This window comes from Panthera onca, chromosome C2 (genome assembly GCF_046562875.1).
Source record: "Panthera onca isolate mPanOnc1 chromosome C2, mPanOnc1 haplotype 2, whole genome shotgun sequence".
Taxonomy (NCBI): Eukaryota; Metazoa; Chordata; class Mammalia; order Carnivora; family Felidae; genus Panthera; species Panthera onca.
The window spans coordinates 6,082,235-6,148,591 of NC_138347.1; the positions used below are offsets into that span (position 1 = coordinate 6,082,235).

The following is a 66,357-nucleotide window of genomic DNA, read 5'->3' on the forward strand; positions in this document are numbered from 1 at the left end:
TATAATGAGGGTTGCTGGAGAGGAGGTGGGGGAGAGGGATAGGCCAAATGGGTAATGGGCATTAAGGAGGGCACTTTCAGGGATGAGCACTGGGTGTCCTTATGTAAGTGATGAGTCACTGAGTTCTGCTCCTGAAACCAAGACTACACTGTATGTTAACTAACTTGAATTTAAATAAAAAAATAATGAGGGGCACCTGGGTGGCTCAGTCAGTTGAGCGTCCGACTCCGGCTCAGGTCATGATCTCACATTTAGTGGGTTTGAGCCCCACGTCGTGTTCTGGAGCCTGGAACCTGTTTCAGATTCTGTGTCTCCCTCTCTCTCTCTGCCCCTCCCTCGCTCACGCTCTGTCTCTGTCTCAAAAATAAATTTTAAAAAAGCATTAAATAAAGGAATGAATAATGAAAAATCTATATTGAATAAATAATAAAATATCTGAAGGCAAAAATAATAAAATGCAAAATGTCTGAAGAGGCAAATCGATTATCCGTCGGAGATAAACAAGGACCTCTTAACACTTTCTGTCCCTAGAGGTCGGCATCAGCCCCAGAGCTGTAGCTCTTAAGCTCAGAAGCCTGGCTGCATCTGAGAATCACTTGGGGAGCTTTTAAAACTCCCAATGGCCAGGATGTGGCCAGACCAATTAATTCAGGGTCTCTCGGGAGAGATGCAAACATCACTATTTCTAAAGTTCGCTGGGTAACTGCAGTGTTCAGCCGAGGCTGAGTATTCCTCTTTAGAGGAAGGTCATCTTGCAGATTTACCTTCTTTCAACTCTTTGTGTTATTTTGTGTGCGCAGAGAGCCTCCTCACTGCTCACTTTTCCACCACTGCTGCAGAGAGTCGGAAATATTAACAACTAATATCTGCATAATTCAAAGTGTTCTCATGCCGAAGGTCAAGGCAAAGGGCTTTTTATAATCAAAAAGCTACCACAAAACATATAGATTTAGCCATTTCCCCCTCATAGTCTCATTTAACTCAGGTTTGTCTAATATACTGTGGGTGTTGCAGTGAATCCTTGACCAACGCCATGTTTCTTGTTTTGCACTGTTCATCGAGAGACCGACTTTTGTACATACTTGCTATTTGGTTGAACGGTGAAAATCCAAGATGAGCCACGTAAAAGTACACCGATTACCGTGGAGATGGTTTTGGGTGGTGTTGGGAATAGGAATGATGAGTAGTGAGAACTTCAGTATGTGGGAAGACTGTTTAAAAACCAATTTACTGCAACCTTTGATGGCCAGAATTTGGTTTAAAGGTACACTTTTCCACTAAAATTTCCACATTTTCTTTTGTTAAAAAAAAAAAAAAGCTGTGAGGTAACAAGATTATGAGATTCCATTATTATCATGCAATTATGGTCATTATATTTGAGCTTATACAATATCTATAGTAACCCCCTCAATGCTGAAATCACTGTATTTCACTGAACACATTACTCACATGGCTCAAACAATGTTAAATATAAGATAAAATGTGGCAAACGTGGGGGTAGTTTAAATTCTCCGTGTTTGCCATGTTCTCTGTTTTTTAATGTCTTTTTTTTAAGTTTTATAAAACAGTGTCTACATTTTTTTTTTTAAGATTTAAATTTTTTAGGTAATCTCTACACCTAAGTAAGGGCCCAAACTCATAACCCTGAGATCACGAGCTGCACACTTCACCGACTTTCCCAAAATCTCTTGCAGCGAGATGTGGCCGTGTGACTACGTTCCAGCTAACGAGCTGTGATTTGGAGAAGTGTGTGCAATTTTCACATCTTGTCCTGTAAGGTGCAGGGGAGGGAGAATGGGGAGAAGGGGGCATGCTCTTTGCTTGACCATTTTTCCCTTCTTGCTAGCTGAGACATATCATGAAGAGAGCAGCTGAATCAGCCATCTGGGTGACAAGACGGAAGCCACGTGTTGAAGGGCACAAGGCAAGCAGTGAGTGTGTGTCACCATTCATCATGAGTCACCACTCCAGCTTCGGGCCATCTGCCTACAGTTTCACATGAGGCACAAAATTCTATCTGGTTAAAGTTGCTATTATTTTAGATGTTTCTGTTCCAAGGGTCAAACTTACATCCCAATACAACCCGTCAGTGCACATTACACCAACATATTTTCTAATATTAAACAGCACTCTCATATTTTTTTAATTTTATTTTTTATTTTTTAAAATTTACATCCAAATTTAGTTAGCATCTAGTGCAACAATGATTTCAGGAGTAGATTCCTTAGTGCCCCTCCCCCATTTAGCCCATCCCCCCTCCCACAACCCCTCCAGTAACCTTCAGTTTGTTCTCCATATTTAGGAGTCTCTTCTGTCTTGTCCCCCTCCCTGTTTTTGTATTATTTTTGCTTCCCGTCCCTTATGTTCATCTGTTTTGTCTCTTAAAGTCCTCATATGAGTGAAGTCATATGATTTTTGTCTTTCTCTGACTAATTTCGCTCAGCATAATACCCTCCAGTTGCATCCACGTAGTTGCAAATGGCAAAGTTTCATTCTTTTTGATTACCGAGTGATACTCCATTGTGTGTGTGTGTGTGTGTGTGTGTGTGTGTGTATACACACACACACACACACACACACACACACACACATATATATATATATATACCACATCTTCTTTATCCATTCATCCATCAATGGACACTTGGGCTCTTTCCATACTTTGGCTATTGCTGATAGCCATGTGTCCCTTCAAAACAGCACACCTGGGGGCGCCTGGGTGGCTCAGTCGGTTGAGCGTCCGACTTCAGCTCAGGTCACGATCTCACAGTCCGTGAGTTCGAGCCCCGCGTCGGGCTCTGGGCTGATGGCCCAGAGCCTGGAGCCTGCTTCCGATTCTGTGTCTCCCTCTCTCTCTGCCCCTCCCCCGTTCATGCTCTGTCTCTCTCTGTCTCAAAAATAAATAAACATTAAAAAAATAATAAGAAAAAAAAACAGCACACCTGTATCCCGGGGATAAATGCCTAGTAGTGCAGTTGCTGGGCCGTGGGGTAGTTCTATTTTTAGTTTTTTGAGGAACCTCCATACTGTTTTCCAGAGTGGCTGCACCAGCTTGCATCCCTAAGTACTCTCATATTTTTAATGTACTTCACATGCATTTTAGTATTGGGGTTTTTTTTAATTGTTTTTTACATCTATTTTCACAGGTGAGATCGGTCTATAATTTTCCTTTCTTTTACTGTGCCTGTCAAGTTTTAGCATGAAGGTCACACTAGCCTCTTAATGCCCATTGGAAAATGATGTCCCCTTTTCCTACTTTCTGGAATAATTTACACAATAAAATTTGTTGAATCTTGGAAGATAAACGATTTCCCATAAGTGCTTGATGAGATGGCCCTATGACTGACCACTGATACAGTTTTTATAATTGAGTCATATGTTTACCAATGGACATAAATTCCATTTCTTCTTGGTAATTGTTTTCCTAGAAAATTGTCTCAGTTCTTAGATGTTTTCAAATATTTTGGCTCACACTTTCTCTTTCAATTTTACATTTTCTACTCAATCTATAGATGGATTTCCTCTTTAAAATTCTTAATATGTCGGTGCGCCTGGGTGGCTCAAGTCGGTTAAACATCCAACTTCAGCTCAGGTCATGATCTCACGGTTCGTGGGTTCGAGCCCTGCGTCGGGCTCTGTGCTGACAGTTCAGAACCTGGAGCCTGCTTTGGATTCTGTGTCTCCCCCTCTCTCTGCTCCTCCCCTGCTCACACTCTGTCTCTCTCTCTCAAAAATAAATAAAAATTTTTTAAAAAAAGATGCTTTGCTGCAAAAAATAAAATTCCTAATGTTTGCTGCTTCCTCTCCTTTCCTTAATCATTTATACCCAAAATATACCTCTTTATAAAAGTACTTCCAATGTGTTTGGGTATTATTATTCCCTGTTTAGTACTTATCTGTATAATTGTAATTTTGTTACTTTCTGCTCTTACCATTGTTATTTTATTATTACTGCTTTTTTTTCAATTATTCGGTTGTTATTTTTGTATGACGTGAATAGGTCTTTCTCAGCCCCTCAAAAGATATGCTTCTGGGGTTACAATTTTCCTTCTTAGTCCTGTTTCAGGTTCATCCAGGACTGTACTAGCCCATGAAGCCCCTGTGTGCGAAGTTTCAAAAGGTATTCTCTTAGGGTGGACTCAGTTTGCTGGGTGCACAGCTTGGTCAGTGGGTGGAGCTCTGATTTGGAAGAGGAAAAGTTACCCTTCACCTGGGCAGACACCATTGCATGGGGAGCACTTGATGACGAAGCTTCAGCCCTGCCCAGGGCCCCTTGTACACACATAGCCTACACCGTAACCCTACTCGCATCCCACAAGTTTTAATAGATTAAATACATTTTTATTAAGTCTTGTATATGTGCGATATCCGTTTGACCTCTTCGACGCATGAATTCTTTAGAGATACATTTTTCAGTTTCCAAACACATAATAGGAAGGAAGAGTGGTGTTTCGAGTGGGTGTTTTTTACATATTTATTTCTTTTTGTATTTCACTGTGGTCAGAAAATGTGGTCCATATAATAATCATTCTTTGGTATGTGCTAACATTTATCCTATGGCCTCAGCTAGGTCATTACTGTTATCGGTGCTCCTTCTACCCATGTGCGAGAGACACTTACTTCTCCCTTTGTCTGTGTAGGGCTTCACAAATGTCAATTCGCATGAGTTATGAATGGTATTCATTTTTCTGGGTTTTTCTTTTTGTTGATGTCCATTTTGCAGTGACTTTTTTTTCCTTTCGATGCATTCATAGTAAAATCTTAGTTTTTGACAAAAATGCTTTTATTTCCCTCTTCCATGTTTAAAAATGTCTTTCTTCTGCTTTTACACTTAACGGATAGTTTGGCCAAGTTAAAAAAAAAAAAAGTCTAGGTTGGAAACAATAATCCCCAAAAGAAAAATTCCCTCCTAGCTACTGGTCCTGATACTGAAAAATCCAATGCAATTCTGAAACCTGTTACCTTTCCCTCCAAAGCTTTTAGGATCCTCTCTTTGGACATTTTCAAATGTCCTGTGGTTGATGTGTGTGACTGTTGTCGTCCAGTATGATGAGCACTTAGTGGGCCCACAAAATTCGGAGGTATGTGTCCTTCAATTCTGGATATTGCTCTTGAATAACCTCTTAACAGGTCTCTCCTCCCCCATTTTCCCCTTTCTCTCATGGCCTCTCTGCACCTTCTATTTTAGGATGACCCACCCTCTCATTTATGGTCTGTTCTTTCCTCTTTCACCTTTGTTCCATTGCTTCATTTACTAGGATATTTCCTTACATTTATCTTCTGCCTCTGACCACACGTCCCCTTCTCTGCTGTCATATTGTTAATTTCCAAGAAACCCTTTGCGATCCCTAATCTATTTTTTTAACAATCTTCTTCTGGTTCTTCTTATATAGCTGAGGACAGCCTTTGAAGATTGCCTTTCTTCCATTCCTTTGGTCCTCCTGAAACTCCTGTTGGATGTATTTGGACTTTCAAAGGGTATTATCTTCTTCTGCCTCAGATAAAGTCTAACTGTCTAACTTGGCTTGAACATTAGCTTTCTATCACTATGTAAGCCCAGCACAGACTACTTAGTGCCTCGTGGTTCTGGCCAGGGCTCTGCTGAGCAGCCTCACGCCGTCACAAGGTACCGGCTGGGACGGGCATTTACCCGGCAGCTTTGGGGAAGCATCCACTTCCAAGTTCATCCAGGTTATTGGCAGATGTGGTTCACGGAAGCTGTAGGATCAGAGTCCCTCTTCCGTGTGGACCGTCAGGGAAAGACTCCCACGTTCCCTGACATACGGCCTCTCTGACATTCAGCCAGCAGCAGCATGTTGCCTCCTTCCCAAACATGGCATCTCTAGCACTTCTCCGTCCATCACCATTAGACTGGACTCACCCAGATAATCTTCCTTTTCATGAACTCCAAGCCAACTGATTGGTAACCTTAATTACACCTGCAAAATCCCTTTGGCCGTGTAAGGTAACATAATCGCTAAAACCATGGCCACGATGCTTCATCATGTTCACAGTGGTGGGGATCAGAGCAGGGAATCCTGGGAGACCGTTTCAGAATCTTGACCGTTTCAGAATCCTACAAAGCCATCCATCATCTGGATCTAAATTATCTAGTCTGTCTTAGGCAGCTCGGGCTACTGTAACAAAACACCACAGACTGGGGGACTCAAACAACATACATTTAGCTCTCACTGTTCTAGAGGCTGGAAGCCCAGAAACAAGGTGCTGGCCAATTTGGTTCCTGGTGAGAGCCCTCCTCCTGGTTTTCAGACAGATGCCTTCTGGGCTTTCTTGCCGTGTCCTCACATGGCGGGGAGAGAGGGATCATCCTGTGCACTGCGCTTCTTGTAAGGCGGTAATCCCGTTCACGAGGGCTCCCTCCCCCTTCACAACCTCATCACCTCCCAAATCCCACCTCCAAATACCATCACACTGCAGGTGAGGATTTAACGTATGAATTTGGGGCGGACAGAGGCATGAAGTCCACGGCAAGTCTTTTGTTGTTGTTTTAATTTTTGTTTTTTGTTTTATTTTTTTTTTCAACCTAATTTATTGTCAAATTGGCTAACATACAGTGTGTACAATGCGCTCTTGGTTTTGGGGATAGATTCCCATGGTTCGTTGCTTCCATACAACAGCCAGTGCCCATCCCAACAAGTGCCCTCCTCAACTCCCATCACTCGTTTTCCCCTCTCCTACACCCCTGCGCCCCCCCCCCCCCCCAGAGAACAAACTGAGGGTCATGGCTAGTCTTATTCTTGGCGTTGTCCCTCTGCACTCTGCTTCTGGTGCACTGATCAGTATTTCCCTCCCAACGCACCCTGCTCCCGCTCACATTCAGCCTCTCCCCAGTTTTTCTCCCAGGAACCCTCCTCCTCCTCCCACGTGACTAAGTCTTATGTATGTTTTAGGTTATATTTCACTGTCTGGAGAGCTTTCCCTGTCCCCACAGAATACATGAAGTGCCCTCTCTGCGTGCGCCCCCTGCACTTAGCATGAAACTGATCAAAGCCCTTAGCACATGGCATTCTGCAAGCCTGTCTACCCATCGTTTTCTTTAATAGAAAATAAGTTCCAAGGTGCCTGGGTGGCTCAGTCAGTTAAATGTCCAGCTTTTGATTTCAGACACACAGTTCGTAAGTTTGAGCCCTTGAATTGGACTTGGTGCTAACAGTGTGGGGTCTTCTTGGGATTCTCTGTCTCCCTCTCTCTGCCCCTCTCCCTGCTCACTCTCTCTTTCTCTCAAAGTAAATAAAGAAACATAAGAAAAGAAAAGAAAAGAAAAGAAAAGAAAAGGGAAGGGAAGGGAAGGGAAGGGAAGGGAAGGGAAGGGAAGGAAAGGAAAGGAAAGGAAAGGAAAGGAAAGGAAAGGAAAGGAAAGGAAATTCCATGCGGGCAGGAACCCTGGCACATGAAAAACATTCAACACAAATGTGATAAATGTGTAGCAATTGTCACTCAGTAAATATTGGAAAACTAAGTGTAGAATCACACCATGCCTCCTTTAAGACATATACCGTTAGCTCTGATTGAATTCTAAGCTTTAGGTAACGGAATTCGAGTTAGAACTCCAGGATTGGTTTCTAGCTATATGACTTTGCTGTGGACTGAATGTCTGTGTCTGTCCCCACCCACCACCCCCACATCCTCCTCGCCCTGCTCCAAATTCTTATGCCGAAGCCCTAACCCCCAATGCAATGGTATCAGAAAGTGGTCCTTCAGGGGGTAATTAAGTTTATATGGGGCCCTCGCGAGAGGATCGGTGTCCTTATAAGAAGAGACACCAGGGGGGCACCTGGGTGGCTCAGGAGGTTGAGCATCTGACTTCGGCTCATGGTTCATGGGTTCGAGCCCCACGTCAGGCTCTCTGCTATCAGCACGGAGCCTGCTTCAGATTCTCTCTCTCAAAAATAAACATTTTTTTAAAAAGAAGAAGAAACACCAGAGAAATGAGCTCTTTCTTCCCACCATATAAAAACATAACCAGGAATCGTGCCTCACCAAGAACCACCTTGATCCTGGACCAGCCTCCAGCCTCCAGCGCTATGAGAAATGAATTTTCTCATAGACCCCCCCAGTCTGATATTATTGTTATTGCAGCACAAGCAGACAGGGCTCCTGGGACTGAGGGCAGGCGTCAGTGGAAAGAAGGGGAAGAGGTCTGAGGTCTCAGCCCTGCAGCTCCCCAAATGCTGGAGGGTGAGGCTGGACGAGGAGGAGGACCCAGGGAAGGACCCAGGGAAAGGGGGCCCAGAGAGAAGCTGCAGAGAGGAGAAGCTGCAGCTGTGGGGTCCCAGGAGCCCGGGGAGGCAGCCCACGGGAGGAGGGTGGGCCCAGCGGTATCAGATGCAGGTGCTAGCCAGGAAGAGGGGGTGACGCCTCTGCCAGAACTCTCAGTGCCACAGTGGGAGGAGGGGAAATAGGAGCCGGTGGTGGCCAGAAAGCTGTTCTTTGGAGAGGTTTTTTTTTTTTTTTTTAATTTTTTTTTTCAACGTTTTTTATTTATTTTTGGGACAGAGAGAGATAGAGCATGAACGGGGGAGGGGCAGAGAGAGAGGGAGACACAGAATCGGAAACAGGCTCCAGGCTCCGAGCCGTCAGCCCAGAGCCTGACGCGGGGCTCGAACTCACAGACCGCGAGATCGTGACCTGGCTGAAGTCGGACGCTTAACCGACTGCGCCACCCAGGCGCCCCTGGAAAGGTTTTTATATTCTTAAAAAGAAAAGTAAAGAAAGGGGGCAGTACTGGAAAAAGAGGGAGGTCTAGAAAGTTGTCTCTGAGTGGGAAGCGCATGTGTGTGTGCTGTGGGAATGTTCTGGAAGGCAGGGAGCAAGTGGAGGTGCAGATGGGGGCGGGGTGTGATGAGCGAGTGTCACTGGCAGGAGAGGCCCGGCTAGGGGACAGGGGACAGGGAAGAGCAGTTCACGCATCCTTTGAAGGCATCCCCTTCTCTGCGCATCCCCAGCCCCCCCAGGCTCCCTGTCCCCTCCAGCTTCCGCTTTGTGTCCGAGATGGGCTGCAAGGAGGAGGGGTGGACAGTGATTTCCAGGTGTGCAGTCGCACAAGAATTGTGGCAAACGCAAGCCAAAAGTCCAAGAAAAGCACATCGGTTGCATTTTATTTCCACTTAAACGGCACTGAAAGCCCCAGGGGCCAGTGCGTAACCCAGAGACAAGTTAATTCGTGTCAATTCACAAGTCCTCACTTCATACACTTGAAAGACAGCTTTCAAAAAATATAAACATACCGGAGAGGAAGATAATTCTGAAGGACAGCTGTCTCCTCACGCTCTGGGCTTAGAGCTCCCGACAGGATGCCTCACCCCTCCACACCCACCCAGACACTGTCCCCCTAAAGACCCGCCAAGAGTCAGAGCCCCAGGGTGTTTTTTGCTTCTAAAATCCAAGGGAAATAAGAAATCCCCATCTCTTACAAAGATAAGCACATCAATGTTGTTCAGCATATTTTTCTAAAATCAAAGTCGAATTTCAAAAGTATTTTCCCCAGCGGGGCGCCAGGTAGCTCAGTTGGTTAAGCGTCCGACTCTTGGTTTCAGTTCAGGTCATGATCTCATGGTTCATGGGATCGAGCCCCACATCGGGCTCCATCCGCGCTGACTGCACGGAGCCTGCTTGGGATTCTCTCTCCCTCTCTCTCTGCCCCTCCCCTGCTCTCTCTCTCCCTCTCTCTCTGCCCCTCCCCTGCTCTCTCTCTCTCTGCCCCTTCCCTGCTTGTGCTCTCTCTCTCTCTCTCAAAAATAAATAAATAAAATTTAAAAACTTTTCCCAAACACAGGGCACCTGGGTGGCTCAGTCGGTTAAGCATCCAACTTCGGTTCAGGTCATGATCTCACAGTTCGTGAGTTCAAGCCCTGCATCAGGCTTTGTACTGACGGCTCAGAGCCTGGAGCCTGCTTTGGATTCTGTGCCTCCCTCTCTCTCTGCCCCTTCCCCACTCACACGCTCTTTCCCTTTCTCAAAAATAAATAAACATTAAAAATGTTTTTAAAAATTCCTAACACAAAATAAATATAGAAAGCTTTAATGGAGGAAAAAAAAATTGTCCAGTTTAGACCTCAAATGGTTGGCTTTTCAGGAGGAGGACAAGTATATCACACCTATCTACAACTTAGAACTAGCCACGTATGTGCATTCTGCCATTTTAATAGTTGCTTTTTTATTAAAGATAATTAGTAAATCATAAATAAACACATACGCCCACTTCCTAAAACTGACATAAGACTCTAGTACATCCTCTTAAAATACGGAGAGACATTTTCCAGTATCATTCAGTAACATATAAATTCATTTTTATTTCTTGTCGTTTAGGAAGAACAAACTTTGACCACAAAGTCTCCTCGGTTAACATTAAGTAATTTCCAGTCATAGTGGATTTTCCTTGACGTCTCGTATGATCAGGTGTAAAATAAGTAAGTTCTCCCTCCACCTGACATTTCCCGAAGCAGAACTTAACAAAGGGTCTCATTACTTCTTTGGTTTATCTCTTTGGGACCCAAGAGACTGGCCCCTTGAGACAACTGACCTGGCATTGACTTCCCAGGAGCCTGTGTGTGACAGGAGCCCCGGGCCAGGCTGTGGAGATGCCACACCAGCTGTCTACACTCTGCACGCCTCAGGCAATCATTTCTCAAACCAGAGAATGGAGGTAGAAGAGATAATGCAAAACAATGGGATCCCCAAACTACATCTGGCTATGAACGTAACTTGTCCACGGATACTTAAAGTTGGCCACGTCTGGGGGCACCTGGGTGGCTCAGTCGGTTAAGCGACCAACTCTTGGTTCCCGCTCAGGTCACGATCTCACAACTCGGTGGGTCCCAGCCCCACATCAGACTCTGCGCAGACAGCGCAGATCCTGCTTGGCATTCTTTCTCTGCCTCTCCCCACTCACGCTCTCTCTCTGTCTCGAAAATAAATAAATTGACATGTTTTTAAAAGGAGTGTTTTTCAAATTGATCACGTCTGATAAGGAAGGAGTTTTCTTTAATTAAAATCTAATGTTTTGGTTTGCCAGTATTCCAATTGGCAGATGCTAGGACGCATTCCTGCTTCCTCCTCTCGTGTGCTCAGCTGGCCCTTTCATGGCTCTCGGCCCCACACTGGGGTGGACAGCTTCACCGCTCAGTGATAGGGCCAATCCGAGAGGAAGGGGTCCTTTCCTGTACACCTACGTGAAAAGAAGGAAAATCGAGAGGAGTTCCTCCTTCCGGGTTCCCAGTGGCCACAAGCTACAAATCTTTCCACCTATATTCAAAACAGAGAAGGTAGGGGTACCTGGGGGGCTCGGTCAGTTGAGCATCCGACTCTTGACTTCGGCTCAGGCCCTGACGTCACAGTTCATGGATTTGAGCCCTCTGCTTGGGATTCTCTCTCTCCCCCTCTCTCTTCCTCTCCCCTGCTTGCTCTCACTCTCTCAGTAGAAATAAATAATCCAACAAAAAACAAAACACAACAGAGAAGGTAAGCGCATTTCATAACCCAGAGACATGATTGAGAGTTTATTTCAAATACATCTCAGCCCGTGACAAAGTTCCCTAATATTCACATACAGACTTTTGAATCTTGTAGGACCGAACATAAGTAAAAATCAGTGGCAATAACAATCTAGAAAAGAGGCTTCAGGGGGCACCTGGGTGGCTCAGTCGGTTAAGCGGCCGACTTCGGCTCAGGTCATGATCTCGCGGTCCGTGAGTTCGAGCCCCGCGTCGGGCTCTGTGCTGACGGCTCAAAGCCTGGAGCCTGTTTCAGATTCTGTGTCTCCCTCTCTCTTTGACCCTCCCCCGTTCGTGTTCTGTCTCTCTCTGTCTCAAAAATAAATAAATGTTAAAAAAAAAATTTTTTTTTTAAAAAGAAAAGAGGCTTCAGGAGTTGGTGTTTGAAGGGACCTTGAGGCTCACTTAACTCCCCTGGACCAGCTCACTGCTCTGCCTGAACATGTCCCTCAGGAAACCGCCTTAAAACCCACTAGACAATTGCCGGCGTATCCTCTCTACCACGCACCGTGTCGAGGACCTGGACAGAGAGGATCGTAAGCCTGGAGAGGGTTATAGTCTCCAGGAAACAGCTAAGCTATCAGTCCTGAGATGATAAGTCCCGAAAATTAATTCTTGAAAGAAAAATCATGAGAAAGGAAATACTTGCAAATGGAAGACCCGGAGAAGAAACATCTTCTCATCTATGTCTAAAACGAGAAGGCACGGCAGCTGTTATGGTAAAGCGGGCTTGTTAATTATTCAACGTACCACAGAGCCACAGGATCCTAGCGTGGTGAGCCCGCCAGCGTGGCCAAGGCCAGGCCGTCCCTCTCGGCCTGTGTATCAGGGCGGAGCGGGGCCAAGGACTCTGGACGGCGCTGCGTGCCGTCCGCTTGTGAGAAACATGGCCGTCAGGAGGCTGCTCTACCTTGTGCACCGTATTTCACTTTTCTGAACATTCCACCTGACACTTGGGAGTCCGGGATAACCCGTGACGGCAGACCGTCCCACAGCCCGCGTTGCTGGCACACCAGCGTGGCAAGTAGCACACAGTGCGTCACAAGCGTGTGACCAGTTGCACAATGTTGACAACAAGTGACCCCCTGAGCTCCATGCTGTCGCCCCAAACCCAGGGAACTGGACAGGACAGGTCAGAGGACCCAGCTAAACAGGAAGTCCTTGGGCACACCACAGATGACAAAGGACCAAGCTGCTGAAGGTGAAATAGGACCGGGAAGGAGCAGACAGAGACATGTGTCAACACTCAGAAGGTGGTGCAGGAAAAGGACAAGAGGGCAGGCTTTGGGGTGGGGCCAGCCCTGGGTCCCTGTGGAAGGCTCAGGATGCCCTGTCCCCCCTCGGCACCGTGCGAGGACTCACCAACCCTGGTGAAGGGCGAGGGGCCAGGTCTCTGCCACGTCCGAGCCCCCACTGAGTCACTGGGAACCTCGGTTTCCTCAGCTCAAACCCAGGGTGTTGATTATGATGAGAATGGGGACCCCAAAAGTTTCCTGTGAGGGTTCACTGAGACAGCTTCTGTGGAAATGGGTCGTGACATCTGTCCACAAGGAAGGCGTCAAACAAACGCTTCTTCTTTCGGTTGTCAAGAGAGCCGATGCCCCAATCACCTTCTTGGTGTTGTGTGTTCACCCTACCCAGCTAACGCCGTTTGCTAAACCCACAGCCAAGAACCTTGGCTTGACCCTCATTCCTGACATCTTGTGAAAAGCACTGAGCATATGTACCCAATGAATGCATAAACAAAAGAGTGAATGACTGACATGAGTTTTCCAATGCTGGCTTCTGACCCTGCAGATGCCACTCCCTAGAGGACTTAGAGAAGCCACCCTGTCCTCCTTAGACCTGGCTTTCTCTTCAGTAAAAAGGAGGTAATCAAACCACAGGTAATCTCTAAGGCACCTTACAGCTCCGTTTTTTTAACCTGTTTAGATTCTCATGAATTCTGAATTGAATCTAGGATACCATGCCCTGAGATTTTGACAAATTCCTCAGATACAAGGATTTTTCCAAAAGTGTCGGGGAAAATTCAAGGAGGGAGCATAGTCTTAAAGACTCACCCCAAAGGATTTCTTGATTTGCGTACAGATCGCCATAAATATGCCATCAGAGTACGCGCCGAAATTCATAGCCCAAATACTGACTATCATCATAAACACTCGTATTACTGAGTCATTTACACACATTGTCTCAACAACCTTAACAATAACCCTGTGAGGTGGGAACCACTATCACCCCATTCTCAGGATGAGAAAACTGAGGTGAAGGTAAGTATCTTACTTTTGGAAGTGAAGGACGAAGGTTAAATTCAAACCCAGGAAGCCCAACCCAGAGTAACCACACCAAAAGGATCAAAACATTCAATGAAAAGTCATTCCTTTTGTTCTAAAAGATTTCAGTGCTTCTTGCAAGCCTTTGGGGATAAGCAGAGCAATTTTGAGGTGCCCAGCTGGAGTTGGGGTCACTAGTCCGACCTCTGCAATGGCCCACACTCATGGACAAGAAGGCAGGTGCCCAGAGGCAACCACTCAGCACCCCTGGGTCTCTGAGTTCCCTATTCAGATCTGCTTTTTATTTTTTGTGTTCTTTTAAAGTTTCTTTATTTTGAGAGAGAGAGAGAGCACAAGCAGGAGAGGGGAAGAGAGGGAGGGAGAGAGAGAATCCCAAGCAGGATCCGTGCTGTCAGCACAGAGCCCAACACGGGGCTCGAACCCATGAACCATGAGATCATGACCTGAGCTGAGTCGGACACTTAACCGACTGAGCCACCCAGGGGCCCCAAGATCTGCTTTTAAAAAAAATCACTCTGGGTGCGAAGTGGAGGATGGGTTGGAAGGAGGCGTGACTGGAGGGATCCACGAGACCAACCTGGAAGATGAACATGAGTCCACTTGAACCAAGATGGTGGCCGGGACTGGATCCAGTGGTGGACGTGGAGAGAAGAGGCTGGCAACTGTCCGACATGCAGGGTGAAGTGAGAGAGAGCAAAGTGACAAGGTGACCCCTGGCCTGAACGGAATGGACGGAGGGATGGGACAGTGGCCGCACCACCTGAGATGGGGAAGCTCTGAGCTCAGAGACCCGGCTTGGGGGAAGGAGCTGTGGAGTCTGGTTTTAGCCTCACTGTGTCGTGTGCACTCTGGGGGTACCCGGGAGGAGATGTTAATCGGGCTGTTGAATGGACAGACGGAGCCCAAGGAGAGGAAGCCGGACAGGGTTTATTGCTTGGATTTCTCTTTCCCGTCTTTTTACACGTGGGGCTGCAGTGGTATGTTTTAAGGCAAGTAGGAATTAAGTACATTTAGTTTGGACAAAGAAAAGAACGAAACAGTTCGGAGGGCCGAGCACCGAGTTGAAACACCAGCCGAAGGCCTTAGTTTTCACGTGTGACCTGAGGGGATGGGACCGAGTTCTAAACCCTCTTTCCGTCCACGAGCACAGAAATCCTACTTTCCTTTGAAACTGTTTTCTCACCTCTTACTGTAGGTGTCACTGTCTAGAGAAATCAGAACAGTGACCCCCGGGGCCATGCGCCCCCAGACAACAGGAAAGAAAAGTTGGGAGAATCGTAGGGCTTCCGGGGCAAAAACCCGCGACACAGGGTCGAGGTGACCCAGTCAGAGAAGATGGTTGCCCCAGAGCCCACCAGGAAGTGAGAATCGGCCTGAGTCTGCATTCAGTACAAGACGTGATGTGTGGACCACGTTGGAGGTGGGTAAAGGTGTCTAAGAAAGAGTTAACTACTCGGTGAGGAAGAGGAACCTGACGTTCAGGATAATTCGATTACACCTGAGGACAAAAGTCCCCTCGTCGTTGGGGCGCCTGGGTGGCTCAGTCGGTTGAGCGTCCGACTTCGGCTCAGGTCACGATCTCGCGGTCCGTGAGTCCGAGCCCCGCGTCGGGCTCTGTACTGACAGCTCAGAGCCCGGAGCCTGTTTCAGATTCTGTGTCTCCCTCTCTCTGACCCTCCCCTGTTCATACTCTGTCTCTGTCTGTCTCAAATATAAATAAACATTAAAAAAAAAATTTAAAAAAAAAGTCCCCTCGTCGCAAAGTGGCAGTGGTATCAGCCTTTCCACCCAAACGACTGACGTGATTCACCGTAGATTCTCCGAGCCTGGAGGGCAAGGGAACAATATTCAGTAACTTAACAAATGGCAGGTATTACAGTTTGTAAAATTAAGATGCTCTACAATTTCTGTTGCTGTCACATTAGGATTCCAATACTGGCCAAGTGTGGTTTTCAGTGTCCCAAAGACTGCCACGTAGGTAGTTATTCACACACAGAAAACAACAGCACTGAAAAGTCACATCGATCGTCCCGTGTGTGTTTTCTGACAATTTGGTTAAGTGTTTTCTGGGACTAAAAGTTGGATGCGGTGGAGGAAAAAAGGCAGATTTCTATAATCATGAAAAGAGGTGGAAGGGGGGTGTCAAGAGGGTGGCAGGTGAGACAAGGCTGGCACGTGGGGGCTGGAGGGCGGGCACACAGAGTGCATCATAGGGTCCTACCTGCTATAGGTCCCACCTGCCTACAGGCCCTACCTGTCTGAGGCCTTCTGCTATGGAGAAGGGGGGACGTGAAGTCAAGAAACAATGCTCTAAAACACTTCTAGGTTTTCAGGTCACAGTCTGCAGTAAAAGTGCACCCCTTTCAATACAGGTGTGCTGTTGCAAAGGGACACATGCACCCCAATGTTTATATGTTTATAGCAGCACTATCAACAATAGCCAAAGTATAGAAGGAGCCCAAATGTCCATCGATGGATGAACGGATAAAGAAGATGTGGTATATATACGCAATGGAGTATTACCCGGCAATCAAAAAGAATGAAATCTTGCCATTTGCAACTATGTGGATGGAACTGGAGGGTATTATGCTAAGTGAAATTAGTCAGAGAAAGACAAAAATCATAGGACTTCACTCACATGAGGAATTTAAGAGACAAGACAGATGAACATAAGGGAAGGGAAGCAAAAATAATATAAAAACAGGGAAGGGGACCAAACATAAGAGACTCTTAAATATGGAGAACAAACAGAGGGTTACTGGAGGGGTTGTGGGAGGGGGGATGGGCCAAAGGAGTAAGGGGCATTAAGGAATCTACTCCTGAAATCATTGTTGCACTATATGCTAACTAACTTGGATGTAAATTAAAAAATAAACAAATTATTTAAAAAGTGCATCCCTTTCCTCATCTACTGATTCGCCAGCAGCCACGGTGTTGGCTGTGCTTCAGAAATCCTCCACCTTCCAGGGGCTCCTGGGTGGTTCAGTCGGTTAAGCAACAGACTCTTGATTTCGGCTCAGGTCATGATCTCACAGCTCGTGAGTTCAAGCCCCGCATCGGGCTCTGTGCTGACAGCTCAGAGCCTGGAGCCTGCTTTGGATTCTGTGTCTCCCTCTCTCTCTGCCTCTCCCCCACTTCCCCCACTTGAGCACGCTCTCTCTCTCTCTCTCTCTCTCTGTCTCTCTCAACAAATAAAAAACATTTAAAAAATTTTTTAAAAGTCTTTAGAAACCATCCGCCTTCCAGTCTAGGCTCTCCTGTCCCCTCTAAAACCACTTCAATAAAGGCCATTTCAGTTCCATTCAACAAGTATTTGCTGAGTATCTAGTATGTGCCAGGAGCTGTGCTAAAGTTTTAAGGTGCATCAGTGAGGAAAACAAAGATCTATGCCTGCAGAGAGCTTTCCTTAAAGTGGGTTGAAATATAAACAATAAACAAAATAGATAATCATAATACATAGATATTATATACTCTGTTAGAAATTGTAAGTGCGGTGGGGAAAAATAACACAAGGTATGGGGACATGGCGGGGGCGGGGGGCAAGCTGCAATTTCATGTAAGCTGGTCCAGGTAAGCCTCGCTAAGAAGGTGATATCTGACCAAAGGCTTGAAGGAGGGAAAGGAGTGAGTCATGAGACCCTCTGGGGAAAGGGTGATCCTGGCAGAAGGAACACCAGTGCAAAGGCCCTGAGGTTGGTGGAATCCATCTGTGATGTCCCAGGAAAGGCAAGAAGGTCAGTGTGGCTAGAAGGGTGGTGCTACTGCAGGCTATAGTGGCAGGAAGGGGAGAGTGTGAAGGGACAAAATTAAGGAATAAAGGCAGATGACAATATTAAAGATGTGGCTCTTACTCAGAGATGAGGAGCCTCTGGAGGGCTCTGAGCAGACCAGGAGATGCTTTGATCTATATTTTCGAAGAAGGGTGCTCTGGAAGCCGTTTTGGGAGCAGACCCACAGGATGCAGCAGTGGGACCGGAGAGAGAGCAGGCAGGAGCCGCTGCAGGAAGGAGGCAGGCAGGTGCGAGGGGCGGGGCTTGGGCAGGTGGCGGCAGAGAGGCGGTGGGAAGAGGTGGGCTTCTGGATACAATCTGAAGGTACAGCCAGCAGCGGACAAGCACAGTAGATGGGAAAGGAGGCGCCAGCATGTGGGAGAACCAAGAGCACCAAGCGTCCTGGAAGCTGGGGAGACGTGAGCCAACCCCACCGAGAACAGCTTGTGCGGTCAGGCCACATGAGGACCGAGAACCCAGCCCGGACCAGCAACACAGGTCCTCGGAGAGGACCGCCTGGTGGAGGGGACCCAACATCTGATTCAGAAAGAGCAGGAGGGAAGAAGCGTAAGACCACGCAGAACTCCCTGTGGGTGGGGCTGCAGAGGGAACAGAAATGGAGCCCTAGCTGGAGGGAAAGAGGGTGTCAAGGAAGGCTGTTGATGAGTTTTTAAGATGCAAATGACAGCATGCCTATGTGCATATGGGGTGACCCGGCAGAGGGGGACCCCGCGCAGGAGTCCTGCACCCCAGGACGCAGGGGAGGGCTGGAATCTAGTGCAAGAGCACTGGGGCTGGGGCCACACAGCCCAGTCCCAGAGGAAGGAGGGGGCCAGGGTTCAGACACCTGCGGGTGGGCGTGTGGAGGGGTGCACAGGGCGAGCAGGGACGTGCAGCCCACACCACGGGCTCCTGCCTGGGACGCCCGCCCAGGGGGTCACAGCCTGATTCCACTGCTTTGCAGCTCACGCTAGCTGCTCCCCGCTGCCTGGGCTTCCTCATCTGCAAAGCAGGGCCCCTGCTGGCACCCTCTCCCCAGAGAGCTGCCTCCAGCATTTAAGGGGACAGTGCATGTAATATCACCCTCATCTCAGCACCTGGAAAACAGGGCGCACCACAGTCACTCTTCTCTGGATGCGCGCGAGCCAAGATACCGTCCTGGCTCCCCTGGGTCCCAGCGCAGAACTAAACGTCGGGTGTCACTGGAGAAGCATCGCTTTGCTTCCTAATTCACACTGTCACAGAGCTTCCTAGGCTCACCGGCTGGCAAGGTGACGTCATGAACACACCCAGAGGCGGAACCCGAGTTCCCTGACAGACAGGCATTGATGTTACTCAGGCGTCTCCAATGGCTGGTTAATATCTCCCTGCCTGTGCAGACATTTTTACCGGTTGGGGAGAGGCTTTCTGTTCGAGGACAGAAAAGGCTACTGGGGCTAGTTGGGGCTGCCCAAGTCCCTCCCAAGCAACAGGTGGTTGGGGGAGCAGGGGGGGTTGCTATTTCATTCTCAGGTTAACCGAAGCCAAGACTCAAGAGGCCAGACGGGAATGTGGCAATAAAATCTTGCCAGACCAACTCCAATCCAGATGGGAAGGACCCTACCGGGTAATCCTGGCCACTCCCTCCGCTGCAGGGCTGAAGGAATACCCAGCTGGGTCCAGCTCACAAGGATTTAACACGTCCCTGCTGAGTTTCTCCAGTGCTCGCCCCTGCTGGGGAGAGGGTCCCGTCTAGTCTAACATTTCCTGGGGTGGTTCTGGGTCTGTTGTGTCCTTGCTAGGATTCACAGTAACAAAAGCAACAACGACAACAACTAACCACGTCCCTTCTGGTCCTGGTGCTTTAGATCTTTGTTAATAGTAATACGGTGTAAGCAAAACGTGGGAAAATGGGAAGAAAATTCTTTGTTCCAAATTACTAAAACCATGGTCTCAGACCACACCAGAAATTTATCCCACTGCTGGGTATGTCACCAACAGGTCCATGGAGAGGCACATAAAGATGTTTGGGGGGGGGGTCTACCCCGTACAGTGGTCCTGGGTCCAATCCCACCCTGTTTACAGAACCGGTCAATCTCACACAAGCCCAGTCCTCCACACCCACCTGATGCCCGCTGACCTGATGGCAACAAAACGCTTTAATCCCTCAGCCATAACCTGATGTACCAAGGTAGATCCCAGGTTGTCCCCACATGACACCTCTTGAGATCCTCATAGGCCCTCCATCTATACTCTGACTGCCCACGGAGCCGGCCTACTTAGCTCCCATCTTATGCTCACCAAAAGGTGCACTTAACCCCACCCCACCCCCAGCCCTGACCCCCTTTATGTGCAGAAATACGACCCCCAACTCAAACACAGCCCTGGAGGTAAGATCCAGGAGATATGGCTCTGGTGGCACAGTTACCCGGACTGTCACACAAGGCCACAGATGCCCTGGACCCCTGGTGATGGCGACCCAGATGATGACAAGAACTCCCTGTGGGTGCCTCACAGCCACTCACCCCTCAGTCCCCACCGATCCCTCCCCAAGGCTGCTGTGTCTGGCTAAAGGAACGGTGTTCCTAGGAATGGTGGATGGGAAGGGGACGCCACTTCAACGTCACGATACCAATAATACTAGCAGTGACTGAGCTGTGGGATGTGTCGCACCTCGCCCTGAAAAAAATATTAAAATATTCTCCAATAACCCTAATGACACTCAGCTCTCACCACGAAGTCCAGGCGAGCTGTAGGACTGCTGATCGCTGGAACAGTCACCTTGGTGAGACTCGTGACAGGACTAGCCGGGGGACTAATTGGAAGCAGTGCGGTCACACAAAATGTCACAGCCACTGTGTCCGCAGTGGTGGCTGGAACCCGACAGGATTTTATACTTATCTAAACATCATCAGACTCAATGGCTTCCATGGTCTTAGAGCACCAATTAGCCTTAGACAATTTACTGGCCGAACAAGCAGAGAAATGTGCTATTGCAAATACATCCTGATGTTTCTACATCAATGTTCTACATTCTACATTCAACATTCTACATTAATGTTTCCAGAGACGGGGAACAAAGGGTTAACATCGCCCTCCATCCGGCCTGTTGGCTACGTCATTTTAAGAACCCCCCGCTCAAGCCATCTGGGGCCCCACCTGCCCAGCGTTACCTGTCTCTTGCCTCTCCTTGGGCTATTTTACTGCTGCTTCTATTTGGGCCACGCCTCTTTAATTCATTTGTCCAATGTGCGTCCTCCAGACTACAACAAGCTGATGCTCGCATGGGGATTCAAGTCCATACCGACTGGGGGCCATGTTTCCATATCAGCGTTAGATCAGATAGCAAGACATTTCCATGACCTCCAGTGATAGGCGGGGCCTCTGCCCTTGATGAGCAGGAAGTAGATAAAAAAGATTGAGGGGGGGCGCCTGGGTGGCTCAGTCGGTTGAGCATCCGACTTCGGCCCGGGTCACAATCTCGCGGCCTGTGAGTTTGAGCCCCGCGTCGGGCTCTGGGCTGACGGCTCAGAGCCTGGAGCCTGCTTCTGATTCTGTGTCTCCCTCTCTCTCTGCCCCTCCCCTGTTCATGCTCTGTCTCTCTCTGTCTCAAAAATAAATAAACGTTAAAAAAAAAAAAAGATTGAGGGGTGCCTGGGTGGCTCAGTTGGTTGAGTATCAGGCTTCGGTTCAGGTCACGATCTCAAGGTTCACGGGTTCGAGACCCGTGTCAGGCTCTGTGCTGACAGCCTGGAGCCTGCTTCAGATTCTGTGTCTCCCTGTCTCTCTGTCCCTCCCCTGTTCACACTCTCTCTCTCAAAAATAAATAAAACATTAAAAAAATTTTTTTTAAAAAGAAGAAGATTGAAAACTCGATCCATGTTCCCCTTAAGAATAAGGAGGATGAGGGGCACCTGGGGGGCTCAGTCGATTAAGCATCTGACTTCAGCTCAGGTCATGATCTCACAGTTTGTGGGTTCAAGCCCCGCATTGGGCTCTGTGCTGACAGCTCAGAGCCTGGAGCCTGCTTCGGATTCTGTGTCTCCCTCTGTCTCTGCTCCTCCCCTGTTCATGCTCTGTCTTGCTCTGCCTCCCTCTCTCAAAAATAAATTTTAAAAGTTAAAAACATATTAAAAAAAAAAGAGGAGGATAAAATCTCTCAGGAGGGACAGAAGACCATCAGGGACCATAGGACCAAGCCCCAAATGAAAAACGCTATGCACCTGGGGCATTCTTGTCGGCTGTTATTACTAAGCTGCTTCTCTCTCAGAGCAGAACCAGGAGACGACCCCACCCAAGCAAGACTAAAAACAACAGCTTCGGCCATATCCTGTCAACCCAGGAGCAAACCAGAAGCTCTGGAAACCCGAAAGACCCTGGCTCCGAAAACACCAGCTACCGGGTGGCCTGCCAGTATCGACCAATCAGGACGAGGCACTTTTCTGTCCCTTAGTAGCGTAAGGGACTGGAGTGGGAACACTGGGGGGGAACTTTCTCTATACAAGCAGGGCCTCCCCTTTGTCCAGGGAGGCCAGCATAACCGCTCTCTTGGTGCTGTGTCTCCTTCAGCTCAAGCTGTTTCCCGTGCCTTTGACTTTTGGGTCCGGCCTCATTTCTATCATTGTTGGGCCCAAGAATACGACTTGGGTAACACAGCCACACCTGTGCTCATGGCCGCTATGGCCGAGCTGCAGGCTGATGCAGAGAAGTCCAGATCCTGAGTCAGCCACACCTCACCCACCTAGCCCAGGGGCCACACGGTCACGCACACCAGACAAGGTGGACATCTGGGCACAAACACAGCCCTACCGCCAGACGAACTGCTTCACCCTCAACACCCACCCACCATCACCTTCCGAATCAGGGGCAACCCATTCTGCAGGACCCAGGCTCTGGCAAAATCCGGGCTTCAAAAAAATGAGCTCAGTCCCCGATTTTCCCACCCGGGAAGGAGCGTTTTCCGAACACGACCCAGCACGCTCAGATCGGCCAGGGTAAGGAAACACATCTGCGAAGCAACGACTCGTCCAGATACAACAAATGCGGTTGCAAACTAGAATGCCACACCTCGACCTGCAAGCTAACATCGCCACGGCCGTTGTGCGGCAAATACCTCTTCCTGAGTTCAGGTAGGAGCTTAGTCCAACGTTTGTGAGTTTCGCGGCCACGTGGGGCCTTGGCTTTGAGTGCTGGTAAAGTCCAATCGGATTAGGTAAAAAAACAAGAACCCACAGTTATTCCCACAACCAGGAGCAAGGTGACTCTGCGTGCAATCGATGGCGGCCAAATGCGGTTGAGACCCCTCTGCACAGCAGCGCCTCGCGTCCACGGCCCGCGGAACGGGCCCCTGCAAACGTCCAGGCAGGAAAAAGTCGAAGGATGAAGTCCTCCACAAACTCCGTCGTTCCTTGGCCGTCTGAGAAATCCAAAGATGAGCTGGGGTTGGGTGTGCCCAGAAGGCGCAGGAAGACAGCCCCTCCTGACCAGAGTGCCTTCAGCGCTCAGTGTCCCAGGGGGTCCTTGAGGACATCTTGACTTAAACCCGCCTGAATTCCCAGGAAAGCTCCCAGAGTCCTTCCCAGGCCGAGCCTTGCGCCCCGCTGCCCTCCCGTGGGAACCCCGACAGACCAGGGGCATCTGCGACAAACAGACGCCCTGGGGGAGGTCGGCAGTGCGGCCAAGAATCTGTGCCACAGGCCGACTCTGCAGCCATTTCTAAGCCGAATCTTCCATCTAGGGATGGCGGTTTCTGAGGGGCTCTTGCCTGGGATGTTCTCGTTCTGCCATGAGCGGAGGGCCGAGATGCTCACAGGGACTCGGGGTCCTGCTGGACCCACCGCAGAGAATTAAGGATCTGGGGGCACGCTGCTTCGCCCCAGTGACAGCGCTAAAAGCACAAGGATTAGGAGCGGAGGTGGAGGGGACTCTACAAAGGGGCTGAAGGGCGTCAGCAGCAGGCGTCTCTCCGGGACGGAGGGGCCGACCGAGTCGTTGGCTGCACCTGAGTTCCGACGGTGCTGGATTTTTCATCGCTGCCCCAACGTTCACTGGCCGGGAGCCTTGGGACGAGGCCCTGTGCCTCCGCACGCTGCTGTTTCCTGCGTGTCAGAGGGGGACACGGTGGGGACGCAGTGTGGAGACGGCCCCTGCAAATGGGAAGACGTGGGCGTGCATCACATGCTTAGTGTAACAGCGTAGGTACTCAGGAGATGGCATCTGTTATTGCTTGGGCACCAAGAGGTTTCTCTCAGGCTCACGTGCTGGTTCAGACGTGCAGGAGATCACCCTCCCCTACCTCTCCCCCCTCCTCGCTCCCCCCCCACCCCCACGTCGATCCTCAGCAGTGCCACCCAAGATCTTCCAAAGCTATCGGACATGTGTCCATGGGTGCCCCCGGGCTCTCCTCATTCAGCTGGGCACTCTTCCCCCAGAGAATTTTCCAGAGCCTGCCAGTAGCTCAGCATGTGGTGAGGCTTGACGAAATGGCAGGCCACGATCTTCTTAAAACGACACGTGGAAAAGCGTAACCCGTTTGGGAAGAAGGTCTGCTCGGAGTGAAGTTCCTCCAGCCTGATTTGCAGTTTGGCCAGGCAGAGCCCCACGAAGACGTCCTCCAGCTTAATGAATGGGACGCTCTCCGAGACGTTGTACACCTGACCCGCGACATCGCTGGAGAACACGTAGCCAGTGCCCGAGCAGAAGGGCGGGTACTTGTCCCACGGGTATTCGTACTTACTGACAAACCACTTGTTGTGCTTCTCCCTAATGGGAAACTCGTTCAGTTTTAAGAAGCCGGTGAAAAAGCGGGTGGTTCTGTTTTTCTTCAGAAGCAGCTCGGTCAGGTAGTAGACGTTGACGAACATGTCGGAGTCCGTTTTCATCACAAAAGCCGCCTGAGGACAGAAGCGGTGAATCCACTCTATGCCCATCATGGTCTTCAGGGTCAAGTTGAAGTAGGCGTCCATGAAGTCCTTCTGGATAATGTCGCGATGCTGCTGGCTCTCCTGTGCCACCAGTCTCGACAGGTCCTTGTTGGCCGTGGCTCCCAGGAGGAAGAACGTTTTTATTTGCTTGCCACTCACGTTCTTTTCTTTCCCCCACGTGTTCCGGATGACCGTGCGAGCAAACAACTGTTCGTGGGAGGAGGTCACCAGCAGGACAAGGAAAGGGGGGTCCTGCCTGCAGTTGATATCTGGGAGCTGAAGGAAGCTCCCTCTTTCTTTCTTGAAAACAAACGGCTCGCCTTTAAAAGGAGTCAGACTGTACATGCTAAAATACAAACAGAGGGCTCCCAGGACCACCAGCGAGATATATACCAGTCGCATCTTCACAAAAGCCATCTGAAAGGAGCAAAGCGGAGTCGTTAGACCTCAAAAGGAGGACAGCGTGCTTAGCTCTGCCCCGGGAGGCTTAGCGGGGGGAAGACAGAGACGCTGGGGTCTCGTTGCACAGGTGGAGAGCCGTGCGTCAGCAGTGAGCATGGATGCCCGACAGGGTCGTCCACTCCAGAGCGTGAGGCCCGAGCACGGCGCTCCGGGCCAGCCCGCCCTTCGCCCATGGGGCTCTCAGACTCCCCCTCTGACACACGGGATCGGATCTCCCACGGGGTCCTTCTAGCTCTGCCCGTCCCGGACTCCGTAACGAAATCCAGCCAGAGAACCTGCGCGACTGGAAACCACGTGTTCTAGGTCTCAACGTACGAACCATCTGCATTGTTCTCTGACGGAGTCAAGCACCATCCTACCGCGCCCAGAAAGAAGCAAGACCAGTGTTGTGATCTGTACAACTTCGCTCCCCCCGCCTTACCCGGGAGGCTACCTTCCAAGACCCCCAGCAGGTGCCTGACACTGAGCACAGTGCCGAACCCCCGTTCTTAAAACTTGCTAATTTTTAAATTAGGCACAGTAAGAGATTAACGGCAATAACAAACAATCCAATAGAGCAGTTTTAATCATACACTGTAATAAAAGTTACGTGAATGTGGTCTCTCTCTCAATATCTAACTGTGCTGTCCTCACCCTCCTTGGGATGATGGGAGGTGACAAAATGCCTGTGTGATGTGATGAGGTGAGCGAGGCAGGCGGGTGACGTCGTGCTAGGCTGCTGCTGACCCTCTGATGAGAGGTCAGAATGGGGACCATCGGCTTGGGGACAGCGGTTGGCCGCGGGCGACTGACACTTTGCAACACAAAACCTCAGAGAAGGCGGGGGGGACACCGTACCTTGGTTCTGTCCCTGCTAGAGGTGCTGGTTTTACTTTTTTAGGTGACTTCTTTCAATGTCCTGATTCTTTCGTCTTGTGCCCACTCATCTCTGTCATTGTCAGCAAATCCAGGACCACCCGTGTTAATGTTGTAACATTAAGAAAGGAAATCACTCACTTTCTCCTGGCTCCGATGGACCCTCTGGCTTGAAAGCTAAGCCACGGGGTAGATTCCGGGAGGCAACTTGCCAAAGAGCTGTCAGTGAGTGCCAAGGGGCACTGTCAGGTTCCGGACTCACTTCGTTTGTCCAAAATGCGGATTCTCATCCTCGAGAGTCACTACGAGGAAAAGACAAAAAGAATAGCGCCATTCAAATCAGTCATGCCTCGCCAGCAGCCCCTCCCTATTACATCGGCCGTGCCAGACAGAACCACATTACCACCTACCCAGGTGACCTTGAGAAGCATTTGGGCCCCCCCCCCCCGCCCCACTCCAGCCTCACTTTTATTATCTGCAAAGTGGGTGCGATCAAGACAAACTCTGCCGCCTGGTTCACCTGTCGACAACAATAACAGCATGCAAATACCCAAGAAGCCTGCTGAGCCTGAGGCGCAGGACAGCACCGGGAGCTCAGTAAGGGGGCGCGGTGGACTCATAAGTCAGTTCGGGTCCAATTCCTCATGCTGAAAACTGACCTCCTACGTAAGAGTCTGCGGCTGAGGCTTACAGAATTTAACACAGGGAAGAAATCCATCTATTCTCAACTTAGTGCTCCTGTCTGCAAAATGTCTTTCTGCAGGGAGCAAGACAAAAAAAGCACCTGAGTGGAAGGATGAAAGGATCAGGGCGCCTGGGTGGCTCAGTCGGTTGAGCATCTGACTTCAGCTCAGGTCATGATCTCGCGGTTCGTGAGTTGAGCCCCGTGTCGGGCTCTGTGCTGACAGCTCGGAGCCTGGAGCCTGCTTCGGATTCTGTGTCTCCCTCTCTCTCTTCCCCTTCCCCTTCCCCTGCTTGTACTCTGTCTCTCTCTCAAAAATAAATCAACATTAAAATTTTTTTTAAAAAAGAAAGAAAAGGAAAGAACCCTGAATCCAACCTTCCACCGGAGGGCACCCAGTATCAATAAGGAACAAAGCCTGGAACACCATGTTTCAAGCAAAGGAAATACATATCCCCCAGGTTCTGCCCCTCACAGTCTGGCTGAGAGGAGGGAACCCTTAGCATAAAGCAGCTCCACGGACAGAGCCAAGAACAGGCAACTGTCTCTGCTGTGGAAGCCCCACCTTCAAAACCCACCGGGACCAGTCTGCGTGGCCCGGCTATCTAGTCAGTAACGGAACAGCAGTTTATTTAGCAGATTCTGGGTCCCCGGCTCTGCTCTTTCAACCTATGAGCACTACAGACACGGACACAGAGCCTGGGAACTGGAGTAGATCAGTATTGTGCATGAATTATAGATCAAGGCAAGCCAGAAGGCGGCAGGTCCCTCCCTCCCTTCTCTGCCTCCTGCCCTCCACGGGCTCCTCTGTAGGTATCACTACAGCTCCAAGCTGGGGCAGCTGTGTTCCTCCTGGGCTGGCGTGCCCAGAAGGCCAGGGGTGTGCCCTCCTAATACTGTACAGGGCTGTGCACAGGTTAGACCCTGGGCACGTTCAAATTACAAGGGAATAAGCAAGTAACAGCACATCAAGGGCCTTTAGGGCAGGGAAAGGTGTCTGCGGGGAGCCCAGGAGTCAGCGTCTTAACGGACAGTCATGTGGAGGGTCCCTTCCCAGGCCAGGTGGGTAAAACTCCTGACCTAAGGCTACAGGGCCTGAAGACAAACGGAATGGAAATCCATCTCCAAGGGCAGGAAAACATCTGCAAAATCAAGTTTAATGGACTGGGCTGGGGCGGAAGCGGGGGTGCAGGGGGGGCAGGCAGGAGAGGACCTCCTCGATCTAAAAGGAAAGGGGTGATGAATGGGACTTCAAGAGATACCATAAAAAAAAAAGATACCATCAAGAGAGTTCAAAAGCAAGCCACAGAATGGGAGAACATATCTGCCATACATTGATGTGACAAAGGACTATTATCTAGACTCTGTCAAGAACTGCTAAGAATCAACAAGAAAACCACAAAAACAAACAAAAAAAACCCCACACTTTAAAAAAAAATGAATTGTGAACAGGTATTTCACGAAAGAAGACATCCAAATGGCCAAAACCCAAGAAAGTACATCATTAGTCATTACGGAAGTGCAAATGAAACCACAAGTACCACAGCCACCCATGAGGATGACTAAAAGGAAATGGGCGTGTAAATTAATACAAACACTTCGGAAAGCCGTAACCGTCTGGCAGCATCTACGGCGGGGAAAGCTGGACGACATGACCCAGCAAACAACTCCTGAGCTCAGACACAATAGAAATGGGGCATGGCCAAGAACGCACGGAACACATTGCTGCCCGTTAGTGCCAAAACCTGTGATATCCATCCGGGTCCAAACAGGAGAGAGAAGCCACACAGTAATCCAAAGGGAAAGTTTAACATAAAGAATTGTTCCCATAACAAGGGATGTGAGTGACGAGAGATTAGCAAGAAGCAGAGATCTCTGGGGCACCTGGGTGGCTCAGCCGGTTGGAGCATCCGACTTTGGCTCAGGTCATGATCTCCGGTTTGTGAGTTTGAGTCCCACATCGGTCTCTGTGCTGACAGCTCAGAGCCTGGAGCCTGCTTCGGATTCTGTCTTCCTCTCTCCCTGCCCCTCCCCAACTCTCTCTCTCTCTCTCTCTCTCTCTCTCTCTCAAAAAATAAACATTAAAATTTTTTTAATTAAAAAAATTTTTAAAAAGAAGTAAAGAGAGGTCTAAAAACACAGGAACAGCAGACATAAGGAGCAGAACTGCCCGTAGCAGAGGAGAAACCCTGAGGACAGTCCCACAACCCGGCCCTGAGATGCAGACCTCCATGACAAGGGCACAGCCTGGCCCACTGACAGCACAGAAGTCACTGTGGGCCCAGAGTCATTTTCACCAAGTAGTCAAAAAAACAATGAACATGGAGACAAGACACAATACATTGATAAAGGCACAAACGTAAATTAAAAATTTCTTTGGACAGCAGAATGGGCCAATCAAATGTGACACAGCCATTAAAAAATACAAACTTCTGATATACCCACTATGTATTAATCTGATAGACATTACGCTGAATGAAAAGAGCCAGACATGAAAGTTATGTTCTGAATGATTCCACTGATAAGAAGCTCAAAACCAGGCAAAATAGATCAGTGATGATAGAAGCCAGAATAGTCGTTACCTTTGATGGAGGGATTATTAACCAGGAGAGGGCACGAGGACCCTTCTGGAAAGCTGCTTTTATTCTTGATCTGGGTAGTGGTTTACATGGGTGTAGACATATGTAAAATTTCACTGAGCCATACGGGTTAAGACGTGTGTACTTTGCTGTATGTAAGTTGTACCACCATTATTTTTTAATAATTTTAATTAAAAATAAATCTCTGAAAAGGGGAGATCTTCTATAACATAGCCTGAATTTATTTGGCCACAAATCTGATTCTCACCCCACTCCACCCCCCCCCACCCCCCCACCCCCGCAAAACAACACCACCACAGGATGTTTCATGGACCAGTGTATCACAGGACAAACCTGTTTTGTGCCCAGGTCTTAATTTATAAAGAGGAATGAATGACAACCCGGACAAGTCAATGTCATTGAAAGAAAATGTTAATGTTACGGTTTTCTTAGAAACAAAAGACATGGCTTGTCATTCTGGGCCACAGGAAGGTCACAGCTTTTGGTCAGGAAGCAGGAGCAACAGACAGGTTTGAGCCTTTTGTGGTAAAGGCAATACACACAGCAGGGTGAGCAGCTTAGGACTGGCTAGTTTGAATAATTCTGGGAGCCAGCTCTGGGGATGGCCCCTAGATACCCAGCACCTGGCCATGGGATGATTAAGGCAGAGGAATCTTATCTCCTGGGGCACAAAGGCCAGGGGGCAGAGGACCTGTGACTCTGGACAGGTTAGTTTGCATATTCAAGATCTGGTCCTGGCTGGGTCCTACCTTATCCCTAAGAATTGACTCAACCTGGGAACCTGGGGGGGGGGGGGGGGGGGGGGCAGTCCCTCCCCATCCAGAAAGCATTTTTGTTATTGTTGTTTTTAAGATGTCAAAACGTAGTAGCTTACAGAAAATTAAAAATAGAATTCATAGGACCCCAGGAAACGAAGCCTGGGGCTTGCTTTTTCTGGGAGCTCTCAAGTGTTGACGGCTGCTTTAACCTACCAGTTGCCCAGACAAGGAAGACAGGCTCCTTGATCAAAGTGTGCGGTTTCTACAACATTCTACAATATTTCATTCATTGCCAGGCCAGGACCATCTCCACTTTCCATTATAAGTCAGCTTAAGATGCCAGACAGCAGATTTTAAAAATCCCTTTTTGTTCATTTCAGGCAGCCTGCTGGGATGGAAACATCGAGGAATTTGGAAACAGAAGATCTTGTTCACGTCTGGCTCCATCAACAGGGCGCCGTAATTTGGCCCAGGACACTTCAAGGCTGCTGATCTGCGTCTTTGTCTCCAACTGGGATCGTGACGTCTGCCTCACGGGGTGGCCGGAAAGCTCTGACTTCATGGCAGTAATTATTTCCGTCCTGGGTCTTATCCCAGTGTGCCCTCTGAGAGTATCGACTCATAACTCGACTCCTCTTCAAGCTCCACCTGGCCAGCAGTATTCGGCCCAGCGTGCTTCCGGTCACAGACAAGCAGGGCGCCCTGTTCACGGGGGGACCCAAAGCCAAAGGAGAGCGGACAGAGCGGTCTAGAAGGCCCTCAGAGAGCCTCGCTCCTGGCTGGCTGCTTCCAAACATATAGGATTACAAAGGAAATCAACGACGTTGGAATAAGTGCGCCAAAATAGTTTTTAAAGCGCACCAGGGCAATGGGTGCACTTCATTGCAGCATCTGACAACAATTTCTGGCTCCAGGTCTGATAACTGCCTCAATTTTGAAGGCAGCGGGAGCCGTGCCCATATTTGGAAACGTTTACAACTACTATCACGGGATGTGAAATCACGGGTGATTTCTTTGAGAGACAGAGTCACGGGCTCTGCTGCGTGGGTCCGTGTCTGCTACGGGCTGATCTGTGTCCCCCTTGAAATTGGGGTGTTGGGAGTCCTGCCCCCCCACCAGTACCTCAGAACGTGACCTCATTTGGAGACAGGGTCTTTACCAAATCGCCATAAGGTCATCAGGGTGGGCCATCATCTAGTTATAACTCGTGTCCTTATGAAAAGAGGGTATTTGGGGGCGCCTGGGTGGGTCAATCGGTTAAGCATCCGACTTTGGCTCAGGTCATGATCTCGTGGTCTGTGAGTTCGAGCCCCATGTCGGACCCTGTGCGGGCAGCTCAGAGCCCGGAGCCTGCTTGGGATTCTGTGTCTCCCTCTCTCTCTGCCCCTCCCCCGCTCATACTCTGTCTGCCTCTGTCTCAGACATAAATAAACATTTAAAAAAGTTTTTTTTTTTAATTTTTTTTATCTTAGAGAAGGGGGTATTTGGAAACAGACACACACAGGGAAAACACCACGTGAGGATGTAGGCAGAGCCGGCGTGATGCATCTACAGGCCAAGGAAGGCCAAGATGGCCAGCAACTACCGGAAGCCAGGAGAAGGGCCCAGAGGAGAGTCCCCCTCACAGCCCCTGAAGGAACCATCCCCTGCCCACACCTTCGTCTCAGACTTCCAGCCTCCAGAGCTGTGAGACGACACCTTTCCGTTGTTTTAAGCCACCCGCCTGGGATCCGTAGTTACAGCAGCCCCAGGAAGCTAATACGGGGCCCACGTTCATAACGGATGAAAGCGCGAAATCACAGTTAGAGGCTCGAGAAAATAAGAACGGAGGGTTTTTTCCCACAGTAGGTGTCGGACCCCAGGTCTGGTGCACAGGGTCCCACACAGCCCGTGGTGGACAGGCTCGCACACCTGAGCCGAGGACGGTCACGCCTCAGAACTACCCTGGAGGGGCGGACGGCACCGTGGAGCCGGAGGCACTGGGGGGACAGCCCCCACACTGCCAGTCACTCTTGAGAAGGTGTGCGTGTGTCCCTCCCTGCTTCTCTCCGCTCCGGCTGGCTGGCTGGTTCACAGCCGAGCTGGGGCCTGGCAGTCAGGCTGGGGTCGAGCAGAGGGGGGCATCTGTGGCTACACCCGTTTACCACTTTGGGGGATAAAATGTACTTGTTTTGTTTTTGTTTTAAGAGAGAGAGAAAGAGCGCAAGCAGGATAGGGTCAGAGGGAGAGACAGAGAATCCCAAGCAGGCTTCATGCTCAGTAGAGTCCAACATAGGGCTTAACTCCACAACCCTGGGATCATGACCTGAGCCAAAATCAAGAGTCAGATGCTCAACCGACCGAGACACCCAGGTGTCCCTAAAATGTACTCTTTAATTATATTTTTAAAAATTTTTTAAATGTTTATTTTTGAGAGACAGAGAGAGAGCGTGAGCGGGAGAAGGGCAGAGAGAGAGGGAGACACAGAATCTGAAGCAGGCTCAGGCTCCAAGCTGTCAGCACAGAGCCCGAAGCGTAGCTCGAACTCATGAACCGTGAGATTATAATCTGAGCCAAAGTCAGATGTTTAACTGACTGAGCCACCCAGGCGCCCCTTTTTAATTGTATTTTAAAAATTTTTTAATGTCAATTTACTTTTGAGAGAAAGGGACACAGAACACGAGCAGAGGCGGGGCAGAGACAGAGGGAGACACAGAATCCGAAGCAGGCTCCAGGCTCCGAGCTGCCGGCACAGAGCCCGACATGGGGCTCGAACTCACAAACCTCGAGATCATGACCTGAGCAGAAGTCAGACGCTTAACTGACTGAGCCACCCAGGCGCCCCTTAATTGTATTTTTAAAATGGTTACACTGGCTGACAATTTAAAATTATTTTCCTGATAAACAAAATAAACTTCAGCTCTGTTTCAACCCCTCTCCGGTTTACAAACTGTTTTACCTTCTATCCTGGCTCCTGCGAGACTCAGCAGAAGCCCTCAGGAGGCGGCCAATGGATGCGGCCTTCCCCACCAGCCGCCCCAACCGTTGTGCAGCCCGTGGCCGAGTCATGTGCGGGCGTTTAGAGGGGTCTCCTCCTTAGTGGAAGGACACTCAAGTGTCCCAATCCAGGGGAGGGACGTCTTGGCCTTTCACATCATCTCATGAGCCCATCCAAGAGCTATGAACAGAAACCCCATTCATCATCCGTCTTTCCTGCCGCTGGTGGCTGAGGGACGCTGTGTCAGTGAAATGTCCCCACAGGTCTGGCCTCAGGGGCATCCTGTGCCCGTCTTTCCAGGCTGACCAACGAGGACAGGAACATATCCTGTCAGAAGAGCCCTCGGCGTGGCCTGTGGCTGTCACAGGCAGTGAGCACTTGCCCTCATCCCAGGCCCTCCTGAGAGGCCCCCCTGTGCCAGGCCGGGGTCCGGGTGCCAGGAGCTCCACGATGAAGACAGACCTGGGAGGGGCTCACGGCCCACAGCACAGGCAGGACAACAGCTACTACTGAACACAGCGAGGAGGACCGTGTGCCGGACAAACACTCTCCGACCAGGCTCCCATCGGCTCCTCAAATTCCTTTCCCAAAGAGGCCTTGACCTTCAGACTTCTGCCCAATTTTAGCTAGAATCCTGCTAGGTTGGTTTGGCCAGACCCCGGAGCTCTGATGTTTCTTTCCTCTTAAGAACCTCTCATCTGCGGGGTGCCTGGCGGTTAAGCATCCAACTTCAGCTCAGGTCATGATCTCGCGGTTCATGGGTTTGAGCCCTGCGTTGGGCTCTGTGCTGACAGCTCAGAGCCTGGAGCCTGTTTCAGGTTCTGTGTCTTCCTCTCTCTCTGCCCCTCCCCTGCTGCGCTCTCTCTCAAAAATAAATAAACATTAAAAAATTAAAAAATAAAAGAAGTTGTCATCCACTGACTGCCCCCGCCCCCCACCACCACCCTGCTCCTTGGCTACACATCCCACTTGTCTGTGCCATATTCGGAGTTGAACCCACCTCTATCCTGGGGTCTCCCCCCACGGCGATAGTTCCTGCCGCTTTATCTGCTGACCAGCTCTGGTTTTTCTTGGAGAGCGTAGAGGAGAGAAGAGAGGTCTGCCAGGGCAGGGGTGGGAGGGGATGCTCCGGGGAGGCCGAGGGGCAGAGGCAGGGAATCCGGAAGGGCCTGGTAGGTTCCAGAAACAGGGCAAGTTGTACTAAAGGAAAATCTGGGTGTCAGCTTAGAGACCAGGCAGGGCAGGCTCAGGACCTTGCATTTTCTGAGGACCCCAGGGAGCCCACAGTCCTTCCCGAGGCTTCCCACCCTGATGAGCCTGGGGTCCGATGGGGCCTCTCTCTGCTACTCATAAGACAACAGAGAAGCCTCCCACTAACTTTGCACATGGCCGCTCCAATCAAACCAAGGAGGCATCTGAGGAGATACAGTGCGGGATTCATGCCAATGATCAGTTGTCTCCAAGTCGATGAATTTAGAGCTTTCAGAAGGCATTTTCAGGAATGACATTTTAGGCAACAAAATACTGCAGACTGGGCGGTACTTTGAGCAACAGACCTTTATCTCTCGCAGCTCCGGAGGCAGGAAGTCAGAGATCAGCCCGCCAGCATGGTTGGGTTCTGGGGACAGTCCTCCTCGTGGCTTGCAACAGCCAATCTCTCACTGTGTCCCCACGTGGCAGAGGGGGGAAGAGAGAAGGAGAGAGGGAGAGACAGAGAGGGAGGGGAAGGAAGGTGCACAGGGGCTCCCTTGGGTTCTTGGGTCTCTTCTTTACAAGGACACTAATCCCACCACCACACAAGCCCCACACGCATGACCTCATCGGAACTTCATTAGCTCCCAAAGCCCCCCCACCCCCGCAAATGCCACCACATACATGAATTTGAGGGACGGGGAGCACAGTTCCGTCCAGAGCAAGGATCGTCCTCCAGCATTCACTGAGCACCTACTACGTGAAAGGCTGTGTCACCGCGAGCAGTCCCGGGGTCTCCTGAGACTCCTTGCATCTTCCTCAATTACATGAACTTACTACCCAGAGGAAAATGTCGCCTTTCCACGCTATCCGCTGTGCTTCCCGCTGGGAAGGGCCATTTCCAGACGCTCTAGACTCATTCCCTCCTGAACATGGACAAGATGATCGTACCTGGCCTGGTGACACGAACCCAGACACTGAGAGAGACGTGAACGTGCTCGGGGGGTCTAGAGGCACCCCTGCTGCCCCCTTGCTCTGCACTCTACTCCCTGCTGAAGCTTTCTCTATTAAAAAAAAAAAAAATGTTTCGCTAGCAGCTCTCAAGCCTTCAGAAACCAAAATCACAGCTCAAGGTTTTTAAAACCTGATTCCTTTAAACCTCTGAAGCGTTCTTTCCCAAACAGTCCAAATAACACTGAGCAGTTGTACGGGACAGTTGCATCCACAGCGTCAAAGGGAGCCACGGCAACAAATAGTGTCTGTCCACAGATTCAGGAAGGGCCAATCTACGGTGGGCTTCTTAAAGCATAAGGTCTGGGGGCGCCTGGGTGGCTCGGTTGGTTATGCGTCTAACTCCAGCCCAGGTCATGGCCTCTCTGTTCCCGAGTTCGGGCCCCGCATCGGGTTCTGTGCTGACAGCTCAGAGCCTGAAGCCTGTTTCGGATTCTGTGTCTCCTTCTCTCTCTGACCCTCCCCAGTTCACGCTCTGTCTCTCTCTTTCTCTCTCAAAAATAAACATTTATAAATAAATAAATAAATAAATAAATAAATAAATAAAAAGTTTTGGTGGAGCCTGGGTGGCTCAGTTGGTTAAGAATCCAACCCTTCCTATCAACTCAGGTCATGATCTCATGGTTCGTGGGTTCAAGTCCTGCATCAGGCTCCTTGCTGCCAATGTAGAGCCTACTTGGAATTCTCTCTCTCTGTGTCTCTCCCTCTCTCTGCTCCCCCCCCCCCCGCTTGCTCTCTCTCTTTATCTCAAATAAATAAGCATTTAAAAAAATTAAAAAATAAGCTATGGATTATTTCAGTAAGCTAAGAATTGGGGGCCCTTCTTCTGACCAAACGCCAAACAAAACCAACGGGTAATATGCAGAAAGGATACAGCACCACATCATGAATGGGTCTGCTGATTATTCTACACAGTCAACTATGTGACAAAAACCTGGAAAAATTGGAAAAGCTCTTCGATTGCCTGGGTCTGGTGAAATACAGGCAGGAGAGTACTCTTTAATCCCATGTAAAACATCCTGAAAACAAGTACAAGAGATTTCACGGGGGCGGAGGGGCATCTTATCCCTGATTAGTCCACACTCCTGTGGCCCAAAGGGTAGAGCCACAGAATCTAGGCTGCCTGGATGGCCTCAACGTGAATTCTAGAGTGATAGGAATTGAGCATACAAACCACAGAACAGGGAAGAGAAGGAAGAATAGTAATTAAAACCAGTGAATGTGATCATTCTGCAATTTGGCCTGCCCATATTTTAATTAAAAAAAAAAAAAGTTCATTTATTTATTTCGAGAGAGAAAGAGAGAGAGAACAAGTGGGGAGGGGCAGAGAGAGAGGGAGAGAGAAAATCCCAAGCAGGCTCCATACTGTCAGCACAGAGCCGGACTCGGGGCTCAATCCCACGACCGTGAGATCACGACCCGAGCCGAGATCAAGAGTCAGACGCTCCACCGACTGAGCCACCCAGGCGTCCCGGGCCCAGATTTCACTTTACATGAGGTGCCCTGAACAAGAGGCAGAGGACAAAACGGGCAGCGTTCAGGTTGGCCCGTGCTGCCTGCGAGGTGTCTTCGTGGCTTGAAATTTCATTTCTGGACGAGTAGGTTCAGCCAACCTTTACGATGACGACTCAGGGCTCCTTATCAGTTAGCCCCTGCCCTGCACCATCTGTTCCCTTAACATCGGCACCTCTGCCCTCAGGCCACTCCTGTTCCCTTCCAGTCCCACAAACAGACCTGTTCTTTCCCTTCTGTGCAGACGTCCCTCCCTGCGTGCGCTCTGGGCCTCCACCTGCACCCCCACACGCTTCCGCTCAGCTAACTTAGCTCACCCCTCACCCGCCACCCCCAACGCCTCAGCAAAGCGCTGCCTTCATTTACTGCTCATGGCACCCACCGTCCGGTATTTTGTCAATTTCATTAATGGATCGTACTGTATTATTTCCTTTTTTTATAGGAGTTTCATTTTCAAAACTTTTTTTCATGTTTATTTATTTTGAGAGAGAGAGAGAGAGAGGGCGGGGGAGGGGCAGAGAGAGAGAAGAGGGAGAGAATCCCAAGCAGGCTCCACACCGTCAGCATGAAGCCTGATGCGGGGCTTGAACCCACAAACTGTGAGATCATGACCTCAGCCAAAACCAAGAGTCAGACGTTTGACCAACTGAGCCCCCCGGGTGCCCCATACTTTCTTATTTTTTTGTGCAAACCTTGGACTGGCTTTCCCGCTGCTTGGTAACTCCTGCTGCTTCGTCCAGCAGAGCAAGGACCGCTCTCCGTCGGTATTTTTCACTGTGGTAGCAACTGACAATGCACCATATTTGCCTCATAGAAGCCCAAAGGAAAGCTCTGTATGAGCCAATGAGAAGATGCCCACGTCTCCAAAAGCCAAAGCTTGCTTCTTTGCAACGTGGATACACTTCCTTCCCTGAAAACCCTTGCTTTGTATGGCATCTCCCTGGGATGAAATTTTTTTCGCAAAATTTTCCGCTGCCTTAGGTATTTTTGCATTGTGTACATTTCATAAGACCTCAGTTATTCCCAGAAGAAACAGAACCTGGCGTACGTCAATGGAAGAAACAGCCAAACCGAGAGTTTCACCCCCTACTGCTCACCCTGAGGGGGCTGGCGGGTTACCAGAGGCAGCGTGCGGAGTGTTATGAGGGTGTTCAGACAGAACATCAAATGCTTTCGTATGGAAGGGAACAAAAAGCCGTGCAGAGAAGGAAGACAGGAATTAACTCCACACATTAATTCCAGCGTTTGCCTACTGGTCCCAGGAGGTAGGCATATGGTTAAGAGAATGGAAGAGAAATTTCCTTGAGAAAATAGTGCATGTACATGGTAATCAACCACGGCTGTGCACACACAAAGGCCAAAAGCATTCATGATTTGTCCACACGGCGGAAGGGACCCTGTGAGAGGAGCTAATCCTCTGCCGAACAGCCTCCTGGCCCGAACCCCGAACACCTCACTCTCCAGGGCCCGTCAAGAGCACCCTCGACGTGCTACTTTCCTCTGATGACGGAAAAACTCTCTCTTCACAGATTTGGTCACTCATGGCTACCTCTTAACCCTGACAGAAGAAGACCACAAAAGTCTACAAACGAGCAAAAAAGCTGAAATCCAAGTGCCAGCAGGCAGGCCCATCCTGAGGCTTCCACTGCTGATTGCAATGCTGACCATGTATCTCCTGCTAGAATTAAAGCCCTTCGGACAGTGGGCTCTCGATGTCACCGCGGGAGGTGTGGCAGGTGATTTCGACCTCAAGGTGACGAGCTACGTTCTTAGGCCTGTGGGGTTTTTTCCTACAGGATGATCACTTAACTTCCCTCAGCTTCTTTTACTTGCTGACTGTTCAGGAAGGATCGCACTGAGAACACGTGACTGACTAGGAAACGAAATTTGTGTTTCTAACAGAAATAAGGCAACACGTCATGACGTCTGCTCGCTGGGCTCAAGATCACTTGGCTTGGCCTGAAGCCGGTGCCTCTGCCCAAGTTCTGGACAAAACTTCGAGGCCGTGACGCCTGGACAAGAAACTCCCTGATCGGGGAGGTTGAAGGGCCCCTTTTCATGATTCAAACACTGACCTACACAGCTGCCAAGGCACTTCCCTCAACCTTGCAGGCCTGTTCAACCTGCAGGTTCATTTACAAACATGAGCCATGAAGAGTAAACCAATGGACACTTGAGAATTAGCAAATGTTAGAAAGACTGGGCAAACATCTTCACAGTCTTCTTAAGAAAGCAAATTTCTACCCGACACCCTAGAAACAAATTTTACAACTGCCATTTGTATACGAACATTGTTCTGGTCACAAATACTCTTACCTAGATCACAGTGCAAGCCTTGTAGAGACACCTCGGTCGCAGGGAAAGTGAACGTCGTTATGCCTAATAACGAGTTCAGTAGTTTAAACTGAACTGTTCCCTCACTACTGAACTTGAGAAAACCTTACCATAGTGGTGACAAGCAATGTTGAGTCACACCTACTTTTTAGGAGTCCCTTATTGCCGGGGACCAAGCACAAGACGGCCAGTCAAGGCAAAGCCTCATGGCCCTCAGGTAGTGCACGGAGCCATCTGTCTATCTCCGCTTCCCCCTCTAGGTGCATCATGGCACCCACTGCCCTACTCCCTAAAGTACTCAGCCTTCTAATAAAAGAGTCCAATAGTCACTTTCCATCGGGAATCTTCGGATCAGGAATGATGGGATACGTACCTGCTTTGCTTCACTCCCCAGAGGCCCAGGAACCTCAAGGCCTAACACAGTGGTAGGAGGTGCGCAAATATTTACCGAACAAATGATCTGAAGTGAACATCCGGGCAGAGTCTACGACGATCGCTAAGCTCCAATGCTCTGCTCTCACTCCTTCCTCTCAAGGGGCATTCACACTCACACCTCAATCCCTGTCCACACTCCGGGACCCTGGCTTCAGGCCCGGGGACAACTGTGAATTTCTTCCTCATCGGTTCCAATGACAATAGATAATAACGAACAACACAAATGTGTTGACTTTTCGCTTAGGATGACAATCACTGCCTGTGTGGATTTCTGCTGTAGGTCTGACTGCAAAACAAATATTCGCTCCAAAAAAGTGTTTAAGAGACCTTATCCCAACCACCTGACACGTTCTGGGAGCTCACCACTGCCTCGTCCACCAATTAGTTAATTAATCTTCGACCACAGCAACCTGCGTCCACGCCCACTGCTCATCCGAAAACACCCTGCCAAAGGTGAGCCACAGCCTGTTTGGGATCAGGACAGGGGGATGCGCAGAGCCTAGCCCTGGTCCCCGGTCTATCGAGAACACTGCCCATTACCAGCTTGCTCCTTGCACAGAGTTCGGGTGGTAGATGAGGACAGAGTTGAGAAATGCTGGAAAAGGCAGAGTGACTAGGGGAGCAGAGTAGGATCGACAGGAAGATGAGAGACACCAGGGCAGGAGAAAGGGTGCCGGGGGTTAGCATACAGAGGGAGTAGCAAGAATTGAAAACTTTGCTGGGCATTATGGATGGACTCATCTTCAGTGTTCTTCAAAAGATTTCAGGAAAGGTTCAAATTGCCGTTTTGGATACCAAACTGGTGACACACACATACATATCAGAAGAGACTTTGAAAACATCATGTCAAGACTGAGCCACAGGGCACACTGCTTTTCTCGGCTTTATCTTCTATGACCTACTTGTGATGGCAGGGGTTTCTGTCCAAGCTCTTCTCCTTGTCACCGCCACACTCCTTAGCTTCGGTGGGGTGCCCACCTGGTCCGATCTCCCTGATCTTTCTCTCTGACTCTCCTTGATTGGCTCTTCTTCCTCATCCTGCCCCTAAAATCCAGGTGTGCCCCCGATGCCCTCTTCTATTTGACACAATTATCCGCTCCCATGGCTATACACAAAACAATCCCCGAATGCATACTGTCCTTCCACGCTTTTTGCCTGACTCCAAATCCAAATGCCACTGGACATCCCACCGATAATCTCAACCTCCACTCTTTCTCTCAGACCGAAGGGCCTTGGAATCCACTCAGTGCCACGAGCACCAGACCCGTGGTCATTCCCACCATTTTATCTCACAAACTCTAGACTTAACCACCTACACTCTAGCCTCCATGCTGTCAGTCAGAAGAACATTCCCGAAACTACAAGTCCAATAGCATTGCTCTAACACTTAAGACTTTGCAGTGGCCACCCACCACAGTGCACCCTATCCTCCTGCCACAAGATGGCTTCAAAGTCCGTGAATGCGCCATTTTGTCTCATGCAGTCTATCTAGTGAGCTTCTTTGAATCTTTTCGCATCCAGCTCAAGCTCTGCCCCCACAGTGGTCTCTTCCCCGGTGAGGAGGCTTGACCAGTTCCCCTCTTGGCACCACAATTCTTCGTACCTACCTTTACCATGACTCCGCCAATCACAGCTATTTGTTTATACGCCTCTCCTACTTTACTGTAAGTGGTTTGGTACAGGAAATGTCTTACTCATATTTATTTAAATCTCAATGCCTCATATCACACTTTGCACATAATAGAGGCTCCTTAAACATTTAATGGGTGTGTAAATAAATATTTACTGTTATGGGTTAGGATTGTGTCTCTTCACCCCCAAATTCATATGCTGAAGTCATTCGAAACCCCCAGGACCTCAGAAGGTGACCTTGTTTGGAAATAGGATCATTGGAAATGTAATAGGATCCGGTCATGCAGAGTAGTGTGGACCCCTAATCCAATATGACTGGTGCCCCTATAAAGAGGAAATGTGACATGGGGCACCTGGGTGGCTCAGTTGGTTAAGCGTCTAACTCTTGATTTTGGCTCAAGTCATGATCTCATGGTTTGTGGCTTCAAGCCCCGTGTCGGGCTCCGCACTGACAGCAAGGTTGGGATTCTCTCTCTCCCTCTCTCTCTGCCCCTCCCCGTCTCATACTCTCTCTCTCTCTCAAAATAAATGAATAAACTTAAAAAAAAAAAAAGAGGAGGGGCGTCTGGGTGGCTCAGTCAGCTGAGCATCCGGCTTCGGTTCAGGTCATGATCTTGCAGTTCGTGGGTTTGAACCCCACCTCAGGCTCTGTGCTGACAGCTCAGAGCCTGGAGCCTGCTTCCGATTCTGTCTCCCTCTCTCTCTGCTCCCCCCCCTCCTCAAAAATAAATAAACATTAAAAAAAACTTTTTTAATTTAAAAAAGAGGAAATGCAGACCCAGACACACATACACAGAACACCACATAAGGTGAGGGCAGAGACCAGGGTGATGCAGCCCCGGGCAAGGGAACGTCAAGGATGGCCATCAAACCACCAGAAGCTGGGGGAGAGGCCTGGAGCACATTCTCCCTCGTGGCCCTCGGAACCAACCCTCCTCGCCTTGATCTGGGACTTCGGGCCTCCAAAGGGTGGCAGCCAACTTCTCTCGTGGAAGCCCCTCGGTCTGTGGTGCCTTGTTCCGGCGGCCCTAGACGCTTCCGCGTTTACTGAGGGATAAATGATAACGTGACTCAGAGCAGCCACCACCTGCGAGCACAGTGGTGTGAGACAGAATTCCGCCCACGGCCCACGCGCTCTGTCAGCGAGGGCTTCCTCCTCTCTCTGGGAAGACTTTGAAAGGGAAAGTGGTTTTTTCCACACAACTCTTCCCCACTAGATTTTTCTTTCTGTTAGGAGAAAACTCGACAGGGAGGGACAGTTCTCCAAGACAAAGGGTTACACTGAAGACTCAAGAACAGCTCGGGGGCGATTCCCATTCAGCTGTGTCCTGCCTTTCCTGTATTTCTCTGCCTCGTCTTCCCTCCCTGGACGGCCTTCCCTCCTCGGGCCACCTCTGGGCCACCTCTAGGCACTCACGGCTTTTCCGTGCACCGACGGAAACCACATTCCCTGAGATGGAAAAAGAAAATGCTAACAGGTGACCAGCATCTCTCGTCAAATGCCAGTCACCCCCTCGTGTGTCACTTGAAAACCCAGCACCGACGCCAGGGATCAGTGGGAGAAGCCAGAAATGTGTGAGGAGGACATTTCACTGGCTAAGTCACCCATGCCCAAGTGGCCCTGACTGAGTCACTGCCATACGCGTGTCAGGGAGCGTGGCCAAGATTGGGAGTGTGGCCCAAGATTAACAGAACCAAGACCCAGATGCCCAGGAAATCCCCGCTCCGACACCTGGCTTTCTTGTGGGATCTGGGATCTGCTTCCAGGCTCACTCACATTCCCTCCCCTCCAAATCTAGCTGAACGTACACAGCTTTCGCTAAAGATAACTCTGGCAGGAAAACCACAGATTTTAATGTAAAATGAATCACAGTGAAAATATGACATTTTTTTTAAAGTTCATTAAAATCGTTAAACATTGGTGGGCTTGTTAGAGAGTCGTGCTGTTCCACTTTTAACAACACCTCCTCATTTTGTCACTCTATCTGGCTCTGAGTGCTGGTTGTTATACAACAGGCAGGACCACTTTCCTATGAAAACCCAAACTGGCAATGTGCCCCCAAGAATTTTATTGAGAATATATACTCTATTTTAATAACAAAAAGAAACACAACGTATCAGTTGGAGAAACAAGAAGTCAAATTTAGACTAAAATAAGTGAGGTATAAGCACCGGTTTCAAATCCCGCTCGTGTTCATTTTAAACCAGTATTTCCATTGTTACAAGCACATATACTCCTGATAGCAATGGAACTGTATACAGACTTAAGAGGAAAACAATAAGCCATCATCCTGACCATAAAGCAATAAAGGAATTAAGTTTGATCAAGATCATCCCAAATCCCAACCACTTAGAAATAAAGAAAATTGACTAAGAAGTCAAAGGAGAAATTAAATGTGTAAAAACAGATTACTTATAAAACAAAACAAATGAGACCACCACAGAGCATTCCTAAGGATGTGTTCAAAGTTGCTTTCAGAGGCAAATGCATAGCCTTGAGTATTTTCATTATACAAGAAAAGAGGGGAGCCTGGGTGGCTCAGTCAGTTGAGCATACAACTCTTGATTTCAGTTCAGGTCATGATCTCTCAGTTTGTGGGATGGAGCCCCACATAAGGCTCTGTGCTGACAGCATGTAGCCTGCTTGGGATTCTCTCTCACCTCTCTCTCTCTCTCTCTCTCTCTCTGCCCCTGCCTTGCTCACGCCCTCTTGTGTGCTCTCTTTCTCTCTCAATAAATAAATAAACAAGCAAAAAATAAACAAACTTTTTTTAAAAAGAAAAGAAAGAAATTTTTAAAAACTAAGCTCTCTCAACTAATTTAGAAAACAAACAAAAAATTACAGAAAAGAGCAGGAATAATAAAACCAAAAAGCAGGACTGGACTAATTCAAACATTAAAACAAAATATTACTGGGGCACCAAGGTGGCTCAGGCGGTCAAGCATCCAACTTCGGCTCAGGTTACGATCTCACAGCTCCAGAGTTCAAGCCCCACGTCGGGCTCTGTGCTGAAAGCTCAGAGCCTGGAGCCTGCTTCTGATTCTGTCTCCGTCTCTCTCTGCCGCTCCCCACCTCTCTCTCTCTCTCTCAAATATAAATAAACATTAAAGAAAAAAAATGTTTTTAATAATGCAATTCATAGAAATTGGTGAAAAGGCCAAATTCTCCCAGATTGGAAGAGTCGCCGACATGGCTGTGGACGAGCTGGCGAGGGGGCGGCTGGCGTGCAGTGATCTGACAAGAGTCAAGTGTCCTCCAGAACATACATCCCTACAGCACAATTCTGAGATCTGTGTTACAAGAAGCCTCCCGCTAAAATGTAGAGAACCGATCTCATTAGATCTGCCCGCACAGGGTGGGACACTGAAATGGCAAGAGTGACACAATGTCTGGGATTAGACTAATGAAGAACAAAGAACAGAATCTAGGAAACAAGAGTCAGAAGACGGAAATTGGGAGCGGAGAGGGATCAAGTGGATACACAGGAGGAAAACCACGTTAATGTGCCAACAGTGGCTGACACAGACACGTCCTGCACACGGGCAACCATGCCAAGTGCTTCTCATGTGATTGCTTGCAAATCCTTCCCACGCATGTTCACGGTGGGCGCCAAAGTTCTTTTTGAGGAGAACCCCGAGAGTGAAGTCACCAGCCCGGGTCCTGGCATGAGTTAAAGGACAAAGTCAGCATCGACAGCCAAGGTAAGGTGCCCCGGGGCCCACAGTCCTGCACCCAATGCTTACTCCCCCACTTGGTGTCACAGAGAAGTATTCCAGGGACCAAGGAAGCCCAAAGAAGGGAGGGCCATCATCAGCGCCAATCCCATAGAGGGCTGCCGGGAGCTAGAAGCTCTTGGACATCCACAACGCTGCTTCCGTGGAGTAACCGTGGCTAAAATCAAACAGCGGACGACACAATCCTTTAGGAAGAAAAGGAAGGTGATGGGGAAGTGGACTTGAACAAAACAGCCCAGCCAAGGAAACAACAGCTAAAAAGACAAGGGTCCGAGACACGGGCCGTGGAAAGGGGTGGGAAGGAATGGAGCCTCGCGGTTCAGCCAGAGACTAGGACAAGTAGGACAGTGATAAATGATGGCTGATGGCAGAAAAGAAATTAATGCTGCCAACATCCTTCCCAGAAGTAAAGTTGATGCCGGTCAGAGAGTCTTACCTGTTAACGAGTAGGGGACTCACTGACAACGACAATAACACTGATTTCAAAAATGGGCAACAGACGTGAATAGACAGTTTTCCACAGGAGAAATTCAGACGGACAACAGACTGATGAAAAGATGCTCAACATCACTCATCATCAGGGAAATGCAAATCAAAACCACCATGAGATGCCACTTCATACCCACGAGGGGGGCTCTTATAAAAATAAATTTTAAAAAATTAACAAGTGTTGACAGCTCAGAGCCTGGAGGCTGCTTCGGATTCTGTGTCTCCCTCTTGCTCTCTGCCCCTCCCCCGCCTCAAAAATAAACATTAAAAAAAATTAACAAGTGTTGGCAAGTGTGTGGAGAAATTGGAGCCCACCTTTGCGCAAGGCTGGCGGGAATGTACAATGGTGCCGCCTTCTACGATACAGAGCACGGCAATTCCTCAAAGAAGGAAACAGAATTACATATGACCCGGTAACTCCGCTTCTGAGGATCTACCCAAAAAGCAGCCCACACGTCCATTGACAGATGACTGGATAAACAAAATATGGTTTATGCACACCGTGGAATAGTGTTGAGGCTTAAGAAGGAAGGACATTCTGGGGGCACCTGGGTAGCTCAGTCGGTTCAGCATCCGACTTCAGCCCAGGTCCTGGCTCACGAGTTCGAGCTCCGCGTCAGGCTCTGTGCTGACAGCTCGGAGCCTGGAGCCTGCTTCAGATCCTGTGTCTCCCTCTCTCTCTGCCCCTCCCCGGCTTGTGCTCTCTCTCTCTCTCTCTCAAAAATAAATAAAAACATTAAAAAATGTTTTTAAAAAGGAAAAACATTCTGACACCTGCTACAACAGGGATGGATCTCGCAGACATAATGCCGAGTGAAATCAACTAGTCATAAAAGACCAGATACTGTCTGACTCCCTTTATATGAGGTTCCCTAGAGCAGTCAGATGAAAAGTCCGCCAGTAGTACAGTGGTCGCCAGGGGCTGGGGGCTGTGGGGAGAAGTGACTGATAATGGGCACGGGGTTTCCTTTGGGGTGATGCAAGTGTTCTGCAACTAGACAGCAGGGATGGGAGCACAACATCGTGAATGTACTGAATTTCATGGAATTGTGGCTAATGTGGCCAACATAATTTTTACCGTATCTTTTTTTTTTGCCATAATTTTTTATGTATCTTTTACCACAATGATAAAAAAATTGAAAGTTCACTAAATTGTAAGCTTTGTGGATAAAACTTATATCGATACTGCACCCTAGTAACAGTGTTAATAAAACAAGACAAGGGAAGAAAAAAATCAAGGGTGGAAGGGAAGCCGAGATCAGAGCTAGAAGGGATGTAGAGGCTTTTCTATCACCATAGGACAGGTTTTCCCAAACTGCGCCCACCACACACCCAGAGGACCTGCCGTGTGTCTGGGGGGGATGCATCAGGGTGGCAGACAGGTAGACTGCAAGTTGGGGAACCACTGGATTAAACAGAATTAGACGAGCTTCTTCACTGCAGGACTTTGGGGAAACTTTACAAAGTTAACGTTCAGAGTAAATCTCAAAAAAGAAAATTCCTAGGTAGGGCTGCCCAAACTTTTTGGCCCTAGACCAGTTTGTGAAGAACACATCCCACGGACTAATGAAGAAAGAAAACAGACGCAGAAAAAGATTGACGAGTGGGGTTGGAGCTGGCTCAACAGCACAGGTGAGGTGGGTCGGCAGGTAAGAGCCACGGGATCTATGAATCTGAGTCACCAAGAACCAACCACATGAAAAGTGCCTTTCTAACCTCATCATGCGGCTTCTCTAACCATTTAAACCTCCCACACAGTGCCTGGCATGATCAACTTTCATTAGCCTGGAAAAGCTACTCCACGTTTCATCTAATAGAATAACTTCTGCAAACCACTTTCCACGCGGCGGGCCACAGGATGCTGCAGATGACTCAAGACAGAGCTTCAACAAGACAAGTGTTAACAGCCTGTGTCACAAGTCAGCAAAACGGGAAACTGGAACACGTGCCTGTCAGTCAATATTAGACACAGTGCTACCACCTAAGTCCCAAATGGGAAGCATAAGTCTGTCAGAGAGCCCGGGTGGCTCAGTCAGTTAAGTGTCCGACTCTTGATTTCGGCTCAGATCACAATCTCACGGTCTGTGAGATCGAGCCCCAACTCGGGCTCTTTGCTGACAGTGTGGAGCCTGCGTGGGATTCTCTCTCTCTCTGCCCCTCCCCAACTCACACACTCACACACATCTCTCTCTCAAAAATAAATAAACATCTTTTTAAAAAAAAGAAAGCATAAATCTATCAAAGGATAACAGAAACAGTTCCTTTATGTTGCATGTAGTTCAGTTATTTTTCATACAAATTATTTCCTCTCATGGGACAGTCAGCTGGTAAACTAATTCTTAGAACAGAAGCAAAACCAAGATTCACAGGAGAGTTAGAATGAGAAGAAAAAACTACAGTCCTAGAATGATGAATCTTGCACATTTTGGGGATGGTCACGTGATTAGTTAATAACTAGCAGAGGGGGTATCTGGACACTCTGTCCTTGAGAAAGCCTTATTAGGGTATAAAAAAAAAATCCAGTTTGGCTACTTCTGGGTCCTCCAGGAAACTCTTGAGTGTGAGCTAAGAAGCATTGGTGACAGGTTGTATCTATGGCAGGTTGACCACCATCTTTCCATCTATACCCCTACCTTAGTAAGGCCAGCCCTCTACCATTGATTTTGCCTCCTTCAAATTTCTCAGTTTCTTAATCCACGTCCAATTAGATAGACACCTGTTACCTTCCAAAGATGTCAAACACCTGGGCATTGTGCCAGGCTTCATATGAAACTGGGGCACTGAATACCCACTCTGACCTACTGCTCATGGGTTGAGTAACAGTACCAACTCTTACTGCTTAAATGTGTAATAGGGTATTGAGACATTTGCTTCTCTACTTTGTCCACAATGACATAAAACCGTAAGTTCAAATTGGCCAAAAGTAAACAAGCAACAGTCAAATGACAGTATGACTGTGGGCGTGGTCCCTGAAAGCGGTGGCCAGGGAAAAACACTGAAAACGCCTGAATTTTACCTGTGGGAAAAATTCACTGGGGAAGTGTACCTAGGGGAAAGGTGAGGAACTGACATTCAAAGTGTACCTTCACAAAAGTCTTATTTTTATTGGTCTTCCTTCCTGAGCTTGAGAAAAATGAACAGGGGTGGTAAGTAGGAAGCCTCAGGGAAATAGCCTTCTAGAGTAAAATGGGATCAAAAACCTACCCCTGCCTTCCACTTTCCACAGTGAGGAAAAGCCCAACTGAAAGGAGAATTATTACCACCCCCCAAAATAACTGCCTCCAACAGCCAGGACTTACCAGAAAGACAAAGGAGATGTAGCAGACAGGTTACGAGGGTCAGCTTAATCTTGTAAGCATTCCTGAAAAAAAGAATAAAGGGAATAGATGAGAAGATATATCAGCTGAGAATTTTCCAGAATGGAACATGGGAGTTCTCAAATCAAAATTGCAGCCTAAGTGCCCAGCACAATGATTAAAAGTAAATCCACACCTCAAATTATCCTAGTGAAACTAACAAACATCGAGGGCAAGGAGAAAGTCTCAAAGGCTACCAGAGAGACAGGAATATTATCCACAAAAGCCTGAAAAAGAGATGGACAGAAATTTCCCATAACTGATAATGTAAGTCAGACGATAATGCAGTGTTACCTTCAAAACACCAGAGGGAAAAAACTGCCAATCTAGAGTTTTGTACCCAGTTAAAATAACATACAAGAGTAAAGCCACATTTTCAAACACACAAATAGGAACTTTATCACCATGGAGCCTCACTAAAAGAATTATTAATGGATGCACTTCAAAAAGATTGTCAAACCCAGGCCTCCGTCAAGGAATACAGGACACAACAATGAGCATAGAAATTGACCAAATATGTGGTTAAATTTAATTAATTTATGTCCATAAGAATAACTCATTTTTTGTTTAATTTTTTTAATGTTTATTTATTTATTTTGAGAGAGAGCACGTGCAAGGCGGAGAGAGGCAAAGAGAGAGGGAGACACAGAATCCAAAGCAGGTTCCAGGCTCTGAGCTATCAGCACCAAGCCCCATAAAGGGCTCGAACCCACAAACCACAAGTTCATGATCTGAGCTGAAGTCAGATGCCTAACTGACTGAGCCACAGGAGCCCCTAATTTTTCGTTTTTAAAAAAAACTTAAAACGAGTGGCGCCTGGGTAGCTCAGTCAGCTAAGCATCCAACTTCAGTTCAGGTCATGATCTCATGGTTCATAGGTTCGAGGCCCACATAGGGCTCTATCCTGACAGCTCAGAGCCTGGAGCCTACTTCAGATTCTGTGTCTCCCTCTCTCTGCTCCTCCCCCACTCTCTCTCTCTCTCAAAAATAAACATTAAAAAAAATTTTTTTAATAATGGAAATACAGTTTGTAGATTGAAAATCAGCAAGGGGAGAAAATGGGAACACAGAGAACTTTACTAATTCAACAGGAAACAAAAAGTAAAGAGAACTAAAGAAAAAAACCTAGTAAAGAGAAAACACAGGAGGGGCGCCTGGGTGGCGCAGTCGGTTAAGCGTCCGACTTCAGCCAGGTCACGATCTCGCGGTCCGTGAGTTCGAGCCCCGCGTCAGGCTCTGGGCTGATGGCTCGGAGCCTGGAGCCTGTTTCCGATTCTGTGTCTCCCTCTCTCTCTGCCCCTCCCCCGTTCATGCTCTGTCTCTCTCTGTCCCAAAAATAAATACAAAACGTTGAAAAAAAAAAATTTAAAAAAAAAAATAAATAAATAAATAAAAAAAGAGAAAACACAGGAGACAATAAAATTAAGTCCAAGTACTTCAGAAACCACACTTATTATAAATAAATTAAACTCACTTATTTAAGAACAATTTATCAGATTGGCCAAAAAAATATCCATCTATATGCAGATTCAAAAGATACACCCAAAATAAAGATACAAAGACAGGTGGGGAAGACACCAGCAAGAATTGGGGTCAAGGAGATCCCTAGAGCAGCTCTGTGACACAGAAGAGAATTCAAGCCAGAAGCATCAATACAACACAGCACTTCACCATATAATTTGTAATATAGATCCTTGATAAACCTGTACACTTTTTACAACTTGGCCTCAAAATATACAACACAAAAACTGACAGTACCATAGGATAAATTATATTTTTACACATCGTCTCAGAAAACAACACAAGCAAACCAAATAATAATAATGATCTGATGGGGGCACCTGGGTGGCTCAGTCGGTTAAGCATCCGACTTCAGCTCAGGTCATGATCTCGCGGTCTGTGAGTTCGAGCCCCGCATCAGGCTCTGTGCTGACAGCTCGGAGCCTGGAGCCTGTTTCAGATTCTGTGTCTCCCTCTCTCTCTGACCCTCCCTCGTTCATGCTGTCTCTTCCTGTCTCAAAAATAAATAAACGTTAAAAAAAAATTTACAAAAAAAATAATGATCTGATGAAGAAAACTAACAAATTCCATTCTATCCATAGGGAAATAGAGAATAAATCTAACAGATTCTGTTGAATGTTTTACGTATTTGATATTTTGGTTATCTGTGTCTTCCTAGCACATGGGAGGGTTTCACTTCCCAAACTATTTTTTAATATTTTTTATTGTTTATTTATTTTGAAAGAGACAAGAGCATGAGTGAGAGCGGGACAGAGAGACAGAATCCCAAGCAGGCTCAGTGGTGTCAGCACAGAGCCTGGCATGGGGCTCAATCTCACAAGCAGTGAGATCATGACTTGAACTTAAACCAAGAGTTGGACGTTGAACCCCCTGAGCCACCCAGGTGCGCCCCTCACTTCCTAAACTTTTGAAGTTAGACAGAGCCAGCTGGGTTTTTCCGGCCAGTGAAATCAGAGCTGAAGTGGTGAGAGATTTCACTGCACGTGCTCGATTTTCTAGCTCTCTCTTCTCTGCTTTTGCAAGTACATCTTGATAGAAACATGCCATAAGATCCAAATGGCAGAAAATGACAAATCACTGTATGAAGGGCAGCTGCCTCGAAAAGTAGCTTGGATCAGCAACAGACTTTACTTCTGTGAAAATAAACGTACAGCATTAAGATCTGAGATTTGGGGGCTGTTTGTTACTATGGCATAACCTGGTCTATTGGGTCTGATACAATATTGTCTGCAAATAAGAATAGCTTAGTTTCTTTTCTGGTCTTTGCATTGGCTAGAACCTCAAGTACAATGTTTAATAAAAGCAGTGATAATGACATCCTTATCTTGCTCTTGACTTTAGTGAGAATTCTTTTAAGTTTCACCATTAATATGATGTTTATGCTAGGCGTTTGATAAATACCTTTGGCAAATTAAGAAAGTTCCCTTCTTGGGGCACCTGGGTGGCTCAGTCGGTTGGGTGTCCGTACAACTTTGGCTTGGGTCATGATCTCTCAGTTGGTGGGTTTGAGCCCCGCATACAGCTCTGTGCTGACAGCTCAGAGCCTGGAGCCTGCTTCGGATTCTGTGTCTCCCTCTCTCTCTGCCCCTCCCCCACTCGCATTCTGCCTCTGTCTCTCTCAAAAATCAACATTAAAAGAAATTTTAACATTCCCTTCTTTATTATAAATTAGTGCAGAGTTTTATTGATTCATTTATTTTTGGTTACATCTTTTGAGGTAATCATGCATTTCTTCCCTCCTTTAATTTATTGATATAGTATATTAATAAAAACCGGATATATTATTTAGGAACATTTCACTTGTGTTTAGAAGAGATACTGGGTTTTTTTAGAAGAGAACCTATTAATTCTTTTTTTTACTATCTCTTTCTGAAGTGGAGAACTTTTCTGTTTTCTAAAATAGCTTGCACAATAGAGTAGTTTTTTGCTGTGCCTTTAAAATTTAGTGTTTACCCCTAAATCTTTGGGGGGTTGTTGTCTTTTTAGGATGGGAGCAGGCAGAATTCTGATTACAAATTCAGTATCTTTAATTGTTATTTTTTACTCAGGTTCTATTTCTTCTTCAGTGAACTTTGTTATTTGTGATTTTTTACAAAATTATTTTATCTAAACTTTGAAATGTATTGGCATAAAGTTGTCCATAATATTCTTATTTTAAAAGGTTGTTTCTCTGTGCTTGTGGATATTCTTTATTTTTAATCTGGTTTATTTGTGTTCCTTTTCTCTTTTTGGTTCAATCTTGCTGGGCTTTATGTTGTTGGTTTTTCTTTTCTTTCTTTCTTTCTTTTTTTAATGTTTACTCATTTTTGAGACAGAGAGAGACAGAGCATGAACAGGGGAGGGTCAGAGAGAGAGGGAGACACAGAATCTGAAGCAGGCTCCAGGCTCTGAGCTATCAGCACAGAGCCCGACACGGGGCTTGAACTCTCGGACCGTGAAATCAGGACCTGAGCCAAAATCCAACGCCCAACCAACTGAGCCACCCAGGCGCCCCTGTTGTTGGTTTTTCTAACAAACATTTTTTGAGTCTGTAGCTACCGCTGTTTGTTTTATTCTCTATTTCATTCACTGCTACTCATATCCTCATTTTCCCCTTCTCTTGCCTTTGGAATGTTAACTGCCTTTTTTCCAGCCTCTTGAATTAAATGCTTAATATATTTTAAATCCTAACTCATCTGTATGTTTGAAATACTTCATACTCTGGGGAAAATATTTACCAAGGGCAAGCTACATTCTGAATTCGGAGGCAGTTTGAACCCCAAGGGTACCCTGAAAACAACTTGTGATACAATTACAGGACACATAAATAGAGACTAAACCCACCAATCATAATTAGCCATACCTCCTCCTTCAGATCCTCAGGCAACAGAAAGGCAGAGAAAACATGATATATCCAGAACACAGATTAAATAAAGGTCCAAGGCAAACACGGTTCTCCCATTAGGAGAGATGCAATCCAAGATCATTCACTCAAATTATATCTGAAGGTCTAGCTGAATCTGCCCTCTTCAAATACACTTGACATCAAGAGAGATAGCAGCTAAGCATAAAACTATAGACAAGGGACAGCAAAGGGAAGGGAATGTGCAAAAGACAAATGAAGAAACCAGTCTGGACGAAAATACGTCCCGGAAGTGGGTTACGAGTTTCCACGTAGGTCCCCGTGATACTCCGTGAACACAAGGCAAGTATCCCCGGATGGATGGATACTTCTCCAACCCTGGCTCCACGTCTAGCCTTGAGGTTGATTTGCAATATTTCATGAGAAAGCGGGATGATTACTACTGTAAACAATGATTTTAAAAGCTGTCGGTGTAACACCACGCACTTTAAGCTTTAAAAAGATTGACCACACTCCAAGCTCAAAAAAAAAAAAAAAAAAAAAAAAAAAAAAAAAAAAAGGAAAAAAAAAAAGCATTTACAACAAATGATTTGCGGCTACAAGACGTTAACAACAGGAAACCAGCAAAGCAAGATGACAATGAGAAAGCATGGGATTACAAGGAGACACTGCAGAGCTCAGGAAACATATGGAGACAAACCACCACTACAGACCAAAAAATATGAGACAGATAGCAAGAAACAGAGCAGACAGTTGTAAGCTTACACAGTAAGGTCCAAGAACGGCTTCAGATAGTCAAGAGGGTCAGAGGTTCAATAAAAGGGTCAGGCACCAAAAGTGAGACAACAAATTAAATACTGTGCTCCTGACATTAGTAATTCTATTACAGCAATTCCGCTGTTGTACAAAATTGCTTGGGCACTTTCTTTCTTTTTTTTTTTTTTTCTTTTTTTTTTTTAGCAATTACCTTTAAAACCAGGGTGCGTTTAATTGTTTTAATTCAACAAAAGAAAACTAGTTTTGTTGCCCTATCTTCATGCCTCATTCTGGACCTGAAACAATCTTTAAAAAAAAAAAATTTTTTTTTTAACATTTATTTATTTTTGAGAGACAGAGAGTGAGCAAGCACGAGTAGGGGAGGGGAGAGAGAGGGAGACACAGAATCTGAAGCAGGCTACAGGCTCTGAGCTATCAGCAAAGAGCCCGACACGGGGCTCAAACCCATGAACCATGAGATCATGACCTGAGCTGAAGTCAGATGCCCCTTTAAATATTTTTTTTTTTTTTAACGTTTATTCATTTTTGAGACAGAGAGAGACAGAGCATGAACAGGGGAGGGGCAGAGAGAGAGGGAGACACAGAATCTGAAACAGGCTCCAGGCTCTGAGCTGTCAGCACAGAGCCCGACGCGGGGCTCGAACTCACGGACCGCGAGATCGTGACCTGAGCCGAAGTCGGCCGCCTAACCAACTGAGCCACCCAGGCGCCCCTTTAAATATTTTTTAATGGGGGTGCTTGGGTGGCTCAGTCAGTTAAGCATCTGACTTTGGCTCAGGTCATGATCTCATGGTTCATGAGTTCAAACCCCATATTGGTCTCTGTGCTGACAGCTCAGAACCTGGAGCCTGCTTCAGATCTGTGTCTCCCTCTCTCTCTGCCCCTCCCCCACTCGTGCTGTGTTCTCTTTCTCTCTCTCTCAAAAATAAATAAACATTAAAAAAATTTTTTTTAATATTTTTTATTGGGGGGGGGGGCAGAGAAAGAGAGGGAGGCACAGAATCAGAAGCAGGCCCCAGGCTCTGAGCTATCAGCACAGAGCCCGATGCAGGGCTTGAACTCGCGGACTGCAAGATCATGCTGCAAGCTGAAGTCCAACGCCTAACTGACTGAGCCACCCAGGGGCCCCTGGACCCGAAGCAATCTTTAAAAAAAATTTTTTATGTTTTGCTTTATTTTTGAGGGGGCGAGGGGCAGAGAGAGAGAGACACATAATGCGAAGCAGGCTCCAGGCTCTGAACTGTCAGCACAGAGCCCAACGCGGGGCTCGAACTCACAAACACCGCGATCGTGACCGGAGGTGAAGTCAGAGGCTCAACAGACTGAGCCACCCAGGCGCCCCTGGACCCGAAAAAATCTTACGCGGCATGGTAAAACCACGGTAAAGTGCTCGGCAGAAAACGACCAAATAATAATAATAATGGCTCTAACTTATGTAGCTCTTGTTCATATCCTGGCACTGTTCTGAAGCTTTATTCATATGGAACCATTTAATCCTCCTAACCGCCCCCCAACTATGAAATGAGCCCTCTTCTCTTGGATTTCAAAGGAGGAAACTGAGGCACAAAGAAACTAAGTAACATACTCAAGGTCACACAAGTGCCTGGCAGAGCTGGGCTGTGAAATCAGGCATCTGGATCCAGAGCCCAAGCCCTTCCTCTCCCCATGCGTGCTTGCCGAATGAGTAAATGGATGATTAGCTACTTTACGTACCCAACTTGGTCCCAAATGACTTCAGGTTAAAAAAAAAAAAAAAAAAATCCTGGTTGATGTTTTCAAACAAGTCTCATTACCCAACAGCCAAATCTCCTAATTCTGGGTTTCAAGTGAAGGCCACATGGAAGATAAGTCATCTTAGCCACCCCCTCTTCAGGCACAGGCTCGGATACCTCTGCTCCCTTGCAGGCAAAAGGAAACGTCTCATTGAAATCCACGGGAGAGCAGCCACAAAGCCTGAAGGAACCCCCATCCTCGGGCTAGGGGCAAAGGAGAAGAGCCTGGAATTGGGCCGCTGGGAGGAGCCCTTACCCACTCAAGGGACCTCCCTGGGGACAAAGAAGGGAAGCAGAGGCATGCCATCATGGGGGACAGAGGGAGGAAGGTGGGGAGAGTACCACAGGAGGTCCCAAGCCTGGGGTCTCCCAAGGGGACCAATGAAAGAGAGGAGCAGAAATGAGGCTCCTGGGAGGAGCCCCTGGCTGAATGTTGACAGTTATGCTCAGATAGATAGAGATGTGGTAGTTCAAAGTCGGTCAAGCTCATCCTCGCCAGCATCCCAGTCATCTGGAGAAAGAGGCTGACAAGGACCAAGCAACGTTTTATGGTCACTGGAACCGGGATTCAGGATCAGGATCTAGTCCTGGCAGAAGACTAAGTCGAAATTTGGTCTGAAGCCCAGTCAAATGGACAAGCATCCTGGGGAGACAAAGAGTTCCCCTGGGACACCAGCGCCTGGCTCAGGGCCCAAGTCCAACTCCAGGCTCAGGAAGGCAGCGATGAGGCCCCCGAAACCCTTCCAGGATTGATCCAAACTGGCCGGGGTCTCACTGCCAGTCCAGCAGGACTGAGGAAGAAGGGCTGCCCACTGGTGTCCCCTGATGAACAGTGAGACTGGCACCTGTTCGAGGAGGAGTGGTCAGATATATAGACGCTCATAAAATCAGACATCAACTGTGGTCCTTGTTTATTCAAAGTACCTACTTAGGAATCCTACAAAAGAGGGGCACCTGGGTGGCTCAGTCGGTGAGGCATCCAACTTCGGTTCAGGTCATGATCTCATGGTACACGAGTTCAAGCCCCGCAGCAGGCTCTACGCTGACAGCTCAGAGCCTGGAGCCTGCTTTGGATTCTGTGTCTCCCTCTCTCTCTGCCCTTCCCCTGCTCAAGCTCTCTCTCTCTCTCTCTCAAAAATAAACATTAAAATAATTAAAAATAAGGGGTGCCTGGGTGGTTCAGTGGGTTAATCGTCCGACTTCGACTCAGGTCATGATCTCAAGGTTTGTGAGTTCAAGCCCCGCATCGGGCTCTGTGCTGACAGCTAAGAGCCTAGAGCCTGCTTGGGATTCTGTGTCTCCCTCTCTCTCTGTTCCTCCCCCACTCGCACTCTGTATCTCTCTCTCTCTCTCTCTCAAAAATAAAGATTAAGAAAAAAATTTTTTTTAATTTTTTTTTTTAACGTTTATTTATTTTTGAGACAGAGAGAGACAGAGCATGAACGGGGAGGGTCAGAGAGAGGGAGACACAGAATCTGAAACAGGCTCCGGGCTCTGAGCTGTCAGCACAGAGCCCGACACGGGGCTCAAACTCACCGACCGCGAGATCATGACCCGAGCCGAAGTCGGCTGCTTAACTGACTGAGCCACCCAGGCGCCCCGAAAAAAATTTTTTAATTAAAAATAAATTTAAAAAGAAAGAAATCCCACAAAAGAAACGGCGCTCATGTTCTAGAACCTTTGCAAAGACAACGCTGTCCTCATCAATGTTTCGAGATAACTTATCGAGGTAGCTTTCTGCTCTGAGTCGCAGATGCAGGAGCTAAATGTCAATGGACCACACGAGTTTAGTTTTTAGTTGACCTAACGAAGGAAGCATAAAAAATGAACTGACTCGGAAAGGAAAAATTGAAAGGAGACAGAAAACAGGTCTCAATAGATAAGCAGCCATTCCTTAAAGAAAAGATAGATGTCCGTATTTTTTTCTACCACGCTGTACGTTACATCCCCAGGACTATTTATCTTGTAACTGAAAATTTGTACCTTTTCATGCCCTTCACCCATTTTCCCCCACCCACCCGCATACCACCTCTGGCAACCACCAATATGTTCTCTGCATCTACAAGTTCAGTTTGGGGTTTGTTTGTTTTTTTTTTTTAGATTCTGCATCTACGTGAGAGCATTTGTCTTTCTCTGATTTATTCCACTAAAAGGAAGATATTAAAAGCTGTCTTTGAAACAATTTGTGTATTACAGGCACCTGTTTAAGAAGAAACCCGATTAAAGAGGTGTGCCTACAAGACTATATAACTTAACTAAAATGTTTTATTACGTGTGAGGATGAGTAGAATCAGTATGTATTTACCCACAAATGTGACCCTAGGAATTTCCATCTATAAAATACCCTAAGGCCCTCCCACCACCAGGATTCATGGGAATATGATGTCTCCCCCGATGTCTTCATTAAATTTGCTTCCTGCATCTCAGGAAGCAAGGGCAGAAACAGCAAATGAAGGAGGCGTGGACGTTAACATTTACAACAGGCAAATACCTAAGAGGGACTTTTAGAAGCTTCTCACGGTAACATAAAGGAAGGGTGACAAGTAAGTTCACGACATCTGGTTACTGCAGAGCAAACTCAGAGTTTTCTATTGGAAGCTGTATTTATCCCCAACAAGTCAGAGATCTAAACAGAAATTAAAAAAAAAAAAAAAAAAGTGAAGCCGGAATAGGATAAAAGTCAGGTGCAGGGTAAACTGCACACATTTAACACACACACACACACACACACACACACACGCACACACACACACACACACGTGCGCACGCACAAACGTGACTGGTGGAGACATTATGAGAAACACTGATTATAAAATCATAAGGCAGCTCACCGCACTTAGGAATGACCTAAAGAGATGTCCTTCTCATCCTGTCCACAAAGCCAAACCCCCTCCTGTGGCTCCTTCACGAAGCCTCTGAAACCTCCTGCTGGTCAGTCCTCCACAAACCCCACTGCAAGGAGCCACCCCTCCCCCCACCTCCTCCAGCGCGCCAGGGGGTGGGGTTTGTTTGTTTCTCAGGTTGGGTTATTCATTTCGACTGTAGGATGTTTCCATCCCAAGTTAATTTTCCCCATCCTATGTTTGCACTGTGCCCACCTCTAACACCACTTCCTCAACTGTGTGGTGTGAGCAGAGATAATACTTTGTACATGGATATAGTGTTATCAGTAGCAGAGGTAACAATAATGGCCCAATTAAAAACTGGGCAAGGGACCTGAACAGACATTTTTCCAACGACATCCAAATGGCCAACAGGTACATGGCAAGATGCTCAACATCACTCGTCATCAGGCAATGCAAACTGAAACCACAATAACCTGCTGTGTGTCAGGATGCCTATTATCAACAAGACAAGAGATAACAGATGCTGGCCAGAAGGTGGAGAGAAGGAAACCCTGGAGTACTGTCGGTAGGAATGCAAACTGGCACGGCTACTCTAGAAAATACAGACGTTCCTCAAGAAAGTAAAAATGGAGCATATGATCCAGCAATCTCGCTTCTTAGCACATAATCCAAAGGAAACCAAGACATTATCTCAGAGAGGTATCCGCACTCCCATCCACACTTCAGCAGTACTCACAATATCCAAGGTACAGAAACAACCGGTGTCTGTGGACAGATAAAACAGACACAGAAAATGTGATGTATGCGTACAACTGAACGGTGTTCAATCTTTAAAAAGAAGAAAATCCTGCCGACTGGACAACACGAATGCACTTGGATGGCACGGTGCTAAGCAGGAAGAAGAGAAAGAAAGAAAAAAAAGCCGGATAAAGACAAAGACTGCAGGCGGAATTAAAAATAAAATAAAATAAAACGGGACGCCTGGGTGGCTGAGTAGGTTAAGCTTCCCACTTCAGCTCAGGTCATGATCTCACAGTTGGTGGCTTCAAGCCCCACGTGGGGCTCTGCGCTGACAGCTCGGAGCCTGGAGCCTGGAGCCTGCTTCGGATTCTGGGTCTCCCTCTCTCTCTCTGCCCCCTCCCCCTCGTGCTCTATCTCTCAAAAATGAATACACATTAAAAAAGATAAAAATAAAAAAGCGGGACTCACAAGAGAATAGAAAAGTGGTTGCCAGGGGTTGACGCTGGGAAAACAGGTAACCGGTTGGAGGATGTATGTAATATTATGAGCATAACTGCTAACACTGTGTCGTGTAGTTTAAATGTGATGAGAGTAGAACTTAAATGTTCTCACCAAAAAAAAAAAAAAAAAAAAAAAAGGCAAGGTGAATGTTTTAAAAAATAAATACACTGTTAGACCAAGTTTTTATTTATTTTTTTAAACATTCACCTTGCTTCACTGTTAGACCAAGTTTTATGAAATCTGATGTGTAACCATTTTCTTTTCCTTAATTTAAAAAGAAAAAAGAAAACAGGACAAACCTGCAGAACCCTCGCTCCTCCTAAGCGCTGGGCAGTCAAAAGCGCCCGGGCGCGCCCGCGTCAACCCGCGTCCTCCGCTCCCAACCCCCGCTGCCCCCGCAGGTCCCGCGTCCCCGGAGCCTCCTGCACCCCGGAGCCCCGCTCTCCCACTTCCAGGTCCCCGGCTCCGGCACCCCCCGCAACCCCCTCCCGCGTCCCTCGCGACCCCCTCACGCCCGCACCTCCGCGTCCCCCTGCGCCCGCGCCCCCCCCCCACCCCTGCACCTCCCACGTTCCCTGCGCCCCCTGCGCCGGCGCGCCCCCCCCCGCCCCTCCCGCGCCCACGCTCCCCGCACCCCAGCACCTCCCGCGTCCCCTGCGCCCGCGCCCCCCCCCCCGCGCCCCTGCACCCGCGCTCCCCTCACCCCCGCGCCTCCCGCGTCCCCTGCGCCCGCGCCCCCTCCCCCGCCTCACCGGGCGCCCCGCACTCCCCCGAGGCCCGGCTGCAGCCGCGGCGAGCTCAGAGCCGCATTGCGGCCGGCACAGCCAGGGGCGCGCGGCCAGTCTTCGCAGGCACCGGGTCCAGGCCGAGGGCGGCTTTCCCCTCCGCGCGGCATTTAGGAGGTGGGAGGAGCGGCGCGGCGAGGCGCCCGGGAAATCTGATAGGTGAGGCGGCGGGCGGGCGGGCGGGGACGCGGGGGCGGGGAGGGGCGGGGGGTGGGGGCGCCCCGGATCTCCGCCCCCCTTCCCCTCGCGCCCGGCGCGGGGCGGGGGGGGGGAGGGGGGGGCGGCGGCGGGACCACCCGGCGGAGCGCCGGCGGAGGGGGCGGGGGCCGCGTGCGGCGTGCCGCCTCCGTAGCCCCGAGGGGAAGAGCATCCTTCGCGGGGCGGCAGACTTTCGGGAGGGTGGGATTTGCTCACATCCCCTTAGGCCGATTCTTTGCGTTTACCCTCCTGGCCTCCCGGGGGACCGTCCCAAAGTGAACTCGGAGAACACCCTGTACCGGGCAGGCAGTGCGGCCCTGTGCTTCTCAAACCCGAGTTGCCTCCAGAAAGGATACCCTCCCCTCCCCCCCGCCCCTTACAGGCTATTTTTGTCGCCAACGGTTTGATTAGCAGCGAGAAGAGAGGTCTGCTAACGGAATGGGGAGTTTGGGGGGCTGTGTAAGCCTTAGGACAGCCAAATGAAGTAGGTACTATTCCCATTCCCCATTTCACGGAGGAGGCAACTGAGGCCCAGAGCAGGTAAGGACTAGAGGAAGGTGAGCAGACGAATAGTGACATATAGATGTGGTGTCATGGGGACCCCCGCCTAACCTAACGTATTTTTTTTTAAGAGTTGGAGACACATCACCGATCATCTAATTCCATGGCTGTCGCCTCTGGCTGCAGAGTAACATCCCCTGAAATCCCAGAGCCCAGGCCCTACCCAGACCAAATTAATCCAGCATCTTTCCCTTAATCTCGTATCTGCAGTGCCTCCCGAGGATGCCAGCCCTGATTCCCCCACCCCAAGACTAGTATGCTTCTTCTTGCACAAAGATGAAGTAAACTGATGTGGAGGAGAGGGGTGGACAAGACCCCAAAATAATTCAGTGAGCTGGAGTGCCAAAGCCTTTCTGAAAGGTTGGGCATCCGTCCAGAGTTTGCAAGCAGAGGCCCCCCCAGGAGGGAGCCGGGAGCCTCAGCGGGGTGGAGGGAGGGCAGCCAGCGAAGAGGCTGATGAGTAAGAACATAGTAGCAATGTAGCACAAAGACCAGCCTGGATGATTAAACTCCCCGGTGCTTCTGCGCGGTTCCCGGCTTTTAGACAGCAGTTTCCTGGGGTAACCAAATGGCCTGGTGCGCTCAAAGCTGAGCGCTATTAGCCGGTCCCACATCCTTAGCTCGCCAGGCTCAGCCGACTGGCTTCTGGCATCCTGGGGGACTGGGTCCCAGGGCAGCTGGCCTGGGGAGGACCGGACACTGTTCCAGCACCAGGTGAGGAGAGCGTCTTCCCGGCAGAGGAAGGGCCCTCAGACAGGCATTCGCCTGCCCAGTGGCTCAGTATTACCATGTGGAAATGGGCGAATAGAACAGGGCAGACCAGGGGCGCCTGGGTGGCTTGGTTGGTTAAGCGTCCGACTTGGGCTCAGGTCACGATCTCACGGTCCGTGAGTTCGAGCCCCGCATCAGGCTCTGGGCTGACCGCTCAGAGCCTGGAGCCTATTTCAGATTCTGTGTCTCCCTCTCTCTGACCCTCCCCCGTTCATGCTCTGGCTCTGTCTCAAAAATAAATAAACGTTAAAAAAAAAATTAAAAAAAAAAAAAAGAACAGGGCAGACCAGGTAGGGAGGTGCACACCAATGGCACACCCTTGGACACGTCAGGAAAATGAAAGCACCGTCCCAGGGGCGGGAGCCCGTAGTTAAGACTCTGACCTTAACTGCAAGACCTTAGCAAAGACCTTGCTCTGTCCCTTTCACCACGGGGTGGGTCTCAGCTGTGAGCCATGCAAGCTTCCTCGCTGGATGCTCTTCCCTACCCCCACCCCACACCCGCTCCAGAGCAGGGACCCCGTGACTGCCGGCCCAACATCCAGCCTTACAGGCTGCTGAGACCCACAACAGGAATTTGCACCATCAGTGTAGACATCGGGGGTCAGAGGTTGTTGTGGAGACTGTTCCGCATGTTGTAGGGTATTTAGCAGGATCCCTGGCCTCTGTCCACTAGATGGCAGCAGCATACACATGCTCACACACAGTTGTCTTCAGACCTTGCCCCTTGTCCTCGAGGGAGAAATACTGCCCCGAGTTGGGAACAGTTGCTCTAATAGGAAGGAAGGGGACCAAGTGCTCCACAGATCACTATAGAATACAGTTATTTTTTTTAATGTTTATTTATTTTTGAGAGAGAGAGAGAGCGAGCAGGTGAGGGGCAGAGAGACAGGAAGACACAGAATCCGAAGCAGGCTCCAGGCTCCGAGCCGTCAGCACGGAGTCTGACAACATGGGGCTCAGACCCACAAACTGTGAGATCATGAACTAAGCCGAAGTCGGACGCCTAACTGACTGAGCCACCCAGGCGCCCCCAGCACACATATATCTTAGTGATGCCCACACAAAAGGGCCAGTTTGCAGATTGGAACCATTGTGCTACATAATGGGGTCCCTGGCCAAAGTCCCATTCCTCCGGTCACACCAGCCTTCTCGTGCTCCTTGAACAGACTGAGCTCATCCCCAGTGTAGATCTGTTCACCTCCTCTTCCCTCTGTCTGGAAAGTTCCTCGCCCAGATATTCACGGGACTGTCCCTGGCTTCATTCATCTCTCCGCTCCAATGCCAGGTCCCAGGCAGGCCCTCCCTGAGCACCCAGGCACCCACACCGTCCTGCTCTGTCCTTCCATGTCCTGTTAACCCCTCTCCGTCCTGCCTCGCTGCCTGACATCATAGACCATTTGTTTCATTCTGTGTGCTCTGCCTCCCCTTGCAGAATAAGACTTTAAGGCAGACCACCGCATCCCCAGCAGAGGGCCCGGCACCCAGTGGATGCTTGAACAATACTTGTTGAATGAGTAAGTGGGAAGATGGACAGAAGCGTGTGCAGTGGCTGGAAAGAGTGGAGAAAGCAGAGAGGTCCAATGCCCGTGGGTTGGGTCTTGGGAGTTGTGAGAGGCAGAGAGCGATCCTTCCCCTCCTTATGTAGGCCAGTGACGACCGGTGCGGGGAGGCCAGTTTGCCTACATCGAACCCATCTCAGAGAGCTTAAGGCCACTGCCAGCGGGAAAATCCTGCGTTTCTGATTAAACAGCCTGGCTGGAAGTGACATTCTGGCTGAGACCCCCAAGGACCCTCATGCAAATTAACAGACCGATCGGAGGTTCCTGGAGGCCTGGAAAACGGTGTCCCAAGGAGGCCACTGTACTAATTCGAACTGTGGTGCCGGGAAGGTTTTTCAGGTCCCCAGCAGCGTAATGAAACGTTAAACAAAGTCATCACGGAGCAAAGGGAAGGGCTGTCGGAACTCAGCTCCAGAGCTCAGAGGAAAAGACGGCTGGTGTACGTGCGGGCTGTGTGACGGAACCTTCAGGGGACACCCTACCCACGTGGCCCGCAGAAGCCCACCCGCCTGGGCTGACCACACTGAGGCTGCCTGTTCCCCCACTGGGGGGGGGGGGGGGGGGGGAAGCCGCAGCTATAATTGTTAAGTGCAGTTGTAATCCCCACCCCCCCGACGGACGGGAGGGCCCAGGCTGGCCCACATAGCTGCAGCCAGTCATACCTTCAGGTTGGGTCGTGTGTGGCCCCAGCCAATGAAGGGATTCACACCCAGAGTGGGGCTAGAACGGGCAGTCTACACTGGTCTAAAGAATGTCAGATTAGGGAGGAAGGCTGAGTTCAGATGACCCTGGCCACCTCTGAAGAAATAGAGCCCTCCAGCCACCAGGCCACAACCAAAGTGCAGTAAATAAAGTTGCTTCTTTTGTTATAAGTATTTCACCTTATTTCGGGATTATTCTAGAGTAATGCACTTTTATGGTACATGAAAAACTCAAGGATTCTTAGAGAATGGCCACTGATTTCCAGCTGTCGGCGGGGGGGGGGGGGGGGGGGGGTGGTGGCTTTTGATACTAAATTCTTGACACTGTGAGCCATTATTCACCCAGATGGATGCTCCCCCTGACATCTCCAGTGAGTGCTGAAGCATGTAAACCTAAGCAGATTCTGAAGTCTAAAAACAGATATTGATCTTGAGGGGCAGCTGGGTGGCTTAGTCAGGGAGCGTCCGACTTCGGCTCAGGTTATGATCTCATGGTTCATGGGTTCAAGCCCCACGTCGGGCTCCCTGCTGACAGCTCAGATTCTGTGCCTGTCTCTCTGTCTCTGCCCCTCACCCACTCACTCTGTCTCTCTCTCTCTCTCTAAGATAAATACACATTAAAAAATAAATTAAAAAAACTTTTTAATTAAAAAATAAATAAAAGGGGCGCCTGGGTGGCGCAGTCGGTTAAGCGTCCGACTTCAGCCAGGTCACGATCTCACGGTCCGTGAGTTCGAGCCCCACGTCGGGCTCTGGGCTGATGGCTCAGAGCCTGGAGCCTGTTTCCGATTCTGTGTCTCCCTCTCTCTCTCTCCCTCCCCCGTTCATGCTCTGTCTTTCTCTGTCCCAAAAAAATAAATAAATAAATAAATAAATAAATAAATAAATAAAAACATCTTGAATGTGAAGGACAGAAGTTCCAAGCCAGGGAGGCGATGGGGAAGTAGGATCACCTGGTTGTGCAACGTTCTCCCTGTAAGATGGCAACATCATCGGTGGCCAAGACAATGGAGTTGTCGTGAGGGTTAAGTAAGATAGTGCGGTCACAGGCATGCCCCTGTGGCACCTCGTGCTTTCATCATTTAGAGTACTTCATTCTGCAGTATTTTCTTTGTTCAGTTTGTTTGTTTTAATTGCATGTTTCGTGGCCACAGCGTGAAGGCACCCCTTTCTCTCAGCCTTGCCTTTAGAAGCATTTGCCATCTGGAAACCCATCCGTCGAGGGACACATCACCCTTGTCAGAGAAGCTGTCTACATGGTGCTAACTGATGTGTTGACAGATTGAAAATCAAACTTCACATTTAAAGTGTTTTCCACAATTGAGGAGGTTTTCATGCACCCTGAGCTCAGCAGATAGCTCCTGAAGAAAACACATCGAAGGGAGGGTTGAGTCCTGGGGGCCATTTGCTAAACATGACGTTCATTCAAACATATAAATTTTGGAGCATTGGCTTAAGACATTGATCATCCCTTGAGGAGGGCACACACAAAAAAAGTCATCATCTTTCTTCTTCAGGGACACCCAGTGGCAGGAAAGAGATCAATTTTTCAATAAGTGACCATGTCAGGAGGTGAACCTGGCCAGGAATGTTAACAGAAGTTTAACAAAATATGGTGGGAACACAGAGGAAGGACCAGTTGCTTCTAACCAAGGGTTTGACTTAGTCTGCTATGTTCCATCTCTTTTTAGCACTAAAAACTCCTTTTTTTCTCGTTTTATTTATTTTGAGAGAGAGAGAGAGAGAGAGAGCAGAGGAGGGGCAGAGAGAGAGGGAGAAAGAGAATCCCAAGCAGGCTGTCACTATCAGCACAGAGCCCAATGCGGGGCTCAAACATACGAACCGTGAGATCATGACCTGAGCTGAAGTCAGATGCTTAACTGACTGAGCCACCCAGGTGCCCCTAGAAACTCCTTTTTCAAATGGAATGTGTGTCGGCCTCCAGTGTCGGGAAGCGAGCTGGGTCAGAGCTGCTCTTTTGGGGACTGAGGGACAGCCTCCAGTCCCGTCAATGCTCTCCTTCCTTCCATTCCCCCTGAGGTACCATCTTATGCCCGGGGCCATGCCCCACGATGCCCCCACATGTCTACACAAGAGGATGGGGGGATTCCTTCCAGTTCTAAGCACCCACGATGGTTAACGGGACCACGGTAGCAAACACAGAGGTAGCCAAGGAAAGTCAAATACTGGCAGCTTCCGAGGATTCACTCCGGGCCTTCTGTCTCTCCTCAGGCTCCTACCCTTTAGATAAGTCCTTCCTCTTGCCCACCTGCAG

General features: G+C 48.7%; 1 protein-coding gene across 2 annotated transcripts; it reads right to left on the reverse strand.

The window, feature by feature from the left end:
• Window positions 1-15,738: 15,738 nt before the first annotated feature.
• Window positions 15,739-60,430, reverse strand: B3GALT5 (beta-1,3-galactosyltransferase 5). 2 transcript variants are annotated; one of them, XM_060640488.3, is made up of 6 exons: window positions 60,258-60,430; window positions 48,449-48,510; window positions 34,367-34,471; window positions 33,811-33,979; window positions 25,935-26,095; window positions 15,739-24,893 (listed from the first exon to the last, which is right to left on the reverse strand). In XM_060640488.3, the coding sequence occupies exon 6, from the start codon at window positions 24,891-24,893 to the stop codon at window positions 23,958-23,960; it is 936 nt and encodes a 311-aa protein (XP_060496471.1). In that variant the 5' UTR covers window positions 25,935-26,095; window positions 33,811-33,979; window positions 34,367-34,471; window positions 48,449-48,510; window positions 60,258-60,430; the 3' UTR covers window positions 15,739-23,957. The 2 variants fall into 2 exon arrangements, with proteins under 2 accessions (XP_060496471.1, XP_060496472.1); XM_060640489.3 differs by lacking the exons at window positions 33,811-33,979; window positions 34,367-34,471.
• Between the last annotated feature and the right edge of the window lie 5,927 nt (window positions 60,431-66,357).

Coding starts and splice junctions, on each gene's coding strand:
- B3GALT5 (XM_060640489.3), bottom strand. CDS start 24,893: ATGGCTTTTGTGAAGATGCGACTGGTATATATCTCGCTGGTGGTCCTG.